This window comes from Emys orbicularis, chromosome 20 (assembly GCF_028017835.1).
Source record: "Emys orbicularis isolate rEmyOrb1 chromosome 20, rEmyOrb1.hap1, whole genome shotgun sequence".
NCBI lineage: Eukaryota > Metazoa > Chordata > Testudines > Emydidae > Emys > Emys orbicularis.
In genome coordinates, this window is record NC_088702.1 from 2,406,015 (window position 1) to 2,478,103 (window position 72,089).

The window sequence follows — 72,089 nt, forward strand, 5'->3', positions numbered from 1 at the left end:
CAGCAGGTATCAAAGGCCAGGGCAGGCTAAGCCTACCCTGACCCAGGCTGTGGCCCTACCTATGTTCCCCCCCCGAGGCCCTGCCCTGCCTCCCCCTCTACTCTGAAGTCGGTGGGGGCTCAGCTCCAGGGCCACACTTGGGCCAGCTGGGGTCAGTTTGGCCCGGCGCTGGAGGAGGCCAGCAGCTTGGCCCAGTGCTGGGACCAGCCCGGCACTGTGGGGGCTGGCGGCTCGGCCCAGCGCTGGGGTCAACCTGGTGCTGCGGGTGGCCGGCGGCTCGGCCTGGCGCTGGGGCCAGCCGGTGTGGCTGGGGCAGATGGTCCGGGGCTCCTCTGGCCATGGGGGAGTGTGTGTGTTGTGACTTCTCTGGCTGGAGGCGGGAGGGGGGTCGAAGGGGGCTCCTCCGGCCGTGGGGCAAGGTCTTGGGGCTCCAGCAAGTGGAGGGAGGGAGGGGGGCTCGGGCAGAAGGGATGGGGCCAGCGGGCTAGCCTCTCCGAAAGGGGGCCTCACCTGCCGCCCATGCAGAATATTATTATAATGAGAACGAGCAGTGGAGCACACACTTGCAGAATGCAATAATGCAGAGTAAAAAGAATATATTGTCAGGGTCACAATAAGAGCTACAGCTAATCACCAGCTCCACGGTGATGCATTTGACACCAGATGTTCTGCTCTCTTTTTTTCCTAGCTGTACAGTTTGACAATCACGTCCCATGTAAAGCGACTTGTTTTAGCCCATTCAGCATCCAGTAGCATAATGCTCAATATGAGCACAAGACTACGCTGCAAAAACCATTCGATCCTAAACCTATGGAAACAGGTGACATGAAGAAGACATAGACAGGCCTGATTTGTAGCAGTGCTGAACATCCACAGGACCCTGTGGATTTCAAATGGCATTGTGGGCACTCGTCCATATGCTCAGCCCATGAATCTGTATCTGGTGCAATTTCCCTGAACTATCACAGGGACCTTAGAGAGAATGGATGATCTTCTGGCTTAGGCCATGGATTGGGACACAGAGAATCTGAGCTCCATTGTACTGGCTCATGGCCTGTGGGACCTTGGGAAAATCAGTAGGGGCCAGATTTTCAGAAGCGCTCAACACTCAGTGTGCTTAACTTTATGGAAGACCTTGCCCTTCATCTCCCCATTCATCACCTCCCCATGTGTAAAGCGGGGCAAATAATCCTTTCTTCCTCCCTCTTGCCTGGTTAGTTTGTTAACTCTCCAATATGAGAACAGTCTCAGAACCCGGGCTTCTATAGCAAGCTGCCTCAGGGGCTCAAGATCTCAGTGGAGGCATCTGGGCGATATGAGAGTTGAAGTTGTAGCTAACAATACTATTAGCCATCAGGCGTGCCCGAGTTCTAGCTCCCGCCTTTCCACTGAAGTGGCCTTGAGGATCTCAGTTAGGCTCTGTGCATCAGTGATCACTTTATTAGATAATGAGATAATAACTACCTACTTCTTGTGGGTGTTGTGAGAATTAATGGTTTCATGAAGCAGGGAAACAGTAAATTGCTGTTATTAAAATGATAGCTTTCTTCTTAGCGTCTGAAGCTGTAAAAAGGATTAGGAGCTGCAGGGGAGAAGGATCAGGAAGGCGAGGTGGAGGGATGGGGATGGTGCAATCTTAAAGCAGTGAGATCTCCACTAAAAGTCATCAGTGAAGGATTTACAGAAGCGCAGAAAACACTTCAAACACGCTAGTCACAACAGAGAAAGAACTGGTGTAAATTGCAGCCTTTGGAGCAGGTGACTGATTGTAGCCCTCCTTGAAAAAACGGCAAACCTTATTCTTTCTGTTCTGTGTTATTTTGCTCTGCGAGCGTGGGCACCACTTCTCATTTATGTGGAAATTCTGTTGCACCATAATACCAGCCTTTTGGTTTTCCATTCTCCTGCTGTCCTTATTTACACACCAGTCAATGAAATTCATCCCGACATAGGGAGCATGCACCAGCCCTACCCACTTCTCAAGCCCCACTCAATTAAGAGGAGAACCAGGCCTCCAAAGTTGTCAATAGAACTGGTCGTTTTCACCCTTATTACCTGTATTTCCCAAGAAGGGTTCTTGGTCTGACTTCTTGGTCTGACTCAGACTTCTTGGTCTGAAGGGCTAATACCTCTTCTCTAAAGCCACTTACAGAAAACATGAGAGCTGCCTGTAATATAGTTACGAGTCTCATATGTCCAGCTATTTGTTTGATCGCTATTATATTGTTTGCTAGGTGACTACCAAAGAGCTCATTTCTAGGAGTGCTGGCTCATTGGGCTGGACAGCAGACAACCACTTCAGAGAACAGACTTAGCTAGCTTCTTCCTCCTTTAGACAAGGCCTAAGACACAAACGTCATTTCTAAACTTTCTGGCAGTTTTGCACATGCTCAGGAAGAAGACATTGCTAAAATCTCTCGTAGGGACTCCTTGGAGCATTTCTCTAAGTGGGCAGAGTTAAGGTTATGGGGGAGTGTATGAATTTGAGAGCACTTTTAATTTTCTCTTTACCCAGAAATATTACTGGAGCTTTTCCCTTTCTGTAAGGGAGCTCCTGAGTACTCAGAGTAGCACGCTTGCTGCTTTAGAGATCCAGAATGAAAATTGTAAGAACTTTTCAATTATTAGATTTTGCAAGTGGATCTGTTTGCCACAGTCTTGATGCGTTATGGGGCAGGCCTATGATGTAAGTATTATATTGATACTGCCCACAGATTTTTGCCTGGATATAGTTATATATATATATATATTAAATTTGGTCCCTTGTGAGGGGAGGGAGGGCAGCTGCATCTCAGGGTGCACTAGACCAAAGGTGGGGAACCTTTTTTGTGTCAGGGGCCCTTGACCCACCAAAAAAAAAAACAATGGAGGGCCACACATGTTCAACTCACCTGCCAGAGGGGATGCAGAGGCCTGAGGCTCCCCCACCCCCACCCTGCCGCGGTGGGGCAAGCTGGTGCTTGCGGCTCCAGCCCCACGGGTGTGAATCCCCGAGCCTCAGTGCTCCCCTGCCCCATGGGGCTGGAACTGCAAGCGCCGGCTTGACCCGCTGCAGGGGAAAGCCCTGAGCATCTGTGCCCCCCCACCAGAGTGGAAAGTATGTGGCCCGTGGGCTGGATGAAAATGAGCACAAAGTTCCCCACCACTGCCCTGGACCAATTAAAATAAACTTGATTCACTGACTCTACCCACCCCACCATAAATGCCACAGTAATTTAAAGAGACAAGGTGGGTGAGGTAATATCTTTTATTGGACCAACTTCTGTTGGTCAGAGAGACAAGCTTTCAACCTTACACGGCGCTCTTCCTCAAGTTTGGGAAACCTACTCAGAGTGTCACAGGTAAGCTTCCCAGACCTGAAGAAGAGCTCCATGTAGCTCGAAAGCTTGTCTCTCTCCCCAACAGAAGTTGGTCCAACAAAAGATATTATTTAACCCGTCTTGTCTGTCTAATATCTTGGGACTGAACACAGCTACCACGACAGTGCACACAGTAATTTAAAGAGAATCCGAGTAAGCATATGGAATTTAGAGGTGATTTACGTCAGCTGAGCATATGACCCATCAACATTAAAAGGGAAAATGTAGGAAAACAAAAGCAAAGCTACTTTATAATGAAAATTTAAATCTTCCCAAATTCCCAGGCCATAAAGCACAACCTGATTCAGGAAATGACATAACAGACCTTTGCACGCATATTTTAAAATGACACTAGTACTCCAAATTGGGGCATCCCACTCAAGTCACATACTGCTGACATCGTAGTAATAGAAGCCCATTCATGTATAAAATATCAGTGAGTGTTTGTGACTCAAATTAAAATCTGTTCTTCTGAGAACGCCTCACCATATCCTACCCGAGTGCTGTTGCCCAAGGGGATAAGCGCAAAGATTTCAATTACATAAACAAACCACTAGAATGCAAACAACCGGCAGAGGAAAATGAGTGTTGACTTTTCAGTGGAACTATGGTGGAAGCTGCTGAATTTGAATTTGAACCACTCTTTGTCATGACCGGCAGACCCCGTGGTCAAAATGGCTAACCAGTCAGAAACACCGTCTTCCTGCCCAGGTCATGGCTGGACGTGTGGCTCACTGGAGAGCCACTCTCCACGCTGTAGACCGGGTTAGAGTCACCACTGGGATATTCCCTGCTAGTGAGTTTTTCAGACCTAAGTCTGCAGAGGTGTGAGATTTATACCCCTCCCTCCTCACCCCTCCCTTCCTCAAACACCAAATCAATTTACACCCCCTTCCAAAATTACATATGCTCTAAAATTGTGACAAAATGTATTGAAACGTGGAAACCTGAACACAATTTGGCTTGACTCAAATAGGAAAAAAACCCACTATGGTTAGTGAACATCTCAACAACAGCACACTTTCCGCAGCTATATCCCAATGCAGCATCCTGAGGATAAAATCAGCTGTTTACCCTAAATCCTATCACTGCATAGGTGCATCAATCCCCATTTCTGATAAATCAACGCTGGATCACATCATTTGACTATGGGATGAAATACTAGAAATTGTTGCAATCCAGTTTATGGACACATGAGAACAAAGGCTGACAAGGGATTACTTTAACTTATTTCCAGTGGATAGGACTCCTATCCACTGGAAAATTCACTGAAGCTGAAATGTGAAAAATTTCCCAGTCTTCTGCACCTCAAACCATTCATTTACATGTGCACAAAGTAAATTGGAAGTGCATGTAATATATAAGATTTGTAGTATTTGAAACCCATTTTGCACTGGTGTCAATGACTGCTCCCTAGCTGGATTCTAACCTCTGTCTGTCACTATAAATGCCAAAAAAAGAGAAAAGAGGAGAGGAATTTTTTTTATTTTATGCAAACTCAGACCACCAACTTGCAGGAACTTACACAGCTGCTAACCTTGAACCATTTCAATAGCCTCTTAAGTTCAAACACACAAATCACATGTTTAAAGTGAAGGATGTGCATTGATTTTCCAGAAACAGAGCCTTAGAAGATTTTGTGAGAGTTGAAACAAGCCATGTTTTAGAACTTATTAATGAGCTGGAGGAAATGTATGAGTCTACTAAAAGAATCTTTCAGATTTTTTTCCAAGGAGAGTAGCACTCACACACACTTAAAAGTTATACTCAGTTAGGTAAAAGATATATTAAAGTATAAGAGGAGGGTCATTATTTTTGAGCCCCATGTATAAAATATTTAGAACAGGGAAATATATTAAAGTTGAAAGGCATTTCTTTCTTTCCATCCAGCCTTTTGTTGATATGTAGCTAGACCAGTGGTCCCCAAACTTTTCAGGGTCATACACCCCCTGACTCCTGTCCATGGCCCCTGACCTGAAGCCAGGCCCGGGACTGGGGATGCGGCTCCTGGGGTTTGGGGATGAGGACAGGGGTAAGGGGGCTGAGGCTGGGGTGGCACCTGGGGCTGGGGGTGGGCCCAGGAATGGAGTGGCGACCGGGGCCAAGGGTGGGGCCAGGGCCAGCAGTGGGGGCGGAGCCGTGGCCGGAGGCAGAGGCTGGGCACAGAACTAAGGCTGCAGCTGGGGGCGGGGTAGGAGCAGAACTCAGAGTGGGGCTCAGTGGCACTCCTTCCCTGTCCCCTGTGGGGGCTGGCCCGGGCTCCACCGCACCCCCCCCCCAGAATGTTCCTCCATATCCCCCTAGTGGGGAGTGCCCCACAGTCTGGGGACCTCTGAGTTAGATGGTGTTGTAACGATATCTCTGCAGGAAGGAAAACTCCCATTCAATAGCACCAGTAGTGAAATGTGTAATGAGGGAAATTCCCTCCGGTTTAGAAGACCTGCCCAATTCTATTGACCAATTAATGTATCTGATTCTCTTCTTACTTATGAGCTTGAGTGGGATTGATGCAGTGCATAGGGCTGGTCCTGAACATCTGCACAGGGGAGAATTTCACCCGGAGTGTTTTGGAGAGAAAGAAGGGAGGAGAAAGGAAAACCAGAGGCCAATACTATGATGCAGCATAATTTTTAATGGGAATGAGCAGTGCAGTTTACACTTACAGAATGAATTAATGCAGAGCACAGAGAATGTATGTTCAGGGTTACAATAAGAGCTACAACCAATGACCGGCTCCAAGGTGATGCATTTCACACAAGCTATTCTGCTTTCTTTCTTGAAGCTGTAGAGTTTGACAGTCATGTCCAGTCTTAAAACATTTTTTTTTCTCCTCAGCATCAAATAGGACAAAGCACAATATAAGCATAAGACTAAACTGCAAAACAATATAGACCATAAAGCTAAGGTAACATGTAACAAGAGGAAAGCATAGATAGGCCTGATTTATACAGTCGACAAACAACCAAAACCCTCTCTGATTTTGAGTACTGTTGTAGTTGAGTGGTGAATCTCTCTCTTCTCTTTCATTTCCTGGTTGTTTCTTCTTCCGTGCTTCTTTCTTCTGGGTTTAACATGGGCCACAGCTTCCACGGCGGGAAGAATAGCACCTCCTCCCATATCTCCTCCCATACCCGCATAAGCCACCATAGCCACCCCCGTATCCACCACCATAACCACATAAGCCCCCATAACCATATGAGCCTCCATAACCGCTTAAGCCCCCATAACCATATGAGCCTCCATAACCGCTTAAGCCCCCATAACCATAACCACCCTCTAAAGCACCCCCATATCCACCACCATAACCAATTGAGCCACCCAAAACACCACCCCCAAATGAGCCCCCAGCTCCATAGGGTAGAGCTGGTAAGGTGCTTCCCACTAGGCTGTGTTGAGGGGAAGTAGAGAGAATTGGTCCTGGGAATAGCACGGAAACCGGTGGTGGATAGACCACTGCTGTTGAATCTGCACACGAGGTGATACAAGGCTCATTGCGGGCAACAACACACGGATCTGGGCATATGTCAGGATAACACGGGCTGGGTCGGCAAGACAGGTCTTTGCAGGAAGACATTTTTTGTGATGGTCGTAAACCTGAAACACACAGAAGGGAGCAGAGGAAACATAACAGGCTGTTGACAATGGAATAGGAGACTCACTGCTGGTGTTATATGGTAATGTGGGCTATGTAGATCACTTTTTGCAGGCTTCGTATCTTGGTATTCTCATAGATATCCACACCAACCAGCCAAGCCCCCAGTATTGCTGACATAGCTGCCCTCAGCTGTCTTTTCCGTGAGGTCCGAACTGGTAGGTGCACACTGAGAATACCTACCCGATTGGAACCCACAAGTAAAATAGAAAAGTGAATGCCTACTCTCAGGATCTGCCTGGGACTAAAGGGGAAGTTAGATGTCTTAGTCTCTCTGTGGGTTTGGTTTCAGGAGGTTCAAGGATAGGTTTCCAGTACAGCTAGGATTAATGAGTGCTGAGCCCTTTTGAGATTCTGGTTCCATTGATCTTGCCCAAGATCGCACAGGAAATATGTGCCAGAGACAAGTCCCAAAGCAGATTTTCTGAGGCCCTATTTGTGCCATGGCCACATGACCTTCCGTTCCCACCAGCCCCTGAAAGAACAGTAAAAAACACTAATTCCTAACCCACAATAGAGAATTTTTCCATCATGGATGGCTGCAATTTTCAAACCATTTTAGATAATTATGGAAATGCAGTAAATGATTCAAGTGTTCTTGTTAAACCAGTTTAACACAGGATCTAGACCCCTCAGATGGTCTAAATCATCATACTTACCCTTCACTCAAATGTGCTACTTTGACTTGCACCAGCCAAAGATCTGGATCTAAAATCGTGTGTTGTACCAGTAAAAAGTTAAATATTGCCGTATTGCATCAGATCAGTGGTCCATCTCACCCAGGATATTATCTCTAGTAATGTGCAGCATCACAAGCCTCAGTTTAAGGTATAAGAATCCTGAAGTTGCCCACTATGGAGTATACTGCCCTTAAAGTGACTTTCTGCCCAACATACCTAAAGCAGAGGCTAGCTTTGCCCTGAAGGAGACTACATATATATATATACTCTGAGTTATTTCTATATCTATAACTATATCTGAAAAAGAACCGTAGAACTACTTTTCAATCATTATATTTGAAATCTAATCTCCATAGTTTTATGGAAACGGAAGAGACAGATCATCACCCGGGTAAACCTTTGTGACTCCAATGAAGTCAGCTGAAGATCTGGCAATGTGTATTTATAGATAAAGAGTCAGAGTAGTGAGGACTATTATCAAAGTAGACTGAAGCTGAGATTTCTCATAATTCTGCAAGGAATTTCCATGTCCAATCTCAAATTATAATTTTGGGGAATGGGGTCCAAATCCCATATGTCGATTTGAAAATCCCAACCAGATATTTTGAAACGACAGCATCTACCAATACCTGCAATTTACTAGCTACAGAAAGACTCCTATGCAAAGAAAGATGCCCCCATCCCAACGTTTCTAAAATCACATCATATTAGAGCAGGATTTAGTTCCAAGTTAAAACATTCACTAAAGCAACAATTGGATTAATTGGAGCCAACTAGACTTACCAAGCTCACCAAGGAGAAGGGGTCGAGAGAAGTGGATAGAATAACCTGGAGTTGCAGGCACTTTTATACACCTTCTTAGCCAATGGGAAGGATAGTAGACACCCTCCATGCACTCGGACCATGTCATTAACCCAACAAACTATTTTCTTGAATGCGCAACTCCTCTAATTATTGTAGTGGCTTTGATCATGGTTAATGATGACTATTCAATTCACAGACCCACATAGGATGACATGCATGATGCTACTGGCAGTTCCCTTTCATCTTGAATCTTTATGGTCCTGATATCTTCATGGTATCATCCCACTGACTTTCTTGGTGTCAAAATGGGACTAAATCTAGCTCCGTTTCTTTAATTCTGCTTTGAATAACTTCAGAGTATGAGGGTGACTCAGAGGTATATCACTAGCACAATCTGCTGTCATGCCCAGGATTTCATGTTAGTTCTTTGTATCCAGACTAGTATCTAATTAGCGGCAAGGTGGAGTTTACACTTGGCACTCCTTGGAGGATGGGAGGTATTTCTTAGCGTGCTTGGAATACCTACCCATAACTATTCACTATGTGTTTGTGCCAATGTGCTTTTGAAATCCATGGATGTCTTTCCAATCAATGCAATGGCCTTCAAACCAGGCCTATGGGTTACAATACTCTCCTGGATTCACAACCAATACATGATATATGAACAATTTCAATACCTGCTAAGCCTTCAAAGTAGAGTTGAAGCAGTGTCAAAATGGTCCATATTCTTTTGTGTTCTAGCTGTGCCCAGAGATAACACTCAGTCTAATGCGCTTAGACATTCCAGGCTGAAGACATGATCAGTGCTTTAGAATCAAGGACTCAGGTGATGAACAAAATTGAATACACAAGCTTTGCTTACTGTAGTTATTTCCCTGAGTTGCATGAAAAAGTGGCAGTAGATGAAAGGAAGGAGTGCAGTGTTGTTTAAAGGTTTAGGATTAAAATCATGGAACTACACCTGCATTCATAACTTAACAAGTCAGTGTTGTTCTTCAGGGACAATGTTCCTGAGAAAGCCTGGGAAAAATACCATGAGAGATGGAAATAAAGTCTACTTAGTCATGGGGAGCCCGGGGGGGGGCATGGTTGAGGAATGAGCTTCCAGGAGAAATAAGACTAATCAAGAATCTGACCTACCTTAGCACAGGATGCAATTTCCTTCTCTTTTAGAAATTGACACCACCATCCTCAGAATGTTTTTTTAACTGCTATGTACCTCCCTAGAATAGTTACCTATTACCAGGGAAGCAGGAAGAACAAAAGACTCTATGAAGCTTACTAGAGAAATCTCTTTGGATATCCAGGCACATAAAAATTGCTCAGTAGTTCCTCTGATCCTATATCTTTTGTGCAATAATACCCAGTAGCACCTCTGTCACAGAAGTTCACCTAGGAAAGGTTTAGCTACTGTGTTAGTAGGCACTGTGCAACATTCTCATATGGAGAAGTAGATTGGAATCTCCCCAGAATGAGTAACTTATGATCACCACCCTTTTCCCATATGGGGAGCTGAAAGAGGGGGAGGTTATCAATTTACCCAAGTTCACTTGTGGTTAAACACAAGTCCCTGGTGATATTGGTGTCCAACATCACCCACCTTGTTATTCTCAGTTTTCCCAAATGCTCAGTTCCTACTCAGTTCCCTGCCTCAAGCGGGCATCAGAAATCACCAGTCGCTTTTGAAATTCTTGGCTTTTGGGTCTTAATGTTTTACGCTGAAGGACACCGGAGCTTTCAAGTAGAGTCAGAAGAGCCTGCTAAAAAATGTACAGACATGCTTTTCCTACAAAGAAAAAAAGAATACACAGAACAGTTAGAGCTGGAATGCCTAGCAACCTATTACTTGAAATAGAGAGCCAGATTTCCAGCTCATGCACAGTGCAGAAATGTGATATGGGTTGATTCCAGACTCCCAGGACTGTAGGTCCCTTCACAGCTAAGTTCCTAAGCATGGTAGAATCAGGGGCGGCTCCAGGCACCAGCGCACCAAGTGTGTGCCTGGGGCGGCAAGCCGCGGCGGGTGGCGTGACGGTCGCCGTGAGGGCGGCAGTTAGGCAGCCTTCGGTAGCATGCCTGCGGGAGGTCCACTGGTCCCGCGGCTTCGGCGGCAATTCGGCGGCGGGTACGCTGAAGGCACGGGACTGGCGGACCTCCCGCAGGCATGCCACCAAATTCGCGTTACCAGCGGACCTGCCGCAGGCACGAAAGCCGCCTGACTTCCGTGCTTGGGGCAGCAAAAAACATAGAGCCGCCCCTGGGTAGAATGAAATTAACCCTAGAGTAGTGGGCCAGCCTAGAGACCTCCGCTCCACTTCAATCGCCTTTAGCAGTACTTTGAATGTTTAAGAGGAATCTAAATGGGGCATAGTCTTTTTGCTGTCCCTGTCTGGAGGAGAGGATTGCAACCTTCAGGGCCTTATTTGAAGGAAACTCAACTTACTGGAAATATGGCCTTGAATTTCAGTGGGCTTGGGATCAGGGCCCATTCTAAATAGCGGCAGGTGGGCATAAAATCATGCAGAATAAAGTCTCCCCACCTATCTAGTGAGATCTCAGAGTAAATTCCAAATTAGATACCATACTGGATTTGAATAACTAACTTGGACTCTTGTGCATGGCATGAGTTAGAATTATAATCCTAAACAGTGATCATAACATTTTCCAGTAATGGGAGGAATTATTTGTGCAAAATATTTTGTTTTGTAATTGACCAGCACTTCCTGCACCCAGGGTGTCTCATAGCCTTATGGTGGGCTAAAACTGCATACAAATATGCTCCCAACTCAGGGTTTTGCTAATCACTTCTCTTGACTTATTATCATAGGTGAACTGGGTAAATCTGATTTAATTCAATCGCTTTATAAATATGTCAATGTTGCTCTACTGATAGTTTAACTTCTGACTGATTCTTGCAGAGAACTTTGTGATTCTTGGCATTGTTAAGGGTTTTTTTCCCCATAAAAGTTTCTTTTTATTTAGTAAGTTGCAGGCATCAGTGGACTTTGTATTTAAAAATATAAAACAGCTCATTTCAAAGCCACACAGCATATCGAGAGCACTAATTCTGCTTAATTTTACATGAGAATTGGGCATTCGTATCCTTAGAGAAGAATAAAAAATCTCAGGCTAAAGCTACTTTGATATTTGACAACATTACTCTGTGTACGTGGAAACATACTTGGCTAACTCATGTGAGTCAACATATTTACATCAGCCTAGGCTCTCACCCTACTATTTTCATTTAACTATGGTGATTGTCTTTCAGATTTATTCAAGTATAATTAGAGAGAGACTGACAAAGAGATTTTCTAACATTGGGGTGTAATGAAGAAAATTTGAAGAAGAAAAAGAAGAAATGGCCTTTTCTTCTATATTGGGCACCTTTGTCCTTCTTCATAATTTTTCTGAGGTTTCTGTTTCTTTATTCTAGAAGAGACAGAACACTAAAGGACATGGACAAGTGGTTGAATCGAGTCTGGAAATTTCTTAATTCATATGAGTATAAATTGCAATTTAAGATGCACACTCTCAGCTGATATAAGCTGGTGTAGCCCCATTGAAGGAAAGTCAACTATGACAGTTTACATAAGCTGAGTGATCTCTTTTCACAAAAGAACATTTTCTGTTGATTCATTAGCATCAATTGCTGACACAGACGAATTAGAAACCGAGGTACTCTATTCTGACTCTGCACAGGGCTGGTTTGCATTCTGAGATTCAGTCCTAACAAAAGCACTGGCATGAGTAACATTGTCTCCACCCTGCTCCATGTTATAATTGTCCACGTTAATTTCAAAGTTCCATATGTCTGCGATAGCAATATTCTAAATCTGCCATGTGCTTACTTTTTACAGCCAGGGATTTAACCTAAATATTGTCATTGGATTTCATTCTGCTGTGGGTTTTACCAGAAAATTTCAAGGGAACTGTAGGACGTCGATCTCAAAAGAGAATAACAAACGTCACAATGAAGCCTAGAGAACTGAACAACAGATGGGGACCTTAGAGAGGATGAATGACCTTGTGGATAAGGCCATGCAGGGACTGAGAGAGAGAAAATCTAAGTTCCATTTTACTCGCTCTGCTGCTCATAGTCGGTGGGACATTGGACAAGTCAATTGGGGCCAGATGTTCAGAAGAGCTCAACACTCAGTGTGCTTAACTGTATTGAAAGCCTTGCCCTTCATCCCCCTCTTCATCACCTCCCTGTTGGTAAAATGGGAATGATAAACCTTCCTTCCACCCTTTCTGTCATGTTTAGTTGGTTCATCAACTCTTTGAGATGGGGACTGTCTCAGACGCTGGGCTAGCAGCACGATGGAGCCCTGAACGCATCCTGGAGATGTTAGAGTTCAAATTATAACTATTAGGAATTAGATGTGCCTGAGTTTCCTAATCTTTCCACCAGAATGGCCTTGGGCAACTCAGTTAGGCTCTGGGCATCAGTGATCACTTTCTTAGGTAAGAAGTTAATAACTACCTGTTTCATATGGGTGTTGTGAGAACAGCTGGTCTCATAAAACAGCGAAACCATCAATTGCTATGAAAGAGATTGGCACCTTTTTATTAGTGTCTGAAGCTGTACACGCAAGGTTTAGGAGCTATCGGGGACGAGGAGCAGGAAACAGGGATATTCTCTCAGTTCCACAGAGCTGGGAGATGTATATCCATCCCGTCACCCCAACTCAAGTCCCGAATAAACATGCACCCCTACATGTGCTCCAAAATTATAACAAAATGTACCAGAACATGTGCCATGCAAGGAAAACATAATAGTGATGTCAACATCACAACCACGTACATTCAGCAGGTATGTGCCAGTACAATCTTCTGAGAATTAAACCAACTACTTGCCCTAAATTTTGCTCATCAGCACATGGGCGCATCAAGCCAAATGTTCAGGTCATGCCAAATTGTGTTTGGATTTCCACCCATTCCAACTTTTCTGCAACAGGAATACAGACTACATAATCCTTTGCTCCTACTAAAGTTGAAACAAAGGGGATAGGGAAGTGTGGGAGCTCAAAACTCAGGCACCCAATAACACTAGTTCCTTTAGAAAATTATGGTTAAATAGATAGCTTGGAGAGACTAAAGGCTTGGTTTTGCCCTGCCTCTGGTACAAGACACAGGTCAGGATTCTGTTCTTCTTTTCGCTTGTAGAAACCCAGCGTAGCTCATTTGACCTCTGCAGAGTAACTCCAGAATTACACCAGTTTAAGATGAAAATTTACCCCTCATGAGCTTGAGGGGTGATCCTGTTTTTGAGAGTGAAATCCCTCGGCAAAGTGGCTGGAAATCGAGGCGGCTTCACTAGGAGCAGAGACCTTTTTATGGAACTCTCCCCCATATTACCCTGCTATAAGACTGCATTGTACACGGCTGTCAACTGAGACCTCTGATGGAAACGCAGGGCAAACGGTTGGTTCAACTGATTTTTCGCATGGACCTCAGGATCCACATGTTCAGGGAATGCATGTTCAAATAGAACTGAAGGGCCTAATTCTTCACTGCCTCGAACCTAGCGTTGTCCTTTACATTAGTGCAATGAGGGTGTACAAATGGTACCATATCAGAGCACGAGAGCTCCACCAGGAGTGAATCCAAAAAGGCAGCAGAGATTCAACACTGCAGATTTTGTAGCTTTTGTTATCTCGAGCCATGGTAGCTCCAATTCACTGTAAAAAATGATGGTCATTTGAGGTACTGTGTGTCGAGCAACATCAAAAGACATTAGACTCCATTACTGAAGACTCATTTGGTGTGTTTGTGACAGTGGGCTTCGTTTCCATCTCTCATGTGATTCCTCCGGGCTTTGTCAGGCGCATTGACCCAGCAGAACACCACGGTCTTGTTAGGGCCTGGATGGAGATGCAATTCCAAGATTTTAATCCCAAGCCTTTATACAACACTGCACTCCTTCCTTTCACTTACTGACACTCTTTGCTGCAACTCCGGGAAATGTCTGCAGTAAGTAGACTTTGGGTGTTCTATTTTGATCGTCACTTGAGTCCTTGACTCTAAACCACTGATCGCTTAATTGCACTTCTCTTCAGACGGGAATGCCTAAACCCATTAGGCTGACTGTCATCTCTGGGCACAGGTAGAACATAAAAAAGTATTCAACATTTTGGTCCTGCTTCAGCTCTACTTTGAAGGCTTATCAGGTATTGAAGTTATTCATAGGTCTTATATTGGCCACAAATCCAGGAGAGTATTGTAATCCAGAAGGCCTAGTTTGAAGGCCATTGCATTGATTGGAAAGACATCCATTGATTTCAAAAGCATGTTGGTGCAAACACATAGTGAATAGTTATGGGTAGGTATTCCAAGCATGCTAAGTAATACCTCCGATCCTCCAAGGAGTTCCAAGGGTAAACTCCACCTTGCCGCTAATTAGATACTAGTCCGGATATAAAGAACTAACATGGAATCTTGTGCATGACAGCAGATTGTACAAGTGATACACCCCTGAGTCACCCACATAGTCTGAGATTATTCAAAGCAGAATTAAAGAAATGGAGATAGATTTAGTCCCATGTTGACACCAAGAAAGCCGTTGGAATGATACCATGATGATATCAGGCCCATAAAGATTCAAGATGAAAGGGAACCACAAATAGTAGAATGCATGTCATCCTATGTGGGTATGTGAATTGAATAGTCATCATTAACCATGATCAAAGCCATTACAATAATTAGAGGAGTTGCGCATTCAAGAAAATAGTTTATTGGGTTAATAACAAGGTCTGAGTGCATAAAGGGTGTCTACTATCCTTCCCATTGGCTAAGAAGGTGTATAAAAGTGTCTGCAACTCCAGGTTGTTCTATCCACTTCTCTTGACTTCTTCCTGTTGGTGAACTTGGTAAGTCTCTCTGGGTCCGACTGCTGCAAATTGTTGTTTTATTGATAGTTTTGAATTTTGAACTAAGTCCTGTGTGGTGTGATTTTACAAGTGTTGGGACAGGAGGCATCTTTCTTTGCATAGGAGACTTTCTGTAGCTAGTCAGTCGTAGATGTTTGCACATGCTGACTTTAAAAATATCTGGTTGGGATTTTCAAATCTACATATGGGATTGGGACCCCTGTTCCCAATAATTATAATTTGGGATTGGACATGGAAATTCTTTAGACAATTATGAAAAATCTCAGCCTTAGATAATAGACTGCATCATTCTGACACTTTATGTGTAAATACCCATTGCCAGCTCTTTGGGTGATGTCACTGGAATCACAATGGGTTGCCTGGGCTGATGATCTGACCCTGCTGTTTCCATTAAACCATGGAGGTCAGATTTGAAATATAACTATTGAACAGCAGCTCTACCTCAAGCATGTTAAGTTTCCTCTGCTCCCTTCTGTGTGTTTCAGGTTTACGACCATCACAAAAAATGTCTTTCTGCAAAGACCTGTCTTGCCGACCCAGCCCGTGTTATCCTGACATATGCCCAGATCCATGTGTTGTTGCCCGCAATGAGCCTTGTATCACCTCGTGTGCAGATTCAACAGCAGTGGTCTATCCACCACCGGTTTCCGTGCTATTCCCAGGACCAATTCTCTCTACTACCCCTCAACACAGCCTAGTGGGAAGCACCTTACCAACTCTACCCTATGGAGCTGGGGGCTCATTTGGGGGTGGTGTTTTGGGTGGCTCAATTGGTTATGGTGGTGGATATGGGGGTGCTTTAGAGGGTGGTTATGGTTATGGGGGCTTAAGCGGTTATGGAGGCTCATATGGTTATGGGGGCTTAAGCGGTTATGGAGGCTCATATGGTTATGGAGGCTTATGTGGTTATGGTGGTGGATACGGGGGTGGCTATGGTGGCTTATGCGGGTATGGGAGGAGATATGGGAGGAGGTGCTATTCTTCCCGCCGTGGAAGCTGTGGCCCATGTTAAACCCAGAAGAAAGAAGCACGGAAGAAGAAACAACCAGGAAATGGAAGAGAAGACAGATTCACCATTCAACTTATGAAAAATCAGAGCCTACAGCTCCACTCAAAATCAGCGGGGGCTATGGGTGTTCATTGCCTATATAATTCAGGGCTCCCTATGGCTTCTTCTTGTTATATGTTACCTTTTCTTTATGGTGTAGTGGTTTTGCAGTTTAGTCTTACGCTCATATTATGCTTTGTCCTTTTTGATGATGAACAATCAACCATAAGTGACTTACTCTGGTGGAAAATGTGAGATGATTTTCACACTGCTTGGCTGGCTGCAAGACGGCAGAACAGATTGTGTGACTTGCATCACTCTGCAGCTGGTGATTGGTTGTAGCTCTCTTTGTAACCCTGAAAATACAATTTCTGTACTCTGCATTAATTCATTCTGTAAGTGCAAACTCTGATGCTCGTTCCCATTAAAAATGATGCTGCATCATATTATCGGCCTTCTGGTTTTCCTTTCCCCTCCATTCTTTCTTTCCAAAGCACTCTGGATTGAATTCCCCCCTGTGCAGATAGTCCACACAAGCTCTATGCACTGTATCAATCCCACTCATGCCCATAAGAAAGAAGAGAATCAGTACATGAATTGGTCAATAACACTGTGTGGGTTCTCTGCACAGGAGGGAATTACTCCCTTGTTACACTGTCTCTAATAGAATGGGAATAAATAAATGACTCTCAAAAAGACTATATTTCCCTCTTCTAAATATTCTATAGAGTCATAGAATTGTTTGAAATATAAGGCAGGAGGAGACCTCGAGAGGTCATATAGTCCATCCCTCTGCACTGAGGTGGGACCAAGTACACCTAGACCATCCCTAACAGGTGTTTATTTAACCTGTTCTTCAAAACCTCCAGTGATGAGGATTCTGCAGTCTCCCTTGAAAGCCTAAAATCAGAGCTTAACTATCATGATAGTTAAAACGTTTATGATGATATATAACATAAATCTCCCTTGTTGCAGATGATCATAGAATCATACGACTGGAAGGGACCTCGAGAGGTATCTAGTCCAGTCCCCTGCACTCATGGCAGGACTAAGTATTATCTAGACCATCTCTGACAGGGGTTTGTCTAATCAGCTCTTAAAAATCTCCAATGATGAAGATTCCAAAACCTCCCTGGGCAATTTAGTCCAGTGCTTAACCACCCTGACAGTTAGGAAGTTTTTCCTAATGTCCAACCTAAACCGCCCTTGCTGCAATTTAAGCCCGTTGCTTCTTGTCCTATCTCCAGTGGTTCAGAAGAACAATTTTTCTCCCTCTTCCTTTTAACAACCTTTTACTTACTTGAAAACTGTTATCATGTCCCCTCTCAGTCTTCTCTTTTCCAGACTTTTCCTTGTCCTATCTAGTGGATATGGAGAAAAATTGACCAGCATCCTCTCTATGACACTCCAGAACACACATGAAGACTGTTATTAGATCCCTCCCCCCCCCCCCCTATCAGTTTTTGGTTTCTCAGGACTAAATTTGCCAAGGTTTCTTTAACTTTTTCTCATAGCTCCAATTTTCTATATAAACTGGTGTAGCCCCATTGAAGGAAAGTCAACGATGACAGTTTACATAAGCTGAGTGATCTCTTTTCACAAAAGAACATTTTCTGTTTATTCATTAGCATCAATTGCTGACACAGATGAATTAGAAACCGAGGTACTCTATTCTGACTCTGCACAGGGCTGGTTTGCATTCTGAGATTCAGTCCTAACAAAAGCACTGGCATGAGTAACATTGTCTCCACCCTGCTCCATGTTATAATTGTCCACGTTAATTTCAAAGTTCCATATGTCTGCGATAGCAATATTCTAAATCTGCCATGTGCTTACTTTTTACAGCCAGGGATTTAACCTAAATATTGTCATTGGATTTCATTCTGCTGTGGGTTTTACCAGAAAATTTCAAGGGAACTGTAGGACGTCGATCTCAAAAGAGAATAACAAATGCCACAATGAAGCCTAGAGAACTGAACAACAGATGGGGACCTTAGAGAGGATGAATGACCTTGTGGATAAGGCCATGCAGGGACTGAGAGAGAGAAAATCTAAGTTCCATTTTACTCGCTCTGCTGCTCATAGTCGGTGGGACATTGGACAAGTCAATTGGGGCCAGATGTTCAGAAGAGCTCAACACTCAGTGTGCTTAACTGTATTGAAAGCCTTGCCCTTCATCCCCCTCTTCATCACCTCCCTGTTGGTAAAATGGGAATGATAAACCTTCCTTCCACCCTTTCTGTCATGTTTAGTTGGTTCATCAACTCTTTGAGATGGGGACTGTCTCAGACGCTGGGCTAGCAGCACGATGGAGCCCTGAACGCATCCTGGAGATGTTAGAGTTCAAATTATAACTATTAGGAATTAGATGTGCCTGAGTTTCCTAATCTTTCCACCAGAATGGCCTTGGGCAACTCAGTTAGGCTCTGGGCATCAGTGATCACTTTCTTAGGTAAGAAGTTAATAACTACCTGTTTCATATGGGTGTTGTGAGAACAGCTGGTCTCATAAAACAGCGAAACCATCAATTGCTATGAAAGAGATTGGCACCTTTTTATTAGTGTCTGAAGCTGTACACGCAAGGTTTAGGAGCTATCGGGGACGAGGAGCAGGAAACAGGGATATTCTCTCAGTTCCACAGAGCTGGGAGATGTATATCCATCCCGTCACACCAACTCAAGTCCCGAATAAACATGCACCCCTACATGTGCTCCAAAATTATAACAAAATGTACCGGAACATGTGCCATGCAAGGAAAACATAATAGTGATGTCAACATCACAACCATGTACATTCAGCAGGTATGTGCCAGTACAATCTTCTGAGAATTAAACCAACTACTTGCCCTAAATTTTGCTCATCAGCACATGGGCGCGTCAAGCCAAATGTTCAGGTCATGCCAAATTGTGTTTGGATTTCCACCCATTCCAACTTTTCTGCAACAGGAATACAGACTACATAATCCTTTGCTCCTACTAAAGTTGAAACAAAGGGGATAGGGAAGTGTGGGAGCTCAAAACTCAGGCACCCAATAACACTAGTTCCTTTAGAAAATTATGGTTAAATAGATAGCTTGGAGAGACTAAAGGCTTGGTTTTGCCCTGCCTCTGGTACAAGACACAGGTCAGGATTCTGTTCTTCTTTTCGCTTGTAGAAACCCAGCGTAGCTCATTTGACCTCTGCAGAGTAACTCCAGAATTACACCAGTTTAAGATGAAAATTTACCCCTCATGAGCTTGAGGGGTGATCCTGTTTTTGAGAGTGAAATCCCTCGGCAAAGTGGCTGGAAATCGAGGCGGCTTCACTAGGAGCAGAGACCTTTTTATGGAACTCTCCCCCATATTACCCTGCTATAAGACACGGCTGTCAACTGAGACCTCTGATGGAAACGCAGGGCAAACGGTTGGTTCAACTGATTTTATGTTCATGATTTTTTCGCATGGACCTCAGGATCCACATGTTCAGGGAATGCATGTTCAAATAGAACTGAAGGGCCTAATTCTTCACTGCCTCGAACCTAGCGTTGTCCTTTACATTAGTGCAATGAGGGTGTACAAATGGTACCATATCAGAGCACGAGAGCTCCACCAGGAGTGAATCCAAAAAGGCAGCAGAGATTCAACACTGCAGATTTTGTAGCTTTTGTTATCTCGAGCCATGGTAGCTCCAATTCACTGTAAAAAATGATGGTCATTTGAGGTATGTGTGTCGAGCAACATCAAAAGACATTAGACTCCATTACTGAAGACTCATTTGGTGTGTTTGTGACAGTGGGCTTCGTTTCCATCTCTCATGTGATTCCTCCGGGCTTTGTCAGGCGCATTGACCCAGCAGAACACCACGGTCTTGTTAGGGCCTGGATGGAGATGCAATTCCAAGATTTTAATCCCAAGCCTTTATACAACACTGCACTCCTTCCTTTCACTTACTGACACTCTTTGCTGCAACTCCGGGAAATGTCTGCAGTAAGTAGACTTTGGGTGTTCTATTTTGATCGTCACTTGAGTCCTTGACTCTAAACCACTGATCGCTTAACTGCACTTCTCTTCAGACGGGAATGCCTAAACCCATTAGGCTGACTGTCATCTCTGGGCACAGGTAGAACATAAAAAAGTATTCAACATTTTGGTCCTGCTTCAGCTCTACTTTGAAGGCTTATCAGGTATTGAAGTTATTCATAGGTCTTATATTGGCCACAAATCCAGGAGAGTATTGTAATCCAGAAGGCCTAGTTTGAAGGCCATTGCATTGATTGGAAAGACATCCATTGATTTCAAAAGCATGTTGGTGCAAACACATAGTGAATAGTTATGGGTAGGTATTCCAAGCATGCTAAGTAATACCTCCGATCCTCCAAGGAGTTCCAAGGGTAAACTCCACCTTGCCGCTAATTAGATACTAGTCCGGATATAAAGAACTAACATGGAATCTTGTGCATGACAGCAGATTGTACAAGTGATACACCCCTGAGTCACCCACATAGTCTGAGATTATTCAAAGCAGAATTAAAGAAATGGAGATAGATTTAGTCCCATGTTGACACCAAGAAAGCCGTTGGAATGATACCATGATGATATCAGGCCCATAAAGATTCAAGATGAAAGGGAACCACAAATAGTAGAATGCATGTCATCCTATGTGGGTATGTGAATTGAATAGTCATCATTAACCATGATCAAAGCCATTACAATAATTAGAGGAGTTGCGCATTCAAGAAAATAGTTTATTGGGTTAATAACAAGGTCTGAGTGCATAAAGGGTGTCTACTATCCTTCCCATTGGCTAAGAAGGTGTATAAAAGTGTCTGCAACTCCAGGTTGTTCTATCCACTTCTCTTGACTTCTTCCTGTTGGTGAACTTGGTAAGTCTCTCTGGGTCCGACTGCTGCAAATTGTTGTTTTATTGATAGTTTTGAATTTTGAACTAAGTCCTGTGTGGTGTGATTTTACAAGTGTTGGGACAGGAGGCATCTTTCTTTGCATAGGAGACTTTCTGTAGCTAGTCAGTCGTAGATGTTTGCACATGCTGACTTTAAAAATATCTGGTTGGGATTTTCAAATCTACATATGGGATTGGGACCCCTGTTCCCAATAATTATAATTTGGGATTGGACATGGAAATTCTTTAGACAATTATGAAAAATCTCAGCCTTAGATAATAGACTGTATTATTCTGACACTTTATGTGTAAATACCCATTGCCAGCTCTTTGGGTGATGTCACTGGAATCACAATGGGTTGCCTGGGCTGATGATCTGACCCTGCTGTTTCCATTAAACCATGGAGGTCAGATTTGAAATATAACTATTGAACAGCAGCTCTACCTCAAGCATGTTAAGTTTCCTCTGCTCCCTTCTGTGTGTTTCAGGTTTACGACCATCACAAAAAATGTCTTTCTGCAAAGACCTGTCTTGCCGACCCAGCCCGTGTTATCCTGACATATGCCCAGATCCATGTGTTGTTGCCCGCAATGAGCCTTGTATCACCTCGTGTGCAGATTCAACAGCAGTGGTCTATCCACCACCGGTTTCCGTGCTATTCCCAGGACCAATTCTCTCTACTTCCCCTCAACACAGCCTAGTGGGAAGCACCTTACCAACTCTACCCTATGGAGCTGGGGGCTCATTTGGGGGTGGTGTTTTGGGTGGCTCAATTGGTTATGGTGGTGGATATGGGGGTGCTTTAGAGGGTGGTTATGGTTATCGGGGCTTAAGCGGTTATGGAGGCTCATATGGTTATGGGGGCTTAAGCGGTTATGGAGGCTCATATGGTTATGGAGGCTTATGTGGTTATGGTGGTGGATACGGGGGTGGCTATGGTGGCTTATGCGGGTATGGGAGGAGATATGGTAGGAGGTGCTATTCTTCCCGCCGTGGAAGCTGTGGCCCATGTTAAACCCAGAAGAAAGAAGCACGGAAGAAGAAACAACCAGGAAATGGAAGAGAAGACAGATTCACCATTCAACTTATGAAAAATCAGAGCCTACAGCTCCACTCAAAATCAGCGGGGGCTATGGGTGTTCATTGCCTATATAATTCAGGGCTCCCTATGGCTTCTTCTTGTTATATGTTACCTTTTCTTTATGGTGTAGTGGTTTTGCAGTTTAGTCTTACACTCATATTATGCTTTGTCCTTTTTGATGCTGAACAATCTACCACAAGTGACTTAATCTGGTGGAAAATGTGAGATGATTTTCACACTGTGTGGCTGGCTGCAAGACGGCAGAACAGATTGTGTGACATGCATCACTCTGCAGCTGGTGATTGGTTGTAGCTCTCTTTGTAACCCTGAAAATACAATTTCTGTACTCTGCATTAATTCATTCTGTAAGTGCAAACTCTGATGCTCGTTCCCATTAAAAATGATGCTGCATCATATTATCGGCCTTCTGGTTTTCCTTTCCCCTCCATTCTTTCTTTCCAAAGCACTCTGGATTGAATTCCCCCCTGTGCAGATAGTCCACACAAGCTCTATGCACTGTATCAATCCCACTCATGCCCATAAGAAAGAAGAGAATCAGTACATGAATTGGTCAATAACACTGTGTGGGTTCTCTGCACAGGAGGGAATTACTCCCTTGTTACACTGTCTCTAATAGAATGGGAATAAATAAATGACTCTCAAAAAGACTATATTTCCCTCTTCTAAATATTCTATAGAGTCATAGAATTGTTTGAAATATAAGGCAGGAGGAGACCTCGAGAGGTCATATAGTCAATTCCTCTGCACTGAGGTGGGACCAAGTACACCTAGACCATCCCTAACAGGTGTTTATTTAACCTGTTCTTCAAAACCTCCACTGATGAGGATTCTGCAGTCTTCCTTGAAAGCCTAAAATCAGAGCTTAACTATCATGATAGTTAAAACGTTTATGATGATATATAACATAAATCTCCCTTGTTGCAGATGATCATAGAATCATACGACTGGAAGGGACCTCGAGAGGTATCTAGTCCAGTCCCCTGCACTCATGGCAGGACTAAGTATTATCTAGACCATCTCTGACAGGGGTTTGTCTAATCAGCTCTTAAAAATCTCCAATGATAAAGATTCCAAAACCTCCCTGGGCAATTTAGTCCAGTGCTTAACCACCCTGACAGTTAGGATGTTTTTCCTAATGTCCAACCTAAACCGCCCTTGCTGCAATTTAAGCCCGTTGCTTCTTGTCCTATCCTCAGTGGTTAAGAAGAACAATTTTTCTCCCTCTTCCTTTTAACAACCTTTTACTTACTTGAAAACTGTTATCATGTCCCCGCTCAGTCTTCTCTTTTCCAGACTTTTCCTTGTCCTATCTTTAGTGGATATGGAGAAAAATTGACCAGCATCCTCTCTATGACACTCCAGAACACACATGAAGACTGTTATTAGTTCCCTCCCCCCTCCCTCTCAGTTTTTGGTTTCTCAGGACTAAATTTGCCAAGGTTTCTTTAACTTTTTCTCATAGCTCCAATTTTCTAAACCTTTTATCATTTTTGCAGCTCTCCTCTGGTCTCTCTGCAATTGGTCCACGTCTTTCCTACCTAAGTGTGTCATCTAGAACTGGACACAATGCTCCATCTAAGGCCTAACTGATGCCAATTAGAGCAGGACAGTTTCTATCCTAATTATAAGACTCTGCACTTTTCTTTATTGAATTTCATCTTGTTGATTTCAGACCAATTCTCCGATTTGTCAAGGTCATTTTGAATTCAAATCCTGCCCTCCAAAATACTTACAACCCCATTCAGCTTGATGTCATTCACAAATTGTATAAGTGTACTCTCCACACCATTACTAAAATCATTAAAGAATATATCGCATAGTACTGGACTCAGGACAGCTTCTTTTGGGTCCCCACTAAATATGTCTCCCACATAGAAAGGAAATTATTGATAACTAATCTTTGAGTCAGGACTTTCAACCAGTTATGCGCCCACTTTTTAGAAATGTCATCTCGAACATGTGGTCGAGGGAAATGTTTCCCTAATTTGTTTAAGAGAATCCCATGTTGGACTGAATCAAAAGCCTTACTATTAACAAGATACACTTGAATTTCTAAAATAATTACTCTCCATTAATAATGTAATGTCTTTTCCCTAATGTATTATAACCTTTAAGGAAGTATGAGTGCTCTTCTTATAAAAAATCGGAAAAGGTTTTTAGTTGAATAATGAATTTCCTCCGATACCTCATTAATACACTCTAAAAACTTGGCTTGTTTTATACCCCACAAAAATCTCGACATCTCCCTTCCTGCGATACATATTCACATTCTGCATTTCAAGTGTTTGAGTTGATGGTTTGAACTCAATGAGGCTGTTCACACAATTCAAGTTAAGCACTTGTGCAGGTCCCTGAAGGCTTGTGACCCAAGCTGATATAAATAAAAGAAAATTCCACTTTTCTACAATATTTCAGAATCATATTTCAACCTCATGTTCCTATCCGCTATTAGAAGTAAGTTAAAGTAATCCCCTTGTGATTGTTTGTCATAATGTGTTCATAATGCAGCATACACTCTGAGTTTATATACTGAGCTGCACAATGGGGCCCTGAAACACAGCTGCTATCCTGGAGATATTAGAGTTCAAATTATAACTAACGAGACTATTAGTAATTAGGTGTTCCTGAGTTCCAGTTCCAGGCTTTCCACTGGAGTGGCCTTGGGCAACTGAATTAGGCTGAAAACATCAGTGATCACTTTCTTAGATAATAAGATAATAATGACCTGTTTCATATGGGTGTTGTGAGAATTACTAAACTCATAAAGAAGCGTAAGGATAAATTGTTATGAAATAGCTCGGTAGACGTTTTGTTAGTGTCTGAAGCTGTAAATGGAAGGATTGGGAGCTAAAGGGGAGGGAGATCAGTAAGCAGGGGTATTCTCAATGGAGAATCTTTCTGTGCCATCTACATCTCAATTCCAGAGAGCTGGGAGATATATATCCCTCCCATCACCCCACCTCAAATACTGAATATATGTGCCACCCTTCAAAAACTACAGACAGTAGAACCTCAGAGCTGTAACCACCTTGGGCATGGAGGTTGTTCGTAACGCTGAACAAAACATGAGGGTGGTTCTTTTAAAAGTTTACCACTGAACATTGACTTAATACAGCTTTGAAACTTTACTCTACAGAAGAAAAATGCTGCTTTTAACCATCTTAATTTAAATGTAACAAGCACAGAACAGTTGTCAAATCTTTTTGTTAAACTTTCCCTTCACTTTTTTGGTAGTTATGTTTAACACGGTGCTGTATTTGCTTTTTCTTGTTGTTGTTGCCTCTGCTGCTGCCTGATTGCATACTTCTGGTTCCAAATGAGGTGTGTGGTTGACTGGTCAGTTGGTAACTCTAGTGTTCATAACCCTGAGGTTCTACTGTATGTTACAAAATTATGATGCATTATATTGGCACATACGCAACACAAAGAAAACCAGATAGTGAGATCAACATCAGAACCGTATAGATTCAGCAGATATGTGCCCATTCAATCTGCTGAGGATAAAAACAATTGCTTGCCCTAAATGTTGCCCACCAGCACATGGCTGCTTCGAGCCAAAGTTTCAGGTCAAGCCAAATTGTGTTTGGGTTTCCACACATTCCAACATTTCTACATTAAAAAGAAAGACTAAATCGCTATTTGCTCCTTCTCAGGCTGAAGCAAAGGGGTAGAGACGTGGGCAGCTATCTCCCAGCCAATCAGAGGGCTCCTTAGAGCCAGAGGCGATACTCATACCATTACCCAACGCCAAGCTGGCTATAATTGATGGAGAGGAGCAAGAAGCCCCGGGCATCCATCCAGAGAAAACAAATCTAACCTAGCTGGTCAACACCCTGCTGCAGGACAGCATTGGACGGCCAAGGGAGAAAAGACATAGTGTTACATATGGAGAGACTGAAGTTATTGATTTGACCAAGATCACTCAGGAAATCTATAGCTAGAGCCAAGGTCAAGATTTTCAAAAGGGACGAGTGATTTGTGATGCCTCACATCTTGGGTGCTCAACTAGAGATACTTTCTGATATCGCTCAGCACGCACATTCTGAAAAGGGAACTCCATGAATGTTGGGCTCCCAAGTTGGGAGCCCAAAACTCAGGCCCTCAATAACACAGGCAGTTTGAGAAATTCATGGTGTCAATGCATAGACTGGATAGATTAAAGGCTTAGATTGGCCCTGCCTCTGGTACAAGACACAGGTCAGGATTCTGTTCTCCTTTACTTTTGCAGAGATCCAGTATAGCTCCTTTGTCCTCTACACAGTAACGCCAAGATTACACCAGTTGAAGATGAGAATTTACTCCTTTGTGTGTTCGTCACGAGCTTGAGGGTTGACTCTGTTTCTGAGAGTGAAATCCCTCGGCAAAGTGGCTGGAAATCGAGGCAGCTTCACCGGGAGCAGAGACCTTTTTATTGAACTCTCCCTCCCATATTACCCTGCTATAAGACTATATTGTACTTTGCTGTCGGATGAGACCTCTGATGGAAATACAGGGCAAATGGTTGGTTCTATTGGTTTTTCACATGGACCTCAGGCCCCAAATACTTACCGAATGTGTTCTGAAATGAAACCAAAGTGCCTTATTCTCCACCACCCTGAAGCTAGTGTTTTCCTTTACAGTACTGCAACGTGGGAGTAAAAATGGTGCCACAGCAGGGCTCGAGAGCTCCATCAAGAGTAAATCCAAAATGGTGGCAGAGGTTCAAGATTGCCTTGTTCTGTAACTTCTGTCATGCTCATGCCAATGCACTTTAGAAAATGAAGGTCATTTGAGGTGCTGTGTGTCAAGCTACATTAAAAGACATTAGACTCCTTTACTGAAGTAACTGCATGGGAGTCCTGAGTGACTTTGTTGTTGTGCTCTTGATATCTGTGGGAGAACAAATGTATTCGGTGTGTTTGTGACAGTGGGCTTCATTTCCATCTGTCATGTGATTCTTCCTGGGCTTTCTTAGCAGCATCGTCCCAGAAGAACATCATTGTCTTCTTCGGTCCTGGATGGAGATGCAGTTCCAAGATTTTAATTCCAAGCTTTAATACAACACTGCACTTTTTCCTTTCACCTACTGCCACTTTTCACTGCAACTCAGGGGAATGAGTGCATTAAGTAGACCTTATGTGCTCTATTGTGATCATCAGCTGAGTTTGTGACTCTAAATCATTGATCACTTGACAGGACTTCACTTCAGACTGGAATGTCTAAGCGCATTAGGCTTAATGTCATTTCTGGGCATAGGTAGAACACAAAGACATATGCACCTATTCAATCCTGCTTCGCGTCTACTTTGAAAGCTTAGCAGGTACTGAAGTTTTTAATAGGTCATGTATTGGCTGTGAGTCCCGGAGAGTATTGTAAGCCAGAAGGCCTGATTTGAAGGCCATTGAACTGGTTAGAAAGACATCCATGGATTTCAAAAGCATGTTGGCGCAAACACATGTTTGGGGATAGTTATGGGTAGGTATTCCAAGCATGCAGATTAATGCCAAGGAGTTCCAAGGGTAAACTCCGCCTTGCGTTAATTAGATACTAGTCTGGATATAAAGAACTAACTTGGAATCTTGTCCATGACAGCAGATTGTACAAGTGATATATCTCTGAGTCACCCTCATACTCTGAAGTTATTCAAAGCAGAATGAAAGAACTGGAGCTGGATTAATCCCCCATGCTGACACCAAGAAAGTCAGTGGGATAATACCATGAAGATATCAGGCCCATAAAGATTCAAGATGAAAGGGAACCACAAGTAGTAGTATGCATGTCATCCTATGTGGGACAGTGAATTGACTAGTAATCATTAAATATGATCAAAGCTATTACAATAATTAGAGGAGTTGCCCATTCAAGAAAATAATTTTTGGGGTTAATGACAAGGTCTGAGTGTATAAAGGGTGTTTACTATCCTTCCCATTGACTTAGAAGGTGTATAAAAGTGCCTGCAACTCCAGGTTGTTCTATCCACTTCTCTTGACTTCCTCTCCTTGGTGAGCTTGGTAAGTTTCTTTGGCTCCAACTGCCACCAATTGCTGCTTTATTGATAGTTTGAATTTTGAACTAAGTCCTGTGTTGTGTGATTTTACAAGTGTTGGGACAGGAGGTGTCTTTCTTTGCATAGGAGACTTTCTGTAGCTAGTCAGTCGTAGATGTTTGCACATGCTGACTTTACAACTATCTGGTTGGGATTTTCAAATCTACATATGGGATTGGGACCCCTGTTCCCAATAATTATAATTTGGGATTGGACATGGAAATTTGTGAGACAATTATGAAAAATCTCAGCCTTAGATAATAGACTGTATTATTCTGACACTTTATGTGTAAATACCCATTGCCAGCTCTTTGGGTGATTTCACTGGAATCACAATGGGTTGCCTGGGCTGATGATCTGACCCTACTGTTTCCATTAAACCATGGAGGTCAGATTTGAAATATAACTATTGAACAGCAGCTCTACCTCACGCATGTTAAGTTTCCTCTGCTCCCTTCTGTGTGTTTCAGGTTTACGACCATCACAAAAAATGTCTTCCTGCAAAGACCTGTCTTGCCGACCCAGCCCGTGTTATCCTGACATATGCCCAGATCCGTGTGTTGTTGCCCGCAATGAGCCTTGTATCACCTCGTGTGCAGATTCAACAGCAGTGGTCTATCCACCACCGGTTTCCGTGCTATTCCCAGGACCAATTCTCTCTACTTGCCCTCAACACAGCCTAGTGGGAAGCACCTTACCAGCTCTACCCTATGGAGCTGGGGGCTCATTTGGGGGTGGTGTTTTGGGTGGCTCAATTGGTTATGGTGGTGGATATGGGGGTGCTTTAGAGGGTGGATATGGTTATGGGGGCTTAAGCGGTTATGGAGGCTCATATGGTTATGGGGGCTTAAGCGGTTATGGAGGCTCATATGGTTATGGAGGCTTATGTGGTTATGGTGGTGGATACGGGGGTGGCTATGGTGGCTTATGCGGGTATGGGAGGAGATATGGGAGGAGGTGCTATTCTTCCCGCCGTGGAAGCTGTGGCCCATGTTAAACCCAGAAGAAAGAAGCACGGAAGAAGAAACAACCAGGAAATGGAAGAGAAGACAGATTCACCATTCAACTTATGAAAAATCAGAGCCTACAGCTCCACTCAAAATCAGCGGGGGCTATGGGTGTTCATTGCCTATATAATTCAGGGCTCCCTATGGCTTCTTCTTGTTATATGTTACCTTTTCTTTATGGTGTAGTGGTTTTGCAGTTTAGTCTTACGCTCATATTATGCTTTGTCCTTTTTGATGCTGAACAATCTACCACAAGTGACTTAATCTGGTGGAAAATGTGAGATGATTTTCACATTGCGTGGCTGGCTGCAAGACGGCAGAACAGATTGTGTGACTTGCATCACTCTGCAGCTGGTGATTGGTTGTAGCTCTCTTTGTAACCCTGAAAATACAATTTCTGTACTCTGCATTAATTCATTCTGTAAGTGCAAACTCTGATGCTCGTTCCCATTAAAAATGATGCTGCATCATATTATCGGCCTTCTGGTTTTCCTTTCCCCTCCATTCTTTCTTTCCAAAGCACTCTGGATTGAATTCCCCCCTGTGCAGATAGTCCACACAAGCTCTATGCACTGTATCAATCCCACTCATGCCCATAAGAAAGAAGAGAATCAGTACATGAATTGGTCAATAACACTGTGTGGGTTCTCTGCACAGGAGGGAATTACTCCCTTGTTATACTGTCTCTAATAGAATGGGAATAAATAAATGACTCTCAAAAAGACTATATTTCCCTCTTCTAAATATTCTATAGAGTCATAGAATTGTTTGAAATATAAGGCAGGAGGAGACCTCGAGAGGTCATATAGTCAATTCCTCTGCACTGAGGTGGGACCAAGTACACCTAGACCATCCCTAACAGGTGTTTATTTAACCTGTTCTTCAAAACCTCCAGTGATGAGGATTCTGCAGTCTCCCTTGAAAGCCTAAAATCAGAGCTTAACTATCATGATAGTTAAAACGTTTATGATGATATATAACATAAATCTCCCTTGTTGCAGATGATCATAGAATCATACGACTGGAAGGGACCTCGAGAGGTATCTAGTCCAGTCCCCTGCACTCATGGCAGGACTAAGTATTATCTAGACCATCTCTGACAGCGGTTTGTCTAATCAGCTCTTAAAAATCTCCAATGATGAAGATTCCAAAACCTCCCTGGGCAATTTAGTCCAGTGCTTAACCACCCTGACAGTTAGGAAGTTTTTCCTAATGTCCAATCTAAACCGCCCTTGCTGCAATTTAAGCCCGTTGCTTCTTGTCCTATCCTCAGTGGTTAAGAAGAACAATTTTTCTCCCTCTTCCTTTTAACAACCTTTTACTTACTTGAAAACTGTTATCATGTCCCCTCTCAGTCTTCTCTTTTCCAGACTTTTCCTTGTCCTATCTTTAGTGGATATGGAGAAAAATTGACCAGCATCCTCTCTATGACACTCCAGAACACACATGAAGACTGTTATTAGATCCCTCCCCTCCCTCAGTTTTTGGTTTCTCAGGACTAAATTTGCCAAGGTTTCTTTAACTTTTTCTCATAGCTCCAATTTTCTAAACCTTTTATCATTTTTGCAGCTCTCCTCTGGTCTCTCTGCAATTGGTCCACGTCTTTCCTACCTAAGTGTGTCATCTAGAACTGGACACAATGCTCCATCTAAGGCCTAACTGGTGCCAATTAGAGCAGGACAGTTTCTATCCTAATTATAAGACTCTGCACTTTTCTTTATTGAATTTCATCTTGTTGATTTCAGACCAATTCTCCGATTTGTCAAGGTCATTTTGAATTCAAATCCTGCCCTCCAAAATACTTACAACCCCATTCAGCTTGATGTCATTCACAAATTGTATAAGTGTACTCTCCACACCATTACTAAAGTCATTAAAGAATATATCGCATAGTACTGGACTCAGGACAGCTTCTTTTGGGTCCCCACTAAATATGTCTCCCACATAGAAAGGAAACTATTGATAACTAATCTTTCAGTCTGGACTTTCAACCAGTTATGCACCCACTTTTTAGAAATGTCATCTCGAACATGTGGTCGAGGGAAATGTTTCCCTAATTTGTTTAAGAGAATCCCATGTTGGACTGAATCAAAAGCCTTACTATTAACAAGATACACTTGAGTTTCTAAAATAATTACTCTCCATTAATAATGTAATGTCTTTTCCCTAATGTATTATAACCTTTAAGGAAGTATGAGTGCTCTTCTTATAAAAAATCGGAAAAGGTTTTTAGTTGAATAATGAATTTCCTCCGATACCTCATTAATACACTCTAAAAACTTGGCTTGTTTTATACCCCACAAAAATCTCGACGTCTCCCTTCCTGCGATACATATTCACATTCTGCATTTCAAGTGTTTGAGTTGATGGTTTGAACTCAATGAGGCTGTTCACACAATTCAAGTTAAGCACTTGTGCAGGTCCCTGAAGGCTTGTGACCCAAGCTGATATAAATAAAAGAAAATTCCACTTTTCTACAATATTTCAGAATCATATTTCAACCTCATGTTCCTATCCGCTATTAGAAGTAAGTTAAAGTAATCCCCTTGTGATTGTTTGTCATAATGTGTTCATAATGCAGCATACACTCTGAGTTTATATACTGAGCTGCACAATGGGGCCCTGAAACACAGCTGCTATCCTGGAGATATTAGAGTTCAAATTATAACTAACGAGACTATTAGTAATTAGGTGTTCCTGAGTTCCAGTTCCAGGCTTTCCACTGGAGTGGCCTTGGGCAACTGAATTAGGCTGAAAGCATCAGTGATCACTTTCTTAGATAATAAGATAATAATGACCTGTTTCATATGGGTGTTGTGAGAATTACTAAACTCATAAAGAAGCGTAAGGATAAATTGTTAAGAAATAGCTCGGTAGACGTTTTGTTAGTGTCTGAAGCTGTAAATGGAAGGATTGGGAGCTAAAGGGGAGGGAGACCAGGAAGCAGGGGTATTCTCAATGGAGAGTCTTTCTGTGCCACCTACATCTCAATTCCAGAGAGCTGGGAGATATATATCCCTCCCATCACCCCACCTCAAATACTGAATATATGTGCCACCCTTCAAAAACTACAGACAGTAGAACCTCAGAGCTGTAACCACCTTGGGCATGGAGGTTGTTCGTAACGCTGAACAAAACATGAGGGTGGTTCTTTTAAAAGTTTACCACTGAACATTGACTTAATACAGCTTTGAAACTTTACTCTACAGAAGAAAAATGCTGCTTTTAACCATCTTAATTTAAATGTAACAAGCACAGAACAGTTGTCAAATCTTTTTGTTAAACTTTCCCTTCACTTTTTTGGTAGTTATGTTTAACACGGTGCTGTATTTGCTTTTTCTTGTTGTTGTTGCCTCTGCTGCTGCCTGATTGCATACTTCTGGTTCCAAATGAGGTGTGTGGTTGACTGGTCAGTTGGTAACTCCAGTGTTCATAACCCTGAGGTTCTACTGTATGTTACAAAATTATGATGCATTATATTGGCACATACGCAACACAAAGAAAACCAGATAGTGAGATCAACATCAGAACCGTATAGATTCAGCAGATATGTGCCCATTCAATCTGCTGAGGATAAAAACAATTGCTTGCCCTAAATGTTGCCCACCAGCACATGGCTGCTTCGAGCCAAAGTTTCAGGTCAAGCCAAATTGTGTTTGGGTTTCCACACATTCCAACATTTCTACATTAAAAAGAAAGACTAAATCGCTATTTGCTCCTTCTCAGGCTGAAGCAAAGGGGTAGAGACGTGGGCAGCTATCTCCCAGCCAATCAGAGGGCTCCTTAGAGCCAGAGGCGATACTCATACCATTACCCAACGCCAAGCTGGCTATAATTGATGGAGAGGAGCAAGAAGCTCCGGGCATCCATCCAGAGAAAACAAATCTAACCTAGCTGGTCAACACCCTGCTGCAGGACAGCATTGGACGGCCAAGGGAGAAAAGACATAGTGTTACATATGGAGAGACTGAAGTTATTGATTTGACCAAGATCACTCAGGAAATCTATAGCTAGAGCCAAGGTCAAGATTTTCAAAAGGGACGAGTGATTTGTGATGCCTCACATTTTGGGTGCTCAACTAGAGATACTTTCTGATATCGCTCAGCACGCACATTCTGAAAAGGGAACTCCATGAATGTTTCCCAAGTTGGGAGCCCAAAACTCAGGCCCTCAATAACACAGGCAGTTTGAGAAATTCATGGTGTCAATGCATAGACTGGATAGATTAAAGGCTTAGATTGGCCCTGCCTCTGGTACAAGACACAGGTCAGGATTCTGTTCTCCTTTACTTTTGCAGAGATCCAGTATAGCTCCTTTGTCCTCTACACAGTAACGCCAAGATTACACCAGTTGAAGATGAGAATTTACTCCTTTGTGTGTTCGTCACTCTGTTTCTGAGAGTGAAATCCCTCGGCAAAGTGGCTGGAAATCGAGGCAGCTTCACCGGGAGCAGAGACCTTTTTATTGAACTCTCCCTCCCATATTACCCTGCTATAAGACTATATTGTACTTTGCTGTCGGATGAGACCTCTGATGGAAATACAGGGCAAATGGTTGGTTCTATTGGTTTTTCACATGGACCTCAGGCCCCAAATACTTACTGAATGTGTTCTGAAATGAAACCAAAGTGCCTTATTCTCCACCACCCTGAAGCTAGTGTTTTCCTTTACAGTACTGCAACGTGGGAGTAAAAATGGTGCCACAGCAGGGCTCGAGAGCTCCATCAAGAGTAAATCCAAAATGGTGGCAGAGGTTCAAGATTGCCTTGTTCTGTAACTTTTGTCATGCTCATGCCAATGCACTTTAGAAAATGAAGGTCATTTGAGGTGCTGTGTGTCAAGCTACATTAAAAGACATTAGACTCCTTTACTGAAGTAACTGCATGGGAGTCCTGAGTGACTTTGTTGTTGTGCTCTTGATATCTGTGGGAGAACAAATGTATTCGGTGTGTTTGTGACAGTGGGCTTCATTTCCATCTGTCATGTGATTCTTCCTGGGCTTTCTTAGCAGCATCGTCCCAGAAGAACATCATTGTCTTCTTCGGTCCTGGATGGAGATGCAGTTCCAAGATTTTAATTCCAAGCTTTAATACAACACTGCACTTTTTCCTTTCACCTACTGCCACTTTTCACTGCAACTCAGGGGAATGAGTGCATTAAGTAGACCTTATGTGCTCTATTGTGATCATCAGCTGAGTTTGTGACTCTAAATCACTGATCACTTGACAGGACTTCACTTCAGACTGGAATGTCTAAGCGCATTAGGCTTAATGTCATTTCTGGGCATAGGTAGAACACAAAGACATATGCACCTATTCAATCCTGCTTCGCATCTACTTTGAAAGCTTAGCAGGTACTGAAGTTTTTAATAGGTCATGTATTGGCTGTGAGTCCCGGAGAGTATTGTAAGCCAGAAGGCCTGATTTGAAGGCCATTGAACTGGTTAGAAAGACATCCATGGATTTCAAAAGCATGTTGGCGCAAACACATGTTTGGGGATAGTTATGGGTAGGTATTCCAAGCATGCAGATTAATGCCTCTGTTCCTCCAAGGAGTTCCAAGGGTAAACTCCGCCTTGCGTTAATTAGATACTAGTCTGGATATAAAGAACTAACTTGGAATCTTGTCCATGACAGCAGATTGTACAAGTGATACATCTCTGAGTCACCCTCATACTCTGAAGTTATTCAAAGCAGAATGAAAGAACTGGAGCTGGATTAATCCCCCATGCTGACACCAAGAAAGTCAGTGGGATAATACCATGAAGATATCAGGCCCATAAAGATTCAAGATGAAAGGGAACCACAAGTAGTAGTATGCATGTCATCCTATGTGGGACAGTGAATTGACTAGTAATCATTAACTATGATCAAAGCTATTACAATAATTAGAGGAGTTGCCCATTCAAGAAAATAATTTTGGGGGTTAATGACAAGGTCTGAGTGTATAAAGGGTGTTTACTATCCTTCCCATTGACTTAGAAGGTGTATAAAAGTGCCTGCAACTCCAGGTTGTTCTATCCACTTCTCTTGACTTCCTCTCCTTGGTGAGCTTGGTAAGTTTCTTTGGCTCCAACTGCCACCAATTGCTGCTTTATTGATAGTTTGAATTTTGAACTAAGTCCTGTGTTGTGTGATTTTACAAGTGTTGGGACAGGAGGTGTCTTTCTTTGCATAGGAGACTTTCTGTAGCTAGTCAGTCGTAGATGTTTGCACATGCTGACTTTACAAATATCTGGTTGGGATTTTCAAATCTACATATGGGATTGGGACCCCTGTTCCCAATAATTATAATTTGGGATTGGACATGGAAATTTGTGAGACAATTATGAAAAATCTCAGCCTTAGATAATAGACTGTATTATTCTGACACTTTATGTGTAAATACACATTGCCAGCTCTTTGGGTGATTTCACTGGAATCACAATGGGTTGCCTGGGCTGATGATCTGACCCTACTGTTTCCATTAAACCATGGAGGTCAGATTTGAAATATAACTATTGAACAGCAGCTCTACCTCACGCATGTTAAGTTTCCTCTGCTCCCTTCTGTGTGTTTCAGGTTTACGACCATCACAAAAAATGTCTTCCTGCAAAGACCTGTCTTGCCGACCCAGCCCGTGTTATCCTGACATATGCCCAGATCCGTGTGTTGTTGCCCGCAATGAGCCTTGTATCACCTCGTGTGCAGATTCAACAGCAGTGGTCTATCCACCACCGGTTTCCGTGCTATTCCCAGGACCAATTCTCTCTACTACCCCTCAACACAGCCTAGTGGGAAGCACCTTACCAGCGCTACCCTATGGAGCTGGGGGCTCATTTGGGGGTGGTGTTTTGGGTGGCTCAATTGGTTATGGTGGTGGATATGGGGGTGCTTTAGAGGGTGGATATGGTTATGGGGGCTTAAGCGGTTATGGAGGCTCATATGGTTATGGGGGCTTAAGCGGTTATGGAGGCTCATATGGTTATGGAGGCTTATGTGGTTATGGTGGTGGATATGGGGGTGGCTATGGTGGCTTATGCGGGTATGGGAGGAGATATGGTAGGAAGTGCTATTCTTCCCGCCGTGGAAGCTGTGGCCCATGTTAAACCCAGAAGAAAGAACCACGGAAGAAGAAACAACCAGGAAATGGAAGAGAAGACAGATTCACCATTCAACTTATGAAAAATCAGAGCCTACAGCTCCACTCAAAATCAGCGGGGGCTATGGGTGTTCATTTCCTATTAATTCAGGGCTCCCTATGGCTTCTTCTTGTTATATGTTACCTTTTCTTTATGGTGTAGTGGTTTTGCAGTTTAGTCTTATGCTCATATTATGCTTTGTCCTTTTTGATGCTGAACAATCTACCACAAGTGACTTAATCTGGTGGAAAATGTGAGATGATTTTCACATTGCGTGGCTGGCTGCAAGACGGCAGAACAGATTGTGTGACTTGCATCACTCTGCAGCTGGTGATTGGTTGTAGCTCTCTTTGTAACCCTGAAAATACAATTTCTGTACTCTGCATTAATTCATTCTGTAAGTGCAAACTCTGATGCTCGTTCCCATTAAACATGATGCTGCATCATATTATCGGCCTTCTGGTTTTCCTTTCCCCTCCATTCTTTCTTTCCAAAGCACTCTGGATTGAATTCCCCCCTGTGCAGATAGTCCACACAAGCTCTATGCACTGTATCAATCCCACTCATGCCCATAAGAAAGAAGAGAATCAGTACATGAATTGGTCAATAACACTGTGTGGGTTCTCTGCACAGGAGGGAATTACTCCCTTGTTACACTGTCTCTAATAGAATGGGAATAAATAAATGACTCTCAAAAAGACTATATTTCCCTCTTCTAAATATTCTATAGAGTCATAGAATTGTTTGAAATATAAGGCAGGAGGAGACCTCGAGAGGTCATATAGTCAATTCCTCTGCACTGAGGTGGGACCAAGTACACCTAGACCATCCCTAACAGGTGTTTATTTAACCTGTTCTTCAAAACCTCCAGTGATGAGGATTCTGCAGTCTCCCTTGAAAGCCTAAAATCAGAGCTTAACTATCATGATAGTTAAAACGTTTATGATGATATATAACATAAATCTCCCTTGTTGCAGATGATCATAGAATCATACGACTGGAAGGGACCTCGAGAGGTATCTAGTCCAGTCCCCTGCACTCATGGCAGGACTAAGTATTATCTAGACCATCTCTGACAGGGGTTTGTCTAATCAGCTCTTAAAAATCTCCAATGATGAAGATTCCAAAACCTCCCTGGGCAATTTAGTCCAGTGCTTAACCACCCTGACAGTTAGGAAGTTTTTCCCAATGTCCAACCTAAACCGCCCTTGCTGCAATTTAAGCCCGTTGCTTCTTGTCCTATCCTCAGTGGTTAAGAAGAACAATTTTTCTCCCTCTTCCTTTTAACAACCTTTTACTTACTTGAAAACTGTTGTCATGTCCCCTCTCAGTCTTCTCTTTTCCAGACTTTTCCTTGTCCTATCTAGTGGATATGGAGAAAAATTGACCAGCATCCTCTCTATGACACTCCAGAACACACATGAAGACTGTTATTAGATCCCCTCCCCCCCTCTCAGTTTTTGGTTTCTCAGGACTAAATTTGCCAAGGTTTCTTTAACTTTTTCTCATAGCTCCAATTTTCTAAACCTTTTATCATTTTTGCAGCTCTCCTCTGGTCTCTCTGCAATTGGTCCACGTCTTTCCTACCTAAGTGTGTCATCTAGAACTGGACACAATGCTCCATCTAAGGCCTAACTGGTGCCAATTAGAGCAGGACAGTTTCTATCCTAATTATAAGACTCTGCACTTTTCTTTATTGAATTTCATCTTGTTGATTTCAGACCAATTCTCCGATTTGTCAAGGTCATTTTGAATTCAAATCCTGCCCTCCAAAATACTTACAACCCCATTCAGCTTGATGTCATTCACAAATTGTATAAGTGTACTCTCCACACCATTACTAAAATCATTAAAGAATATATCGCATAGTACTGGACTCAGGACAGCTTCTTTTGGGTCCCCACTAAATATGTCTCCCACATAGAAAGGAAATTATTGATAACTAATCTTTGAGTCAGGACTTTCAACCAGTTATGCGCCCACTTTTTAGAAATGTCATCTCGAACATGTGGTCGAGGGAAATGTTTCCCTAATTTGTTTAAGAGAATCCCATGTTGGACTGAATCAAAAGCCTTACTATTAACAAGATACACTTGAGTTTCTAAAATAATTACTCTCCATTAATAATGTAATGTCTTTTCCCTAATGTATTATAACCTTTAAGGAAGTATGAGTGCTATTCTTATAAAAAATCGGAAAAGGTTTTTAGTTGAATAATGAATTTCCTCCGATACCTCATTAATACACTCTAAAAACTTGGCTTGTTTTATACCCCACAAAAATCTCGACATCTCCCTTCCTGCGATACATATTCACATTCTGCATTTCAAGTGTTTGAGTTGATGGTTTGAACTCAATGAGGCTTTTCACACAATTCAAGTTAAGCCCTTGTGCAGGTCCCTGAAGGCTTGTGACCCAAGCTGATATAAATAAAAGAAAATTCCACTTTTCTACAATATTTCAGAATCATATTTCAACCTCAAAAAGAACAGGAGTACTTGTGGCACCTTAGAGACTAACAAATTTATTAGAGCATAAGCTTTCGTGGGCTACAACCCACTTCTTCGGATGCATATAGAGTGAAACATATATTGAGGAGATATATATACACACACATACACAGAGCATGAACAGGTGGGAGTTGTCTTACCAACTCTGAGAGGCCAATTAAGTAAGAGAAAAAAAACTTTTGAAGTGATAATCAAGATAGCTCAGTACAGACAGTTTGATAAGAAGCAAGTGTGAAAATACTTACAAGGGGAGATAGATTCAATGTTTGTAATGGCTCAGCCATTCCCAGTCCTTATTTAATCCTGAGTTGATTGTGTCTAGTTTGCATATCAATTCCAGCTCAGCAGTCTCTCGTTGGAGTCTGTTTTTGAAGTTTTTCTGTTTTAAGATAGCCACCCGCAGGTCTGTCATAGAATGGCCAGACAGGTTAAAGTGTTCTCCCACTGGTTTTTGAGTATTATGATTCCTGATGTCAGATTTGTGTCCACTAATTCTTTTGCGTAGAGACTGTCCGGTTTGGCCAATGTACATGGCAGAGGGGCATTGCTGGCACATGATGGCATATATCACATTGGTAGATGTGCAGGTGAACGAGCCCCTGATGGTATGGCTGATGTGATTAGGCCCTATGATGATGTCACTTGAATAGATATGTGGACAGAGTTGGCATCGGGCTTTGTTACAAGGATAGGTTCCTGGGTCAGTGTTTTTGTTCAGTGATGTGTGGTTGCTGGTGAGTATTTGCTTTAGGTTGGGGGGTTGTCTGTAAGCGAGGACAGGTCTGTCTCCCAAGATCTGTGAGAGTAAAGGATCATCTTTCAGGATAGGTTGTAGATCTCTGATGATGCGCTGGAGAGGTTTTAGTTGGGGGCTGAAGGTGACAGCTAGTGGTGTTCTGTTATTTTCTTTGTTGGGCCTGTCTTGTAGGAGGTGACTTCTGGGCACTCGTCTGGCTCTGTCAATCTGTTTTTTCACTTCAGCAGGTGGGTATTGTAGTATTGTAGTGGGTATTTCAACCTCAGATTCCTATCCGCTATTAGAAGTAAGTTAAAGTAATCCCCTTGTTATTGTTTGTCATAATGTGTTCATAATGCAGCATACACTCTGAGTTTATATACTGAGCTGCACAATGGGGCCCTGAAACACAGCTGCTATCCTGGAGATATTAGAGTTCAAATTATAACTAACAAGACTATTAGTAATTAGGTGTTCCTGAGTTCCAGTCCCAGGCTTTCCACTGGAGTGGCCGTGGGCAACTGAATTAGGCTGAAAGCATCAGTGATCACTTTCTTAGATAATAAGATAATAATGACCTGTTTCATATGGGTGTTGTGAGAATTACTAAACTCATAAAGAAGCGTAAGGATAAATTGTTAAGAAATAGCTCGGTAGACGTTTTGTTAGTGTCTGAAGCTGTAAATGGAAGGATTGGGAGCTAAAGGGGAGGGAGACCAGGAAGCAGGGGTATTCTCAATGGAGAGTCTTTCTGTGCCACCTACATCTCAGTTCCAGAGAGCTGGGAGATATATATCCCTCCCATCACCCCACCTCAAATACTGAATATATGTGCCACCCTTCAAAAACTACAGACAGTAGAACCTCAGAGCTGTAACCACCTTGGGCATGGAGGTTGTTCGTAACGCTGAACAAAACATGAGGCTGGTTCTTTTAAAAGTTTACCACTGAACATTGACTTAATACAGCTTTGAAACTTTACTCTACAGAAGAAAAATGCTGCTTTTAACCATCTTAATTTAAATGTAACAAGCACAGAACAGTTTTTAATTCCAAGCTTTAATACAACACTGCACTTTTTCCTTTCACCTACTGCCACTTTTCGCTGCAACTCAGGGGAATGAGTGCATTAAGTAGACCTTATGTGCTCTATTGTGATCATCAGCTGAGTTTGTGACTCTAAATCACTGATCACTTGAGAGGACTTCACTTCAGACTGGAATTTCTAAGCACATTAGGCTTAATGTCATTTCTGGGCATAGGTAGAACACAAAGACATATGTACTTATTCAATCCTGCTTCAGGTCTATTTTGAAAGCTTAGCAGGTACTGGAGTTTTTAATAGGTCATGTATTGGCTGTAAGTCCAGGAGAGTATTGTAAGCCAGAAGGCCTGATTTGAAGGCAATTGAACTGGTTAGAAAGACATCCATGGATTTCAAAAGCATGTTGGCGCAAACACATGTTTGGGGATAGTTATGGGTAGGTATTCCAAGCATGCAGATTAATGCCTCTGTTCCTCCAAGGAGTTCCAAGGGTAAACTCCGCCTTGCGCTAATTAGATACAAGTCTGGATATAAAGTACTAACATGGAATCTTGTCCGTGACAGCAGATTGTACAAGTGATACATCTCTGATTCATCCTCATACTCTGAAGTTATTCAAAGCAGAATGAAAGAACTGCAGCTGGATTGATTCCCGTGTTGACACCAAGAAAGTCAGTGGGATAATACCATGAAGCTAACAGGCCCATAAAGATTCAAGATGAAAGGGAACCACAAGTAGTAGTATGCATGTTATCCTATGTGGGACAGTGAATTGATTAGTAATCATTAACTATGATCAAAGCTATTACAATAATTAGAGGATTTGCCCATTCAAGAAAATAGTTTTGGGGTTAATGACAAGGTCTGAGTGCATAAAGGGTGTTTACTATCCTTCCCATTGACTTAGAAGGTGTATAAAAGTGCCTGCAACTCCAGGTTGTTCTATCCACTGCTCTTGACTTCCTCTCCTTGGTGAGCTTGGTAAGTTTCTTTGGCTCTGATTGCCGCCAATTGCTGCTTTATTGATAGTTTTGAATTTTGAACTAAGTCCTGTGTGGTGTGATTTTACAAGTGTTGGGACAGGAGGCGTCTTTCTTTGCATAGGAGACTTTCTGTAGCTAGTCAGTCGTAGATGTTTGCACATGCTGACTTTACAAATATCTGGTTGGGATTTTCAAACCTACATATGGGATTGGGACCCCTGTTCCCAATAATTATAATTTGGGATTGGACATGGAAATTTGTGAGACAATTATGAAAAATCTCAGCCTTAGATAATAGACTGTATTATTCTGACACTTTATGTGTAAATACACATTGCCAGCTCTTTGGGTGATTTCACTGGAATCACAATGGGTTGCCTGGGCTGATAATCTGACCCTGCTGTTTCCATTAAAACATGGAGGTCAGATTTCAAATATAACTATTGAACAGCCGCTCTCCCTCAAGCATGTTAAGTTTCCTCTGCTCCCTTCTGTGTGTTTCAGGTTTACGACCATCACAAAAAATGTCTTCCTGCAAAGACCTGTCTTGCCGACCCAGCCCGTGTTATCCTGACATATGCCCAGATCCGTGTGTTGTTGCCCGCAATGAGCCTTGTATCACCTCGTGTGCAGATTCAACAGCAGTGGTCTATCCACCACCGGTTTCCGTGCTATTCCCAGGACCAATTCTCTCTACTTGCCCTCAACACAGCCTAGTGGGAATCACCTTACCAGCTCTACCCTATGGAGCTGGGGGCTCATTTGGGGGTGGTGTTTTGGGTGGCCCAATTGGTTATGGTGGTGGATATGGGGGTGCTTTAGAGGGTGGATATGGTTATGGGGGCTTAAGCGGTTATGGAGGCTCATATGGTTATGGGGGCTTAAGCGGTTATGGAGGCTCATATGATTATGGGGGCTTATGTGGTTATGGTGGTGGATATGGGGGTGGCTATGGTGTCTTATGCGGGTATGGGAGGAGATATGGTAGGAAGTGCTATTCTTCCCGCCGTGGAAGCTGTGGCCCATGTTAAACCCAGAAGAAAGAACCACGGAAGAAGAAACAACCAGGAAATGGAAGAGAAGACAGATTCACCATTCAACTTATGAAAAATCAGAGCATACAGCTCCACTCAAATTCAGTGGGGGCTGTGGGTGTTCATTGCCTATATAATCCAGGGCTCTGTATGGCTTCTTCTTGTTATATGTTACCTTTTCTTTATGGTGTAGCGGTTTTACAGTTTAGTCTTATGCTCATATTATGCTTTGTCCTTTTTGATGCTGGACAGTCTACCACAAGTGACTTAATCTGGTGGAAAATGTGAGATGATTTTCACACTGCTTGGCTGGCTGCAAGACGGCAGAACAGATTGTGTGACATGCATCACTCTGCAGCTGGTGATTGGTTGTAGCTCTCTTTGTAACCCTGAAAATACAATTTCTGTACTCTGCATTAATTCATTCTGTAAGTGCAAACTCTGATGCTCGTTCCCATTAAAAATGATGCTGCATCATATTATTGGCCTTCTGGTTTTCCTTTCCCTTGCAGTCTTTCTTTCCAATGCACTCTGGGTGAAATTCTCCCCTGTGCAGATGGCCTGTACCAACCCTATGCACTAATCAGTCCCACTCATGCCCATAATTAAGAAGAGCATCAGGTACATTAACTGGTTAATATAATTGTGTAGGCCTTCTGCATGGAGGTAAAGGGGAGGGATTACTCTCTTGTTACACCTGACTTTCAGTTTGAATGTATTGCTCTGCGCTTAATAGTATACGGAAACATAGGACCCTCGAAATATAGGGCTGATGGATGTTTGACTAACCTGTTCTTAAAATTCTAGTGACACGGATTCCAGAACCTCCCTTGAAAGCCTAAATCAGGCCTAAAATTATGCTGTTATCTAACCTAAATCTGCCTTCTTGTAATTAAGCAAATTATACCTTATCCTACCTTTAGTGGGCATGGAGACCAATTGATCACCATCCTCTGTACAGGAGCCCTGAACATACACAACAGCCACCCTCAGTTTTTGGTTTCTCAAGACTAAACAAGCCCAGTTTTCTTTAGCCTTTCCTCATAGCTTCAGTCTAACCCTTTCATCATCTCTGTAAATCTCTTCTAGATTATCTCAAGCTGATCCACATTTTTCCCACTAAAGTGTGTCACCCAGAACTGGACACATTACTCCAGAGGTCGGCAACCTTTCAGAAGTGGTGTGCCGAGTCTTCATTTATTCACTCTAATTTAAGGTTCCGCGTGCCAGTAATACATTTTAATGTCTCTTTTTATAAGTCTATAATATAAAACTAGACTATTGTTGTATGTAAAGTAAATAAAGATTTTAAAATATTTAATAAGCTTCATTTAAAATTAAATTAAAATGCAGAGTCCCCTGGACCGATGGCCAGGACCCGGGCAGTGTGAGTGCCACTGAAAATCAGTTCGCGTGCCTTCAGCACGCATGCCATAGGTTGCCTACCACTGCATTACTCCATGTGAGGCCTCACTGGTGCCGATTAGAGTAGCACAGTTTCTTTTCTAAGTATAAGACTTTGCACTTGTCTTTATTGAATTTCATCTTGTTGATTTCAGATCAATTCTCCGATTTGTCAAGGTGATTTTGAATTCAAATCCTGCCCTTCAAAATTCTTACAACACCTCCCAGTTGGGTGTCATTCTCAAATTGTAAAAGTATATTTTCCACAACATTACCAAAGTCATTAATGAAATTAATAGTATGGGACCGAGGACAATCTTCTGAGGGACCCTTTAAGACTGGACTTTCAACCAGTTATGCACACAATTTTTAGAAATTTCATCTTGACCATAAGTTGCTAATAAAGAGATAGGCAGCTGTTTTGTTAGTGTCTGAAATGTAAACAGAAGGATTAGGAGCTATAGGGGAGAAGGACCAGGAAACAGGAATATTTTCTGTGGTGAGTCTTTCAGTCCCACACACATCGCAGTTCCACAGAGCTGGGAGATATATGTCCCTCCAATCATTGCACCTCAAATACAGAATACATGTACATCCCTTCAAAAACTACATATGCAGCAAAATTATGAGAAAATGTACCAGGACATACAAAACAAAATAGTGATATAATCATCACAACAATGTAAATTTGGCACATGTATCCGAAGCCCCACCCCTGCCAGTTAGAGCTGGACAATTTGCTTCCTAAGGATGGGACTTTGCACTTGTCTTTACTGAATTTCAGTTTGTTGATTTCAGACCCTTTCTGCGATTTACCAAGGTGATCTGGAATTTAAATCCTGCCCTCCAAAGTGCTTGCAACCCCTCTCAACGTGGTGTCATCCACTAACTGTCTAAGTCTACTCTCCACACCGTTACCCAAGTCATTAATGAAAATATCGCATAGTACAGGAACCAGGACAACCTCCTACATGTCCCTGCTACATATGGCCTCCCACATAGAAAGAAAAAGCATTGATAACTAGTCTTTGAGTCCGGACTTTCTACCAGTTAGGCACCCACATTTTAGAAATTTCATCTCAACCGTAAGTTGCTAATAAAGAGATAGGCAGCCTTTCTGTTCGTGTCTGAAGCTGTAACCGGAAGGATTAGGAGCTATAGGGGAGAAGGACCAAGAAACAGGGATATTTTCTGTGGTGAATCTTTCAGTCCCACCCACATCTCAATTCCAGAGAGCTGGGAGACATATGTCCCTCCCATCATTCCACCTCAAATACTGAATATGTGTGAGCCCCTTCAAAAACTACATATGCAGCAAAATTATGAGAAAATGTACCATGACATACAAAACAATAGTGATATGATCATCACAACAATGGAAATTCAGCACGTGTATCTCCAGCTAAATCTTGCCAACTGCTTGCCCTAAATCAGGCCCACCAGTGCACGGGTGCACCAAGCCAACATTTCATGTCAAAATGTGTTTGGGTTTCCACACATTCCAACTTTTTCTGCAGCAGGAGGAAAGACTGAATTGCCCTTTGCTCCTTTCCAAGCTGAACCAAATGGGGCAAAGAGGTGCCAAGCTACATCCCAGCCAAACAGAGGTCTCCTCAGAGCCAGAGGAGAGACTCGAGCTATAACCCAGGGCCAAGCTGGACGTAATGGATTGGGAGGGTCAAGAATCCTATACCATCCAGGGTAAAGGAATCCAACCTCATTGGCCAACACCCCGATGCGGGACAGTATTTGAGAGCCACGGGGGGAAATACTGAGTCAGTGTTGCATATGAGTAGACTGAAGAGAGGGAATCGATCTGACCAAGATGAGTCAGAGAATCTATGACTAGAACCAAGGCCAAGATTTTCAGAAATATCCAGTAAGATGTGATGCCTCACGTCTCGGGTGCTCAACTAGAGTGGCCTTGACAGGGCCTTTCTGATATTGCTCAGCACTCACCCTCTGAAAAGGGAACTCCATGAATGTTTCTCTGGCAGCCCAAAACTGAGTCTCCCAATAACACCTGATCCTTCAGAAAATCATGCTTTAACTAGATAGCATGGCGAGATTAAAGGCTTGGCTTTGACCTGCCGCTGGCACAAGACACAGGTCTGGATTCTGTTCTCCTTTGCACTTGTAAAAACCCAGCATAGCTCCTTTGCCCTCTACAGCAGTGGCTCTCAATCTAGGGCCACCGCTTGTTCAGGGAAAGCCTGTGGTGGGCCGCGCCAGTTTGTTTACCTGCAGCCTCCGCAGGTTCAGCCGATCGCAGCTCCCACTCACCGCAGTTCGGCGCTCCAGGCCAATGGGGGCTGCAGGAAAGGCGGCCAGCACGTCCCTCGGCCCACACTGCTTCCTGCAGCCCCCATTGGCCTGGAGCAGCGAACCACAGCCACTGGGAGCCGCGATCGGCTGAACCTGCGGATGTGGCAGGTAAACAAACCGGCCCAGCCCGCCACGGGCTTTCCCTGAACAAGCAGCGGCCCTAGTTTGAGAACCACTGCTCTACAGAGTAACTCCAGAATTACAGCAGTTTAACATGAGAATTTACCCTTTTGTTTGTTCGTCAATAGCTTTGTGTGTTCTTCACTAGCTTGTTGTTCACTAGTTATAAAGAAAGGTTACAAAAAACTAGGCATGTTTAAACTTCAGAAATCAAAAACAGAGGGAGAGATCTGACAATAGTCTTCATGTATGTTCAGGGCTCTTATAGAGAGGATGGTGACCAATTGTTCTCTATGTACACTAAAGGTGGGACAAGAAGTAATTCATTAGGTGACCTAGAGATCTTGTGTTATGAGAAGTAGTAAACAACACTTCCTTATCTACTTTCTCTACACCAGTCACGATTTTATAGACCTCAATTACATCTCCCCTTAGCCATCTCTTTTCCAAGCTGAAAAGTCCCAGTCTTATTAATCTCTCCTCATACGGAAGCTTTTCCATACCCCTAATCATTTTTGTTGGCCTTTACATGACCTCTGAAGGTGTCCTCCACCCTTATACTTACAGAATTCTGTGATTCTATAGAATATTTACAAGGAAATATATTCTTTTTGAAAGTCATTTATTTATTCCCATTCTATCAGAGACAAGTGTAACAAGGGAGTAACACCCTCCTGTGCAGAGGACCTACACAGTGCTATTGGGCAATTAATATACCTGATTCCCTTCTCACTTATGGGTTTGAGTGTGATGGATGCAGTGCATAGGGCTGGTACTGACCATCGGCACAGAGAGAATTTCACCCAGAGTGCTTTGGAAAGAAAGAAGGGAGGAGAAAGGAAAACCAGAAAGTCAATAATGTAATGCCACATAATTTTTAATGGGAATGAGCAGTGGAGTTTACATTGCAGAATGAATTAATGCAGAGCACAGAGACTGTATTTTCAGGGCTACAATAGGAGCTACAAGCAATCACTATCTAAAAAGTGACGCATTTCACACAAGATGTTCTGCTGTTTTTCTTTCAGCTGTACATTGGGAAATTATGTCCCATTTTTCATCAAATTCAGTTCTTGTTGTAGACCTTTCAGCATCAAATAGGATAAAGCACAAGAGGAGCTGCAAAACCATTAGACCATAAATTTAAGGTAGCATATAACAAGGGGACAATATAGATAGGCCTGATTTGTACACAGCCCCCAAGGATGTCATATGGAGATATACACGCTCATCGTCCATTAGGTGAGTGGGGATTCTTTATCTTCTATTTGATTTGCTGGTTGTTTCTCGTTCCGTGGATCTTTCTTCTGGGTTTAACATGGTCCACAGCTTCCAAAGCGGGAAGAATAGCACTTCCTACCATATCCCTTCCCATACCCATATAACCCACCATATCCACCACCATACCCAGCACCGTATCCACCTCCATAAGCACCCCCATAACCGAATGAGCCACCGAAACTACCACCTCCATATGAGCCCCCATATCCATAGGGTAAATTTGGTAAGGTGCTTCCCACAACGCTGTCTTGAGGGCAGGTAGCGAGAATAGGTCCCGGGAATCTCACGACAACCGGTGGGGCATAGACCACTGCGCTCGAGTCACCGCATGATGTGACACAAGGCTCATTGCAGGCATCAACATATGGGTCTGGGCAGATGTCGGGATAACATGGCGGGCGTGGATAACACAGAGCTTTGCTGGAAGACATCTTTTGTGATTGTGGTATACCTGAAACACACAGTGGGGAGCAGAGTAAACATTACACACAATTCTGAGTGTTACAAGAGATTCAGAGATCTCTGTTTCTAGAGGCCACTCCAATACAACCCTAAATCATCTTCTTAAACCTGCAAAAAGCTTTCCTGCCCCATTCAGAGTAAACCAGCTTTTCACCGCTCAAGGAAACCATTAAGCTGTGGAGAACGCCTATGAAATGAGTGGTTATTATCCCTGTGGCAGGTTAGAGGCTCAGTTGAAGTGGCTTGACCACCATTGCTTAGCGAGTCACTGGGTTCCCTGGGAGAAGGAATGAGGCCCTCCTGATTGAGATTAATGATAGAATTGAGCACGTGAACTCCAGGATCTCCTAAATGCTACTACTGAGAATGCTCCCCCCTGGTACTGTACCCGCTATATGCAGAGAGGAGAATCCCCAACAGTAATTATTTGGAATGGGGGGGGTCCCAATCCCAATCCCCAACCTGCTATTTCTTAAACTGCATCCAACGCACTCGGCAATTGACGAGCTACAGAAAGTCTCCTACAGAAAGCAAGATGCTCCCTTCTCCAACGTCTCTAAAGTCACAGAGTATTGGTGAAGGATTCCGTTCATATTTAAAACTATCACTAAAACAAATGGAGTTAAATAGACTTACCCAGTGCACGAAGGGGATGAAGTCAAGAGAAGTGAATAGAACCACCTGCAGTTCCAAGCACTTTTATATGCTTTCTTAGCCAATGGGAAGCAGAGGAAACATCCCTTATGCACTGAGACCTGATCATTAAGCAACCCAAATGTTTTCTTGCCTGGCTAAGTCCTCTAATTGTTGTGATGGCTTTGATCATGGTTAATCAATTACTCAATTCTCAGTCTGAAATAGGATGACATGCATATTACACCCTGTAGTTCCTGTCATCTTAAATCTTTATAGAAGGTAGTTTCCTGGTGTCATCCTACTAACTTCCTTGGTGTCAACACAGGAATAAATTTAGTTCCATTTCTTTATTCTGCTTTGAATTATTTCACAGTATGAGGGTGACTCAGGGATGTATCAGAAGCACAATCTGCTGTCATGCACAGGATTCCATGTTAGTCTATAATATCCAGACTAGAAAATAATTAGTGGCAAGGTGTTTACCCTGGAACTCCTTGGTGGATGAGAGAGTTTATTCGGCATGCTTAAAATCCCCATCTGTAACTCTTCACTATGTGTTTGAGCCAATATATTTTTGAAATCCTTGGATGAATTTTTAATCTGTTCAATAGTTTTGAAGCCAGCCCTTCTGGGTTACAATACTCTCCTGGAAATAGGGCAGTACATGCCTTAGGCTTAAGTTAAATCCCTCCTAAATTTTCAAAATAGAAGTGAAGCAGGATCAAAGTGGTTCATATTATTTATCAACAAAGAGTCCTGTGGCACCTTATAGACTAACAAATGTATTGGAGCATAAGCTTTCATGGGTTAATACCCACTTCGTCAGATACATGCAAAAAGCTTATGCTCCAATATGTCTGTTAGTCTATAAGGTGCCACAGAACTCTTTGTTGCTTTTTACAGATCCAGACTAATACGGCTACCCCTCTGATACTTGACATATTATTTATGTTCACCCCTGATTTTCAGCCTAATGCTATTAGACATTCCAGTCTGAGGAGATGTCCGGTCAAGTGATTAGTGGATTTAAGATAGGCACTCACATCAGGATCACTACTGAACGTCCAAGGCCAACCTATAGCAGGATTCCTCTAGATTTGCAGCGAAAAGTGGGGGTAGTTGAACGGAAACGGTGCAGTGTTCTATAAAGGCTTGGGATTAAAATCTTGGAACGTCATCTCCAGCCGTGACCAGAAAAGACAATTCTGAGACAATACTCCTCAGGAAGATTCACATGAGAGATGGAAAAAATCCTACTTAGTAATGAGGGAGGATTACTGAAGTATGAGCTTCCAGAGGAAATGAGAGTGATCCAGAGTATGCTCTATTTTAGTACAGGATGCAAGGAAGTCCATGTCACTTACAAAATAAAATTTTTTTTACACAGAAAACTCCTCCCATTACTGGCAATTGTTGTGATCCCTCTTTAAGGCTGTTAGTTAATTCTCACTCCCAGACGGTATGACATGCACATGGAACCATGGACGTTGCTTTCCTGCAAGGATTCCATGCCAGTTCTTTAGAACCAGTCTTGTATCAGTTTAAAATTTATCCTGGAATCTCATTAGGGAGGTGGGGAGATTTTCTTCATATGCTTAGGAGACCCACCTAGAGCTATTTAATATGGGCCCTTATCCCGTGCCCAGTGAAATCCAAGGGCATCTTTCCAATGCATTGAGATGACTTCAAATATGGCCCTGTGGTTGGCAATCCTCTCCTCAAGAACGGGCCAGCTAAAGACTATGCACCATTTACATTTCTTTTAAACATTCAACGTAGGGCTAAAGAGGATTCAAATGGAGCATAGATCTCTGAGTTAGCCCGCTGCTCTGGAGATAGTTTCATTCTCCCGTGCTTGGAAAATCAGCTGTGAAACAACCTACTGTGATGGGACTTTTGAATCCAGGACAATGACGTTCTTCCTCTTTACACCACATGAAAATCTGGTCCTCGATTTCAAGTAATAAGTTCCTAGGCACTCCATCTTAGCCATGATGTATCTTCTCGTCATCAATTCTTTAGGAATGTCTATACATTTCTTTAACAAGAAGTTCTGACACTAGTTGAAAGGTCTCATGTCTTTCAATTTAAAGAGAGAAGCATTGAAGCTGGAGATTTCAAAAGTGACTGGAGATTCATGGTGCCCGCTTGCGATACCTTATAGGAAATTGGGCTCCAGAGAGCAAGAACTGAGCACATTGGAAATGCACGGATCTTCATGCTGTTCAAAGTAGGGCACCAATATCACTAGTCTCTTGAATATCCTGGCCTTGTTTTTAGCGAGAGAAGTCTTGGTCCTTGTTGCAAAATCATTAACCTCCCTTCTATTTACCTGATAAGCTTCATAGAGTCTTTTCTTCTTCCTACTGCCCTGGTCCTAGAAAGTGCTGCTGAAGGTGTAGATAGCAGTTGAAAAAAATACGGGCAATGGTGGGGTAGTTTCTAGAAGAGAAGGAAACATCCGAAGAAGTGGGTTGTAGCCCACGAAAGCTTATGCTCTAATAAATTTGTTAGTCTCTAAGGTGCCACAAGTACTCCTGTTATTTTTGCAGATACAGACTAACACGGCTGCTACTCTGAAACATAGTGAAGAGTTATGGGTGGGAATTCTAAGCATGCAGAATAAACTCTCCCATCTGCCAAGGAGTTCCAAGGGTAAACTCCACCTTGCTGCTAATTAGGTACTAGTTTGGATATAACAAACTTACATGTAATCCCGTGCATGACAGCAGATTGTGCGAGTGATACACCCCTGAGTCAACCTCATACTGTGAAGTAATTGAAAGCAGAAGAATAAAAATGGAACTACATTTATACCCATGTTGACACCAAGCAAGTTAATTGGATGATACCAGGAAGGCATCTTGCCCATAAAGATTTCAGATGACAGAAACTGCAGGGAGTATTGTGCATGTCATCCTATGTTTGACTGAGAATTGAGTAATTGATTAACCATGATTAAAGCCATTACAACAATTAGAGGAATTAGAAAGGCAAGAAAATATTTGGTTTGGTTAATGATCAGGTCTGAGTGCATAAGGGTGTTTTCTATGCTTCCCATTGGCTAAGAATGCGTATAAAAGTGCTGGGAACTGCAGGTTGTTCTATCCACTTCTCCTGACTTCATCGCCTTCGTGACCAGGGTAAGTCTATTTAACTCAATTGGCTCCAATTGTTGCTTTAGTGATAGTTTTAACTATGGACTGAATCCTGCACCAACACTACGTGATTTTTGATCTGTTGGAGCAGAGGGCATCTTGCTTTCAATAAGAGACTTTCTGTAGCTTGTCAATTGAAGACCTTGGTGGCTGCAGTCTTATAAATAGTATGTTGCGATTTTCAAATCTTCATATGAGATTGGGACCCTTTCATTCACAGTAAATGGGGATTGGACAGGGAAATCCTCAAGGAAAAGTGGCCAATAATGGCTTAGTAGATGAAGAAAAGTTCGTGGATGGGACCCAAAAATATAGGAAAGTTGATTGGCATGGGAAGGAGGAAGACAGACTGTCCGAAGGCGTCACGGGGGTTAGTTAGGCAGAAGACTTAGAGTGAATCGTGAACAGGGTTAAAGGGAAGAAATGGGATCAGATATGGATCTTTTTATAAATAGACCTTCTAATCATCTATTACCATATTAAACCAGCTGTGAAACTAGTATGCCACTGTGAATTGCGTGTATTCTTTACCCTGTCTCTACTGCGTGTTTCAGGTCTATCACAATCACAAAAGATGTCTTCCAGCAAAGATTTGTGTTACCCACGTCCACCATGTTATCCCGACATCTGCCCAAACCCATATGTTGATGCGTGGAACGAGCCTTGTGTCACATCATGCGGTGACTCGAGCGCAGTGGTCTATGCACCACCAGTTGTCGTGAGATTCCCCGGACCTATTCTCGCTACCTGCCCTCAAGACAGCGTTGTGGGAAGCACCTTACCAAATTTACCCTATGGATATGGGGGCCCATATGGGGGTGGTAGTTTTGGTGGCTCAGTCAGTTCTGTGGGTGTTTATGGAGGTGGATACGGTGCTGGGTATGGTGGTGGATACGGGGGCTTATATGGGTATGGGAAGAGATATGGTAGGAAGTGCTATTCTTCCCGCTTTGGAAGCTGTGGCCCATGCTAAACCCAGCAGAAAGATCCACGGAACAAGAAACAACCAGGAAATGAAAGAGACGATGGAGATTCACCTCTTAGCTAATGGAAAATGAGCACCTACAACTCCACATGAAACCAGTGGGGGCTGTGTGTAAAACAGGCCTATTAATGTCTTCCCTTGTTACATGTTACCATAACTGTATGGCTGAATAATTGTGGAGCTTACTCTTATGTTCATAATGTGCTTTGTCCTCTTTGAGGCTGAAAGGTCCACAACAAGTAACTTAATTTAATAAAAAACGGGACACGTTTTTAAAATCTACAGGTATGAGAAAGAGAACAGAACATCATGTGTCAAATGCATCACTTTGGACATAGTGATTGCTTGTAGTTCCTATTGTAACCCTAAATATACAGTCTCTGTGCTTTGCATTAATTCATTCTGTAACTGTAAACTGCACTGCTCATTCCCATTAAAAATTATACTGCATCATAGTATCGGCCTTCTGGTTTTCCTTTCCCCTCCATTCTTTCTTTCCAAAGCACTCTGGGTGAAATTCTCCCCTGTGTAGATGGTCAATACCAACCCTAGGTACTAATCAGTCCCACTCAAATCCATAAGTAAAAGGATAATCAGGTACATTCATTGGTTAATAGGATTATGCAGGCACTCTATGGGGGGAATTACCCTGTTGTTACACATGTCTCTGATAGACTCTAACTAGCTAAATACATTTCAATTACAATATATTTCTCTGTTCTATTTATTATACAGAACTGTAGAAACAGAGGGCTAGAAGGGACTGTTAGAGGCCGTCTAGTCCAGCTCCCTGAGCTGAGGCAGGACCAAGTAAACATAGAGCATAGACCAACCCTTACCGGTGTTTGGCTATCCTGTTCTTAAAATTCTTTAAAAAAAGGATGACGATTCTGCAACTTCCCTTGAAAGCCTAAAATCAGTGCTTAACTATCATTAGAATTAGAAATGTTATGCTTATATATAACCTAAGACTCCCTTGTTTCAGATTAAGATAGTTACTCCTTGTGTTTCCTTGGGTGGTCACTGAGAAGAATTGATCACCATCCTCTCTATAATAGCCCTGAACATACATGAAGACTGTTATCAGATTCTATTCTAAACATGCCTGGTTTTCTTTAAAGTTTCCTCATAGTTCTGGTTTTCTAAACCTTTCCTCATTTTTGTAGCTCTCCTCTGGACTCTCTCCAATTGGTCCACATCTTTCCTGCTAATGTCTGTTGCCCCAAAGCAGACACAATACTCCATCTGAAACACCATCACACAACTAGTTAGAGCAGGACAATTTGCTTCCTAAATTATAGGACTTTGCACTTGTTTTTATTCAATTTCAGCTTGTTGATTTCAGATTCATTCTGCGATTTGTCAAGCAGATTTGGAATTCAAATCCTGCCCTCCAAAGTGCTTGCAACCCTTCTCAATTTGGTGTCATCCACTAATTGTCTAAGCCTCGTCTCCACACCATTATGCAACTCATTAATGAAAATATCACAAAGTACAGGAACCAGGACAACCTCCTAAGTGTCCCTGCTATATATGGGCTCCCACATAGGAAATAGACCATTGATAACTAGTCTTTGAGTCTGGACTTTCAGACGGTTTGGCACTCACTTGTTCGAAATTTCATCTCAACCATAAGTTGAGAAGAATGAGATAAGCAGCCTTTTTGTTAGTGCCTGAAGTTGTAAACAAAAGGATTAGGACCTATAGGGGAGAAAGACCAGGAAACTGGGATATTCACTGTGGTGAGTCTTTCAGTCCCACCCACCTCTCAATTCCAGAGAGCTGGGAGACATATGTCCCTCCCATCATTCCACCTCAAATACTGAATATATGTGAGCCCCTTCAAAAACTACATATGCAGCAAAAGTGTGAGAAAACGTACCATGACATGCAAAATAAAATAGTAATATAAAAATCACAACAATGGAAATTCAGCATGTGTATCCCAATCTCCGGCTAAATCTTGCCAACTTCTAGCCCTAAATCTGGCCCACCACGGGTGCACCAAGCCAACGTTTCATGTCATGTCAAATTATGTTTGGGTTTCCACACATTCCAACTTTTTCTGCAGCAGGAAGAAAGACTGAATTGCCCTTTGCTCCTTTCCAAGCTGAACCAAAGGGGCCAGAGGGGTGTGCACCTATGTCCCAGCCAAACAGAGGTCTCTTCAGAGCCAGACGAGAGACTTGAACCATAACAAAATGCCAAGCTGGCTGTAATGGATAGTGAGGAGCACAAAGTCCATGCCATACAAGGTAAAGGAATCCAATCTCGTTGGTCAACACCCCAATGCTGGACAGTATTGGAGAGCTAAGGAGGGAAACACTGAGCGAGAGTTGCATATGAAGAGACCAAAGAGAGGGTATTGATCTGACCAAGATGACTCAGGGAATCTATGAATATAGTCAAGCCCAAGGTTTTCAGAAGTGACTGTGATTTGTGATGCCTCAGGTCTTGGGTGCTCAGCTAGAGTTGGACTTGAATATTGGTATAGAAGGGTACAGCTTGCTGAGGAAGGACAGGCAGGGGAAAAAGGGAAGAGGTGTTGCCTTATATATATAAAAAATGTATACACTTGGACTGAGGTTGAGATGGAAATAGGAAACAGACTTGTTGTAAGTCTCTGGGTAAGGATAAAAGGGGTAAAAAACAAGGCTTATATCATGGTAGGGGGTCTACTACAGACCACCCGACCAGGAAGAAGAGGTGGATGAGGCTTTTTTTAAACAACTAACAAAATCATCCAAAGCACAGGACTTGGTGGTGATGGGGGACTTCAATTACCCAGACTTCTGTTAGGAAAATGACTGAGCAGGGCACAGATTATCCAACAACTTCTTGGAATGTATTGGAAACAATTTTTTATTTCAGAAGGTGGAGAAAGCTACTAGGGGAGAGGCTGTTCGAGATTTGATTTTGACAAATAGGGAAGAACGGGTTGAGAATTTGAAAGTGGAAGGCAACTTGGTTGAAAGTGATCATGAAATGATAGAGTTCATGAGTCTAAGGAATGGCAGGAGGGAGAACAGCACAATAAAGACAATGGATTTCAAGAAGGCAGACTTTAGCAAAGTCAGGGAGTTGGTAGGAGGTAAGAACCCATTGGAAGCAAGTCTAAAGGGAAAAACAATTGAAGATGGTATTTTTTCAAAGAGATATTATTAAGGGCACAAGAGCAAACTATCCCGCTGCATAGGAAAGAGAGGACATGTGGCAAGAGACCACCCTGGCTTAACTAGGAGATCTTCAATGATCTAAAAATCAAAATAGAGTCCTACAAAAAGTGGAAACTAGGACAAATTAAAAGGGTAATAACACCAGTACATAGGGACAAAATTACAAAGGCCAAGGCACAAAACGAGATCAAACTAGCAAGAGACATAAAGGGTAACAAGAAAACATTCTACAAATACATTAGAAGCAAGAGGAAGACCAAGGACAGAGTAGGACCATTACTTAATGTGTTGGGGTGGGGGAATAATAACAGAAAATGTGGAATGCTTAATGACTTCTTTGTTTCGGTTTGGTGGTGATTGGACGTCCAAAATAGTGAATGCCAGTGAAAATGAGGCAGGATCAGAGGCTAAAATACAAAGTGGGAAATGGCTGCCTAGGAAGGAGTACTGCAGGAAGGGATCTGGGGGTCTTAGTGGACCACAAGCTAAATATGAGTCAACAGTGTAAAACTGTTGCGAAAAACAAAACAAAACCCAATCATCATTCTGGAATGTATTATCAGGAGTGTTATAAGCAAGACACGAGAAGTAATTCTTCCAATCTACTCCATGCTGATTAGCCCTCAAATAGAATATTGTGTCCAGTTCTGGGAGCCGCATTTCAGGAAAGATTTGGAGAAAGTCCAGAGAAGAGCAACAGAAATTATTAAAGGTCTAGAAAACATGAGCTACAAGCGAACATTGCAGAAATTGGGTTTGTATACTCTGGAGAAGAGAAGACTGAGAAGAGACATGATAACAGTTTTCAAGTATACAAAAGGTTGTTAGAAGGAAGAGGGAGAAAAATTGCTCTCGTTAACTTCTGAAGATAGGACAAGAAGCAATGGGCTTCAATTGCAGCAAGGGAGGTTTAGGTTGGACATTAGGAAAAAATTCCCAACTGTCAGGATGGTTAAGCACTGGAATAAATTGCCTTGGGAGGTTGCAGAATCTCCTTCATTGGATATTTCTAAGAGCAGGTTGGACAAACACCTGTCAGGAATGGTCTAGATAATACTTAGTCCTGCCATGAGTGCAGGGGACTGGACTAGATGACCTCTCGAGGTCCCTTCAAGCCCTATGATTCGATGATTCTTTATAAGTGTAAACTTTCTCACTATCATGATAATTAAGCTGTGATTTTTGGCTTTCAAGGGAAGTTATAGAATCCCCATCACTGGAGGTTTTTAAGAACAGGTTATACAAACACCTGTGAGGGCTGGTCTAGTTGTACTTGACCCTGCCTCAGCACAGACAGATGGACTACATGACCTCTTGAGGTCTCCTCCAGCCTTATATTTAAAGATTTATACGATTCTGTAGAGTATTTAGAGCAGGGAAATGTATTCATATTGAAAGTCATTTATTTATTCCCATTCTATTAGAGACAAGTGTTACAAGGAGGTTACACCCTCCTGTGCAGAGGACCTACACAGTGCTATTGAGCAATTAATACACCTGATTCTCTTCTCACTTGTCGGCTTGCGTGTCATTGATTAGTGCATAGGGCTGGTACTGACCATCGGCACAGTGGAGAATTTCACCCAGAGTGCTTTGGAAAGAAAGAATGGAGGAGAAAGAAAAACCAGAACATCAATAATATAATGCAGCATCATTTTTAATGGGAATGAGCAGTGGAGTTTACATTGCAGAATGAATTAACGCAGAGCACAGAGAGTGTATTTTCTGGCATACAATAGGAGCTACAAGCAATCACTATCTCCAAAGTGATGCATTTCACAAAAGATGTTGTGATGTCTTTCTAGCAGCTGCAGATTTGAAAATCATGTCCCATTTTTCATCACATTAGGTTAGTTGTTGTTGACCTTTCAGCATCAAATAGGACAAAGCACATTATGAACATAAGTGTACGCTGCAAAACCATTAGACCATACAGTTAAGGTGACATGTAACAAGGGAAGACATTGATAGGCCTGATTTATACATCGCCCCCACTGGTTTCATGTGGAGTTCTAGGTGCTCATTTTCCATTAGCTAAGAGGGGAATCTCCATCATCTCTTTCATTTCCTGGTTGTTTCTTGTTCCGTAGATCTTTCTTCTGGGTTTAGCATGGGCCACAGCTTCCAAAGCGGGAAGAATAGCACTTCCTACCATATCTCTTCCCATACCCATATAAGCCCCCGTATCCACCACCATACCCAGCTCCGTATCCACCTCCATAAGCACCCCCATAACCGAATGAGCCACCGAAACTACCACCTCCATATGAGCCCCCATATCCATAGGGTAAATTTGGTAAGGTGCTTCCCACAACGCTGTCTTGAGGGCAGGTAGCGAGAATAGGTCCTGGGAATCTCACGACAACCGGTGGGGCATAGACCACTGCGCTCGAGTCACCGCATGATGTGACACAAGGCTCATTGCAGGCATCAACGTATGGGTCTGGGCAGATGTCGGGATAACATGGCGGGCGTGGATAACACAGAGCTTTGCTGGAAGACATCTTTTGTGATTGTGGTATACCTGAAACACACAGTGCGGAGCAGAGCAAACATTATACACAATTCACAACATTAAAGGAGATTCATAGCTCTGTTTGTTGAAGCCTCTTCAATACAACCCTATATCTTCTTTGTAAAGCTTCAAAAAGCTTTCCTGCCACATTCAGTATAAATCACCTTTTCACTGCTTAAGGCAGCCATTAACCAGTGCAAAACCCATATGTAATGAATGGTTATTATCTCTGTGACAGGTTACCAGAGTCTTGGTGAGTCACTGGGTGACCTGGGAGAAGATTAATGATAGAATTGAGCATGTGGACTCCAGGACCTCCTAAATTCTACAATTGAGAATGGTCCCCCATTGTCCTTGTCCTGTATCTGCAGAGAGGACAATCCCTGAATGTAATTACTGGAAATGGGGGGGTCCCAATCCCATATGTAGATTTGAAATTCCCAACCTGATATTTTTAAGACTGCATCCATCAGGCTCACCAATTGATGAACTACAGAAAGTCTCTTATGGAAAGCAAGATGCCCCCGTCTCCAACAGCTCTACAAAACTATCATTAAAACAACAATTGATACAAATGAAGTTAAATAGACTTACCCGGTGCACCAAGAAGATGAAGTCAAGAGAAGTGGATAGAACAACCTGCAGTTCCAAGTACTTTTATGTGCTTTATTAGCCAATGGGAAGCAGAGGAAACACCCTTTTGGCATTGATACCTGATCATTAATGAAACAAAATGTTTTCTTGCCTGGTTAATTCCTTGAATTGTTGTAATGGCTTTGATCATGGTTAATCAATTACTCAATTCTCAGTCCCACATAGGATGACATGCACAAGACACCCTGCAGTTCCTGTCATCTGAAATCTTTATGGGCAAGATACCTTCCTGGTATCATCCTACAAACTTCCTCGGTGTCGACACAAGAATAAATCTAGCTCCATTTCTTTCATTTTGCTTTGAATGACTTCACAGGATGAGGGTGACTCAGGGGTGTATCACCGGTACATTCTGCTGTCATGCCCAGGATTCTATGCTGGTTCTTTACACCCAAACCAGTCTCTAATTAGAGGCATGGTGGAGTTTACCCTTGGAACTCCTTGGAGGATGGGAAAGTTTATTCATCATGCTTAGAATCCCCACCTGTAACTCTTCACTGTGTGTTTGAGCCATTTCGGTTTTGAAATCCTTGGATGAATTTTCAGTCAGTTCAATGGCCTTTAAAGCAAGCCTTATGTGGTTACAGTTCTCTCCTGGAGACAAGGCCGGTACATGACCTATACATAAGTTAAACCCCACCTAAGCCTTCAAAGTAGAAGTGAAGCAGGATCAAAGTGGTACATATGATTTGTTCCCCTCCCCCCCGATTTTCAGCCTAATGCGATTAGACATTCCAGTCTGAAGAGATGTCCAGTCAAGTGATCGGTGATGTAAGGATAGGGACTCAATTGAGGGTCCGAACAGTACAGCCAAGGTCTACCTAGTGCAGGCTTCCTCCAGTGTTTCAGTGAAAAGTGGGGGTAGTTGAAAGGAAAGTGTGCAGTGTTGTATAAAGATTTGGGATTAAAAACTTGGAACTGTCTCTCCATCCAGGTCCTAACACGAGAGTGGTTTTCTTCTAGGACAATGCTCCTAACAAAGAAAGCCCAAGAAGACAACATGAGAGATGGAAATAGAGCCTTCTTAGTCATGGCGAGATGGTTGAGGAATGAGCTTCCAGAGGAAACTAGACTAATCCTGAGTATGATCTACTTTAGCAAAGGATGCAAGGTCCTTCTCTTTTAGAAACTACCTCACCATTGCCAGAATGGTTTTCAAACTGCTATCTACACCCTCAGTAGCACTTTCTATTACCATCGAAGTAGGTGGAAGAAAAGACTCTATGAAGCTTACCAAGGAAAGAGGAGGGAGGTTAATGATTTAGCAACAATGACCAAGACTTCTCTCACTAAACACACGATTTTCAGAAGTGACTTGCGATTTTGGTGCCCAACCTCAGACACCTTGAAGTTCCCTGCATTTCAAATGTGCTTAGTTCCTGCTCTCTGGACCCCAATTTCCTATAAGGTATCTCAAGTGGGCACCTAGGAATCACCAGTCACTTCTGAAATCCTTGGCTTTCAGTTCTTCTTACTTTATATTGAAAGACATGAGAGATATCGACTATAGTCAGAACTGCTCACTAAAGAAATGTATAGACATTCCTAAAGAATTGAGGTTGATTTTCTGACAAATTCATAGATTCATAGATTCATAGATTCTAGGACTGGAAGGGACCTTGAGAGGTCATCGAGTCCAGTCCCCTGCCCGCATGGCAGGACCAAATACTGTCTAGACCATCCCTGATAGACATTTATCTAACCTACTCTTAAATATCTCCAGAGATGGAGATTCCACAACCTCCCTAGGCAATTTATTCCAGTGTTTAACCACCCTGACAGTTAGGAACTTTTTCTTAATGTCCAACCTAAACCTCCCTTGCTGCAGTTTAAGCCCATTGCTTCTTGTTCTATCCTTAGAGGCTAAGGTGAACAAGTTTTCTCCCTCCTCCTTATGACAGCCTTTTAGATACCTGAAAACTGCTATCATGTCCCCTCTCAGTCTTCTCTTTTCCAAACTAAACAAACCCAATTCTTTCAGCCTTCCTTCATAGGTCATGTTCTCAAGACCTTTAATCATTCTTGTTGCTCTTCTCTGGACTCTCTTCAATTTCTCCACATCTTTCTTGAAATGCGGTGCCCAGAACTGGACACAATACTCCAGCTGAGGCCCAACCAGAGCAGAGTAGAGCGGAAGAATGACTTCTCGTGTCTTGCTCACAACACACCTGTTAATACATCCCAGAATCAAGTTTGCTTTTTTTGCAACAGCATCACCCTATTGACTCATATTTAGCTTGTGGTCCACTATAACCCCTAGATCCCTTTTTGCCGTACTCCTTCCCCTCTTTTTCCCCTCAGTCTTGATTCCCATGGGACCTTATCTATCAGCTCTCTGAGCTTACCAAAATCCACCTTCCTGAAATCCATTGTCTCTATTTTGCTGTTCTCTCTTCTACCCTTCCTTAGAATTGCAAACTCTATGATTTCATGATCACTTTCACCCAAGCTGCCTTCTACTTTCAAATTCTCAACGAGTTCCTCCCTATTTGTTAAAATCAAGTCTAGAACAGCTTCCCCCCTAGTAGCTTTTTCAACCTTCTGAAATAAAAAGTTGTCTGCAATGCAGTCCAAGAATTTGTTTGATAGTCTGTGCCCCGCTGTGTTATTTTCCCAACATATATTTGGATAGTTGAAGTAAAGAAGAAAAGAAAATACAGCACAGCTAAAGTTGGAGTGCCCAGTTACATATTACTAGAAATGGAGGGCCAGATTTTCAGGTGGTGCAAACAGGAAGAAAGTCATTGGCATGGATACAAGACTCCCCTAACCGGCGGTCCCTTCACAGCTGAGTTTCTAAGAGCTACTTTGAATGTTTAAGAGAAATGTAAATGATGCATAGTCCTATAGCTGGCCTTTACTTGAGGAGAGGATTGCCAACCACAGGGCCATATTCAAAAACAGCTCAACTCATTGGAAAGATGCCTTTGGATTTCAGCTGGCATGGGATCAGGCCCCATACTAAATAGCTGCAGGTGGGCATCCTAAGCATACAGAAGAAAATCTCCCACCTCTCTAATGAGATCACAGGGTACACTTGAATTGGTTACTACACTGGTTTTAATAACCTTAGCATGACAGCAATTTGCATTACTGATACAGCTCTGAGATACCTTCATTTTGTGCAGTTATTGAAAAGAGAACTAAACAAAACAAGCTAATTTCATTTCCTGTGAAGTATGTGGAAAGATGCTGGCCATGAATAAAGTGCATGAGGATTGTATATGAAAGCAATGTCCATGGTTCCATGTGTGTGACATTCAGTCTGGGCGCGAGAATTAACTAATAGAGCTAAAGAGGGATCACAACAATTGCCAGTAATGGGAGGAGTGTCCTGTGCAAAATATTTTGTTTTGTAATTGACATGGACTTCCTGCACCCAGGGTGTCTCACATCCTCATCGTGGGCTAAAACAACATACAAATGTCATCCCAATTCAGGGCTTTTCTAGCCACTTCTCTTGACTTATTCCCTTCAGTGAACCAGCTAAATCAGAGTCAATTCAATTGCTTTATTGCTGTTGTAATTTTTCTTCATTGATAGTTTAACTTCTGAGTGAATCTTGAAAAAAAAAGGGCTTGCGGTTCTTTTAATTGTGGAAGGATTTTTCCCCCATAAATGTGTCCTTGTACTTAGATGGGTTAAGGCATTGCTGGATTTTGCATTAAAATATATAAAGTGTCTAATTTCAAAACCACATAGAGAGTTGAGTTCCCTAATTCTGGTTAATATGACAGGAGAAAGGGGCATTCATATTCCTTAGACAAGATTAAAAAATCTCAGGCTAAAGAGGACCTGCGGAATTCTATTGCTCAATTAATATATCTGATGCTCTACTTCCTTATGTACTTCAGTGGGGTTGATTAGTGGATATGGCTGGCACTGATCATTTGCACAGGGCAAAATTTCATTCACAGTGAATTGGAAAGAAGGAATGGAGGGGAAAGGAATACCAGAAGTCCAATACTATAATGCAGCATAATCTTTAAAGGAATGAGCTACAGAGTTTACACTTCCAGATTGTATTAATGCAGAGTACATAAAATGTATTTTCAGGGTTAGAATAAGAGCTACAACCAATCACCGGCTCCAAAGTGATGCATTTCTTACCACTGTAGAGTTTGAAAGCAATATCCCGTTTTCCAGCAAATTGAATCACTTGTGATAGACCATTCAGCATCAAATAAGACAAAGCACAATATGAGCATTAGTGTAAACTGCAAAACCATATAGACTATAAACCAAAGGCAATATGTAATAAGGGGAAATTCTCTACTAAGTTTCATAGAGTGTTTTGTTCTTCTTAATACTTAGGTATAGAAAGTGCTGCTTAGGGTGTAGACAGCAGTTTAAACACCATTCTGGCAATGGTGAAGTAGTTTTCTAAGAGAAGGACCTTGCATCCTGTGCTAAAATAGATCATACTCTGGATTAGTTTAATTTCCTCTGTTAGCTCATTCCTCAATCATCTCAACATGACTAAGTGAGCATTGTTTCCATCGCTCATGTGAGTCTTCCATGAAGAAGTGAGGTTTTATACCCACAAAAGCTTATGCCCAATAAATCTGTTAGTCTTTAAGGGGCCACCAGACTCCTTGTTGTTTTTGTGGATACAGACTAACACGGCTACCCCCTAATTCCAGGGCTTTGTAAGGATTATTGTCCCAGAAGAACACCATTGTCCTGTTAGGTCATGGTTGGAGATGCAGTTCCAATATCTTAATCCTGAGTCTTTATACAACAATGCTCTCTTTCCTTTCACCTACTACCACTGTTCGCTGCAAATCATAAGGAAGATTGCAGTAGATGGACCTTGAGGGTCCTGTTCTGATCATCAGCTGAGACCCTGACCCGAAACCACTGATCACTTGACTGGACATCTCTTCAGACTGGAATGTCTAATAGCATTAAGCTGAAAGTCCGGGTTGGAAAACAAATCAGAAGCACCATTTCTATCCTGCTTCAGCTCTACTTAGAAGGTTTAGAAGGGATATGCTCTATCCCAGGGGTCAGCAACCTTTCAGAAGTGGTGTGCTGCGTCTTCATTTATTCACTCTAATTTAAGGTTTCACGTGCCAGTCATACATTTTAACGTTTTTAGAAGGTCACTTTCTATAAGTCTATAATATATAACTAAACTATTGATGTATGTAAAGTAAATAAGGTTTTTGAAATGTTTAAGAAGCTTCATTGAAAATTAAATTAAAATGCAGAGCCCCCCGGACCGGTGGCCAGGACCCGGGCAGTGTGAGTGCCACTGAAAATCAGCTTGTGTGCCGCCTTCGGCACACGTGCCATAGGTTGCCTACCCCTGCTCTATCCCTTCAGCATAGGGCACATACTTCCCTGTTTCCAGGAGAATATTGTAACCCAGAAGGCCTGGTTTGAAGGCCATTGAACTGACTGAAAGGACATCCATGGATTACAAAAACATAATGACTCAAACACATAGTGAAGAGTTACAGGTGGGGATTCTTAGGGTGTGGAATAAATTCTCCTATCCTCCAAGGAGTTCCAAGGGTAAACTCCACCATGCCTCTAATTAGAGACTGGTTTGGGTGTAAAGAACAAGCACAGAATCCTGGGCATGACAGCAGAATGTACCGGTGATACACCCCTGAGTCACCCTCATCCTGTGAAGTCATTCAAAGCAAAATGAAAGAAATGGAGCTAGATTTATTCTTGTGTCGACACCGAGGAAGTTTGTAGGATGATACCAGGAAGGTATCTTGCCCATAAAGATTTCAGATGACAGGAACTGCAGGGTGTCTTGTGCATGTCATCCTATGTGGGACTGAGAATTGAGTAATTGATTAACCATGATCAAAGCCATTACAACAATTCAAGGAATTAACCAGGCAAGAAAACATTTTGTTTCATTAATGATCAGGTATCAACGCCAAAAGGGTGTTTCCTCTGCTTCCCATTGGCTAATAAAGCACATAAAAGTACTTGGAACTGCAGGTTGTTCTATCCACTTCTCTTGACTTCATCTTCTTGGTGCACCGGGTAAGTCTATTTAACTTCATTTGTATCAATTGTTGTTTTAATGATAGTTTTGTAGAGCTGTTGGAGACGGGGGCATCTTGCTTTCCATAAGAGACTTTCTGTAGTTCATCAATTGGTGAGCCTGATGGATGCAGTCTTAAAAATAGCAGGTTGGGAATTTCAAATCTACATATCGGATTGGGACCCCCCCTTTCCAATAATTACATTCAGGGATTGTTCTCTCTGCAGATACAGGACAAGGACAATGGGGGACCATTCTCAATTGTAGAATTTAGGAGGTCCTGGAGTCCACATGCTCAATTCTATAATTAATCTTCTCCCAGGTCACCCAGTGACTCACCAAGACTCTGGTAACCTGTCACAGAGATAATAACCATTCATTACATATGGGTTTTGCACTGGTTAATGGTTGCCTTAAGCAGTGAAAAGGTGATTTATACTGAATGTGGCAGGAAAGCTTTTTGAAGCTTTACAAAGAAGGTATAGGGTTGTACTGAAGAGGCCTCAACAAACAGAGCTATGAATCTCCTTTAATGTTGTGAATTGTGTATAATGTTTGCTCTGCTCCCCACTGTGTATTTCAGGTATACCACAATCACAAAAGATGTCTTCCAGCAAAGCTCTGTGTTACCCACGCCCGCCATGTTATCCCGACATCTGCCCAGACCCATACGTTGATGCCTGCAATGAGCCTTGTGTCACATCATGCGGTGACTCGAGCGCAGTGGTCTATGCCCCACCGGTTGTCGTGAGATTCCCGGGACCTATTCTCGCTACCTGCCCTCAAGACAGCGTTGTGGGAAGCACCTTACCAAATTTACCCTATGGATATGGGGGCTCATATGGGGGTGGTAGTTTTGGTGGCTCAGTCGGTTCTGGGGGTGTTTATGGAGGTGGATACGGTGCTGGGTATGGTGGTGGATACGGGGGCTTATATGGGTATGGGAAGAGATATGGTAGGAAGTGCTATTCTTCCCGCTTTGGAAGCTGTGGCCCATGCTAAACCCAGAAGAAAGATCTACGGAACAAGAAACAACCAGGAAATGAAAGAGACGATGGAGATTCCCCTCTTACCTGATGGAAAATGAGCACCTAGAACTCCACATGAAACCAGTGGGGGCGATGTATAAATCAGGCCTATCAATGTCTTCCCTTGTTACATGTTACCTTAACTGCATGGTCTAATGGTTTTGCAGGGTACACTTATGTTCATAATGTGCTTTGTCCTATTTGATGCTGAAAGGTCAACAACAGGTAACTTAATGAGATGAAAAATGGGACATTATTTTCAAATCTACAGCTGCAAGAAAGATAGCAGAACATCTTGTGTGAAATGCATCACTTTGGAGATAGTGGTTGCTTGTAGCTCCTATTGTATGCCAGAAAATACACTCTCTGTGCTCTGCGTTAATTCATTCTGCAATGTAAACTCCACTGCTCATTCCCATTAAAAATTATACTGCATTATATTATTGATGTTCTGGTTTTTCTTTCTCCTCCATTCTTTCTTTCCAAAGCACTCTGGGTGAAATTCTCCCCTGTGCCGATGGTCAGTACCAGCCCTATGCACTAATCAATGACACGCAAGCCGACAAGTGAGAAGAGAATCAGGTGTATTAATTGCTCAATAGCACTGTGTAGGTCCTCTGCACAGGAGGGTGTTACCCCCTTGTTACACTTGTCTCTAATAGAATGGGAATAAATAAATGACTTTCAACATGAATACATTTCCCTGCTCTAAATACTCTACAGAATCGTATAAATCTTTAAATATAAGGCTGGAGGAGACCTCAAGAGGTCACGTAGTCCATCTCTCTGTGCTGAGGCAGGGTCAAGTACAACTAGACCATCCCTCACAGGTGTTTGTATAACCTGTTCTTAAAAACCTCCAGTGACGGGGATTCTATAACTTCCCTTGAAAGCCTAAAATCACAGCTTAATTATCATGATCGTTAGAAAGTTTATGCTGAGAAAGAATCATTGAATCATAGAATCATAGGACTTGAAGGGACCTTGAGAGGTCATCTAGTCCAGTCCCCTGCACTCATGGCAGGACTAAGTATTAGCTAGACCATTCCTGACAGGTGTTTGTGTAACCTGCTCTTAGAAATATCTAAGGATGGAGATTCTGCAACCTCCCTAGGCAATTTATTTCAGTGCTTAACCACCCTGACAGTTGGGAATTTTTTCCTAATGTCCAACCTAAACCTCCTTTGCTGCAATTTAAGCCCATTGCTTCTTGTCCTATCCTCAGAAGTTAAGGAGAGCAATTTTTCTCCTTCCTCCTTCTAACAACCTTTTGTATACTTGAAAACTGTTATCATGTCTCTTCTCAGTCTTCTCTTCTCCAGAGTATACAAACCCAATTTCTGCAATGTTCCCTTATAGCTCATGTTTTCTAGACCTTTAATAATTTCTGTTGCTCTTCTCCAGACTTTCTCCAACTTGTCCACATCTTTCCTGAAATGCGGCTCCCAGAACTGGACACAATACTCTATTTGAAGGCTAATCACCATGAAGTAGAGAGGAAGAATTACTTCTAGTATCTTGCTTATAACACTCCTGATACTACATTCCAGAATGATTATTATTATTATTTTTTTGCAACAGTGTTACACTGTTGACTCATATTTAGCTTATGGTCCACTATGACCCCCAGATCCCTTCCTGCAGTACTCCTTCCTAGGCAGCCATTTCCCACTTTGTATTTTAGCCTCTGATCCTGCCTCTTGCTTCTAATGTATCTGTAGAATGTTTCCTTGTTACCCTTTATGTCTCTCGCTAGTTTGATCTTCTTTTGTGCCTTGGCCTTTCTAATTTTGTCCCTATGTACTTGTGTTATTACCCTTTTAATTTGTCCTAGTTTCCACTTTTTGTAGGACTCTTTTTTGATTTTTAGATCATTGAAGATCTCCTGGTTAAGCCAGGGTGGTCTCTTGCCACATTTCCTATCTTTCCTACGCAGCGGGATAGTTTTCTCTTGTGCCCTTAATATCATCTCTTTGAAAAAATACCGTCTTCAATTGTTTTTCCCTTTAGACTTGCTTCCAATGTTCTTACCTCCTACCAACTCCCTGACTTTGCTAAAGTCTGCCTTCCTGAAATCCATTGTCTTTATTGTGCTGCTCTCCCTCCTGCCATTCCTTAGACTCATGAACTCTATCATTTCATGATCACTTTCAACCAAGTTGCCTTCCACTTTCAAATTCTCAACCCGTTCTTCCCTATTTGTCAAAATCAAATCTCGAACAGCCTCTCCCCTAGTAGCTTTCTCCACCTTCTGAAATAAAAAATTGTTTCCAATACATTCCAAGAAGTTGTTGGATAATCTGTGCCCTGCTCAGTCATTTTCCTAACAGAAGTCTGGGTAATTGAAGTCCCCATCACCACCAAGTCCTGTGCTTTGGATGATTTTGTTAGTTGTTTAAAAAAAGCCTCATCCACCTCTTCTTCCTGGTCGGGTGGTCTGTAGTAGACCCCCTACCATGATATCAGCCTTATTTTTTATCCCTTTTATCCTTACCCAGAAACTTACAAGTCTGTTTCCATCTCAACCTCAGTCCAAGTGTATACATTTTTTATATATATAAGGCAACACCTCTTCCCTTTTTCCCCTGCCTGTCCTTCCTCAGCAAGCTGTACCCTTCTAAACCAATATTCAAGTCCAACTCTAGTTGAGTACCCGAGACGTGAGGCATCACAAATCACAGTCACTTCTGAAAATCTTGGGCTCGGCTATATTCATAGATTCCCTGAGTCATCTTGGTCAGATCAATACCCTCTCTTTGGTCTCTTCATATGCAACTCTCGCTCAGTGTTTCCCTCCTTAGCTCTCCAATACTGTCCAGCATTGGGGTGTTGACCAACGAGATTGGATTCCTTTACCTTGTATGGCATGGACTTTGTGCTCCTCCCTATTCATTACAGCCAGCTTGGCATTTTGTTATGGTTCAAGTCTCTCGTCTGGCTCTGAAGAGACCTCTGTTTGGCTGGGACATAGGTGCACACTCCTCTGGCCCCTTTGGTTCAGCTTGGAAAGGAGCAAAGGGCAATTCAGTCTTTCTTCCTGCTGCAGAAAAAGTTGGAATGTGTGGAAACCCAAATATAATTTGACATGACATGAAACGTTGGCTTGGTGCACCCGTGGTGGGCCAGATATAGGGCAAGCAGTTGGTCAGATGTAGCCGGAGTGTGGGATACACGTGCTGAATTTACATTGTTGTGATGTTTGTATCACTATTTTATTTTGCGTCTCATGGTACGTTTTCTCATAATTTTGCTGCATATGTAGTTTTTGAAGGGGCTCACACATATTCAGTATTTGAGGTGGAATGATGGGAGGGACATATGTCTCCCAGCTCTCTGGAATTGAGAGGTGGGTGGGACTGAAAGACTCACCACATGAATATCCCAGTTTCCTGGTCCTTCTCCCCTATAGCTCCTAATCCTTTTGTTTACAACTTCAGGCACTAACAAAAAGGCTGCCTATCTCATTATTATCAACTTATGGTTGAAATGAAATTTCTAACAAGTGGGTGCCTAACCGGCTGAAAGTCCGGACTCAAAGACTAGTTATGAATGGTTTATTTTCTATGTGGGAGGCCATATATAGCAGGGACACTTAGGAGGTTGTCCTGGTTCCTGTACTATGCGATATTTTCATTAATGAGATGCGTAATGGTCTGGAGAGGAGACTTAGACAATTAGTGGATGACACCAAATTGAGAGGGGTTGCAAGTTCTTTGGAGGCAGGATTTGAATTCCAAATCAGCTTGACAAATCACAGAATGAATCTGAAATCAACAAGCTGAAATTGAATAAATACAAGTGCAAAGTCGTATAATTTAGGAAGCAAATTGTCCTGCTCTAACTAGTTGTGTGATGGTGTTTCAGATGGTGTATTGTGTCTGGTTTGGGGCAACAGACATTAGCAGGAAAAATGTGGACCAATTGGAGAGAGTCCAGAGAAGAGCTATAAATATGGAGAAAGGTTTTGAAAACCAGAACTATGAGGAAACTTTAAAGAAAACCAGGCATGTTTAGAATTGAAAAATGAAAACTGGGCATCTGATAACAGTCTTCATGTATGTTCAGGGCTGTTATAGAGAGGATGGTGATCAATTCTTCTCAGTGACCACCCAAGGAAATACAAGGAGTAACTATCTTAATCTGAAACAAGGGAGTCTTAGGTTATATATAAGCATAACATTTCTAATTCTGATGATAGTTAAGCACTGATTTTAGGCTTTCAAGGGAAGTTGCAGAATCGTCATCCCTGGAGGATTTTAAGAACAGGATAGCCAAACACAGGTAAGGGTTGGTCTATGCTCTATGTTTACTTGGTCCTGCCTCAGCTCAGGGAGCTGGACTAGACGGCCTCTAACGGTCCCTTCTAATCCTCTGTTTCTACAGTTCTGTATAATAAATAGAACAGAGAAATATATTGTAATTGAAATGTATTTAGCTAGTTAGAGTCTATCAGAGACATGTGTAACAACAGGGTAATTCCCCCCGTAGAGTGCCTGCATAATCCTATTAACCAATGAATGTACCTGATTCTCCTTTTACTTATGGATTTGAGTGCGATTGATTAGTACCTAGGGTTGGTATTGACCATCTACACAGGGGAGAATTTCACCCAGAGTGCTTTGGAAAGAAAGAATGGAGGGGAAAGGAAAACCAGAAGGCCGATACTATGATGCAGTATAATTTTTAATGGGAATGAGCAGTGCAGTTTACAGTTACAGAATGAATTAATGCAAAGAACAGAGACTGTATATTCAGGGTTACAATAGGAGCTACAAGCAATCACTATCTCCAAAGTGATGCATTTGACACATGATGTTCTGTTCTCTTTCTCACACCTGTAGATTTGAAAAACGTGTCCCATTTTTTATGAAATTAAGTTACTTGTTGTGGACCTTCCAGCTTCAAAGAGGACAAAGCACAATATGAGCATAAGAGTAAGCTGCACAATTATTCAACCATGCAGTTAAGGTAACATGTAACAAAGGAAGACACTGATAGGCCTGATTTATACGTCGCTCCCGCTGATTTCATGTGGAGTTCTAGGTGCTCATTTTCCATTAGCTAAGAGGGGAATCTCCATCGTCTCTTTCACTTCCTGGTTGTTTCTTGTTCCGTGGATCTTTCTGCTGGGTTTAGCATGGGCCACAGCTTCCAAAGCGGGAAGAATAGCACTTCCTACCATATCCCTTCCCATACCCATATAAGCCCCCGTATCCACCACCATACCCAGCACCATATCCACCTCCATAAACACCCCCAGAACTGACTGAGCCACCAAAACTACCACCCCCATATGGGCCCCCATATCCATAGGGTAAATTTGGTAAGGTGCTTCCCACAATGCTGTCTTGAGGGCACGTAGCGAGAATAGGTCCGGGGAATCTCACGACAACCGGTGGTGCATAGACCACTGCACTCGAGTCACCACATGATGTGACACAAGGCTCATTGCAGGCATCAAC

The 72,089-nt window shown here is 42.6% G+C and overlaps 6 protein-coding genes across 6 annotated transcripts; 5 read left to right on the forward strand and 1 right to left on the reverse strand.

The window, feature by feature from the left end:
* Positions 1 to 6,426: 6,426 nt before the first annotated feature.
* LOC135892682 (scale keratin-like) lies at positions 6,427 to 6,933 on the reverse strand. The gene has a single exon (XM_065420474.1). It carries the CDS (start codon positions 6,931 to 6,933, stop codon positions 6,427 to 6,429), a length of 507 nt encoding a protein of 168 aa, XP_065276546.1.
* Positions 6,934 to 15,890: 8,957 nt separating this feature from the next.
* LOC135892628 (scale keratin-like) lies at positions 15,891 to 16,397 on the forward strand. Its single transcript, XM_065420426.1, has one exon. It carries the CDS (start codon positions 15,891 to 15,893, stop codon positions 16,395 to 16,397), a length of 507 nt encoding a protein of 168 aa, XP_065276498.1.
* A 5,423-nt stretch (positions 16,398 to 21,820) lies between these two features.
* Positions 21,821 to 22,327, forward strand: LOC135892701 (scale keratin-like). Its single transcript, XM_065420492.1, has one exon. It carries the CDS (start codon positions 21,821 to 21,823, stop codon positions 22,325 to 22,327), a length of 507 nt encoding a protein of 168 aa, XP_065276564.1.
* Positions 22,328 to 28,929: 6,602 nt separating this feature from the next.
* LOC135892632 (scale keratin-like) lies at positions 28,930 to 29,436 on the forward strand. Its single transcript, XM_065420429.1, has one exon. It carries the CDS (start codon positions 28,930 to 28,932, stop codon positions 29,434 to 29,436), a length of 507 nt encoding a protein of 168 aa, XP_065276501.1.
* Positions 29,437 to 36,025: 6,589 nt separating this feature from the next.
* LOC135892631 (scale keratin-like) lies at positions 36,026 to 36,532 on the forward strand. Its single transcript, XM_065420428.1, has one exon. It carries the CDS (start codon positions 36,026 to 36,028, stop codon positions 36,530 to 36,532), a length of 507 nt encoding a protein of 168 aa, XP_065276500.1.
* Positions 36,533 to 42,363: 5,831 nt separating this feature from the next.
* On the forward strand, positions 42,364 to 42,870 carry LOC135892767 (scale keratin-like). Its single transcript, XM_065420562.1, has one exon. The coding sequence runs from the start codon at positions 42,364 to 42,366 to the stop codon at positions 42,868 to 42,870; it is 507 nt and encodes a 168-aa protein (XP_065276634.1).
* Positions 42,871 to 72,089: the final 29,219 nt, after the last annotated feature.

What these genes read in the sequence shown, in the direction of transcription:
- LOC135892682 (XM_065420474.1), bottom strand. Translation starts at nt 6,933, where the DNA reads ATGTCTTCCTGCAAAGACCTGTCTTGCCGACCCAGCCCGTGTTATCCT.
- LOC135892628 (XM_065420426.1), top strand. Translation starts at nt 15,891, where the DNA reads ATGTCTTTCTGCAAAGACCTGTCTTGCCGACCCAGCCCGTGTTATCCT.
- LOC135892701 (XM_065420492.1), top strand. Translation starts at nt 21,821, where the DNA reads ATGTCTTTCTGCAAAGACCTGTCTTGCCGACCCAGCCCGTGTTATCCT.
- LOC135892632 (XM_065420429.1), top strand. Translation starts at nt 28,930, where the DNA reads ATGTCTTCCTGCAAAGACCTGTCTTGCCGACCCAGCCCGTGTTATCCT.
- LOC135892631 (XM_065420428.1), top strand. Translation starts at nt 36,026, where the DNA reads ATGTCTTCCTGCAAAGACCTGTCTTGCCGACCCAGCCCGTGTTATCCT.
- LOC135892767 (XM_065420562.1), top strand. Translation starts at nt 42,364, where the DNA reads ATGTCTTCCTGCAAAGACCTGTCTTGCCGACCCAGCCCGTGTTATCCT.